Raw genomic sequence first — 71,918 nt, forward strand, 5'->3', positions numbered from 1 at the left:
AAGGCCTGTGAAGTGGAGAGGGAAAGAGAAGGAAAAGAGATGAAGGAAGAAAGAGTGAAAGGTGAGATCCAAAGGCAAGGTTATAACTAAGAATTTGTTCACTTTGGGTGAAAAAGTTGTGGAAAGTATGTGGCAGCACAAAGGATAGTTCAACCTCCTTGAAAAAAGGGAAAAACTCATCCCCTATAAAGTCTAGTCTTCATTTCTATAAAGAAAGTGGGCTGCACTAGGAGAAGAGTGCCCCATTGTGAGGTGTGAGGCTCAAGATCCAGAAACAACCTGGGTCTCTGCACCACCTGAGCCATAATGGAAGGGGGCATTCTTTTTCTTTGAAGTGACTGGCCTGCTACCCATCCCCCTACTTCCTCCCCCCCCCCCAACTCAACTGTTAAAAGCTAGATAGAAAAAAACCCACCTTACTTATGCCTCCCAAGAGCTTCCTTTCCACCCCCAAGTTTATCCTGATTACTGCTCTGCTGGCATTACTTATGTCTAATACTCAATGTAAGAACTGGTCAGCACTTCAATTTGATGATGATGATGATGATGATGATGATAACAGCTAGGATTTATATAGTACTCTAAGATTTGCAAAATTCTTTTTTTTTTAAACCCTCACCTTCCATCTTAGAACCATGACTGTGTATTGGTTCCAAGGCAGAAGAGAGGTAAGGGCTAGGCAATGGGGGTTAAGTGACTTGCCCAGGGACACGGACACACAGCTAGGAAATGTCTGAAGACAGATTTGAACCTATGGCCTCTTCTTTCTAGGCCTGGCTCTCAATCCACTGAGCCAACTAGCTGCCCCCCCAAAATTCTTTACAAATACTATTTTTTGATGTCACAATAACCTTGGGAGGTAGGTTTTTTTTTAACAGATGGGGAAACTAAGGCAAATATGGTTTAAGTGAGTTACCCAAGGTCATATGATTAGTAAGTACCTGAGGCAATGTCTGAACTTGGGTCTACCTGACTCCAAGTCCAATACTTTCTCTGGCCAGTCCTCCAAATATCTTCCTTTGACACCTCTCCTAGCAGACCTCAAAATTTACACCCTTAGAGACACTTTTTTTGTGTCAAGGTGGCAAAAATATCCTCCAGAAAACCACTATTACAATATTAAAAGAAGAGGGGAGGGAAATATTTGAAGTGAAGTTTCTCGCATTAACATCTGAGTTTTGTGAAAGGATACCAGCTTATCAAATTAACTGACCTTCCTTGGAAAGCAGGGAAGAGCATTCTGAAATAGATATTTAGAAATAGAAGAGGCTTTCGTCCAGTTGCTTAATGGTATAGATGACGAAACTGAGTTTCCCAGAAATGGGGTCAACATAGCACAATGAAAAGATCACTGGCCTTATAGTCAAAGGACCCAGCTTCAAATGCCATCTCTGACATGCTGACAGTGTGAATTTGGGCTAATCAAATAACTTCAGTGGGCTTTTAATTCCCTCATCTATTAAATGAGGGGTTTGTATTGGATGGCCTCTTTCCCAATCCTCCTTCTCCTCCTTTCCAATCCTGGATCATAGTATGATCCAATAAAAAGGCCTATACAAGTCACATAGTCTATGAGCAGCAAAACTGGGATTTGAATATAGGTCTTATAATAAGAGCTAACATTTAAATAGCAAATGTTTTACATTTATTAGCTCATTTGATCCTCACAAACTATACTGAGAGGCAAGTGCTTTTATTGCCCCATCTTACACTTGAGGAAACCGAGGGAAACAAATGTTAAGTGACTTGCCCAGGGTCACATAGCTAATAAGTATCACCCTTGGAATTTGAGTTTAGGTTTTTCTGATTCCAAGGCCAGCACTCTTCAATACCTACCTGACTGATTCCCAGAATGGTGCCATGCAACATTGTACAGCTACATTGGACTCCAAATTTGACATTTTGTAGCCTGCCTTCATGTATTTGCACCCAAAGTCCTTCACACCCCTGGGATATATTCTTCTCAGGTGTCACTTCCTGGGTGAAACCATCCCCAAACCCTTTAGTTGTTACTGTTCTCTTGCTCCACAAATTACCTTGTAGCTCTGTGTCCTGAACTATCATGACTTCCAGATTACAATATAACTTGAAGGCCAGACATTTCTTCTGGTCTTTGTATCCCCAGACCTAACACAATGGAACATAGTAAACATCTGTTTAACTGAATATGTGAATGTCTGCAGGGTGGGGCAGGCAGATCCTGGTAGGTGGAGGGCAGGAAAAAACAGGCAAGAAGGTACTTGTAAGGGAAAGGGGAAAGCAGGAGGCAAAACACCTGGATTCCTGCTCCTTGCTACACCTGGATGACTGCCCCTCGACTCAGCCGGAAGGTCAGTCTTGAGCCTCTCTCTGCCAAGCTTCTGCCTCCTAGGGTTCTGCCCCCAACAGCTTCCTCATCACCTCTCCAACTGGCCTCAGGAACGGGGCCCTTCCCTTATTCTAGCAGCCAGGCCTCTGTCGAAGAAAGCTGAAACTGAGTCTTGCCTTGCCGGTACAACAGGTCCCAGGTGGGGAGTGGCCTGAGCAAGGATGGTTTGTCCCCTTCTTCCCAGGCCACTCATCTCCAGCACCCTCCCCCCACCCCCACCCCCCCGCGGCCCACCCCAGGTCTCCTTACCAGTGAGGTGCCCCCATCCTACAGCAGCGGAAAGGCTGCCCAGCCCATTTCTCCCATCTTCAACCCCAGGGCCCAGCAGCTGCTGCAGCCTTCAGAAGAAGGCCGGATCCCGGATTTCAGGCTCCTCACAGAGTGCCAGGCAAGGGGAAACGGACCCGTCGGGAGTTTGGCACCTGGAATTCTTGCGGGACGCTGACCAGGACTCCCTAGCCCCTCAGGGGCAACCGGCATTACTTTGCTGAGCAGCGAAGCTGCTTACCCTACCTATAGTCTAGATTCTCTCCTCCCCAACCCTCCACCCCCACTCTCGCCAGCGACCTCAATCCTCTTGGTCCAGCGCCAAGATAAAACTCCCTCGGAAGAACACAGTTATGAGACTGAGAAAAGCTAAGAGCTTTGCCCAAGGAAACTGAGGCAGGAATGGGGAACATACCTAGAAAAACTGACTCCCTCAGGAGCTTCTTGCTTTCCCCCCTCCCTTTCTAGACATTCTCCAAGCTGGCAGGAACGCCAGTCTGAAAGTTCAGTCCCCAGATCCCATCACTCAGGCCAAAAAGGTGAGAGACCTCCACTCAAAGGGAGGGGTGGATTGAGGGATTCTACCCGGCTGGCAGAGACCCAGGAGACTGGAGGGCGGGGTCTCTGGAGGGGCGGGGCCAAAGCCAAGTTGCGAGGCGGGGCAGGGTTAGGTGGGGCACCCCGAAGTAGACAAGACAGGTTGGTGGAGCGCAGCGGTGGTATTAGTGGTCCTCGTCCCGCTACAGCCCGCACTGCTCTAGTCTTCGTATCGCGGACATGGCGGGACCACAAGAGGCTCTGAGTGGGAGGCTGCGGCTCTCTTTCCCTCCTGGTCCCCGAACCAGCCTCTTACTCCTCCGATTCAACGACTCAGCCTTGCGGGCGCTACAAGACTGTCAGAGAATACAGGTGCGAATCCTCCCCCTCCCCTATCACCCCCGAGCTCTCGAAGCTGCACTTCCATCCGAGATACGGGTTTCTCTTCAAACTCTTTAGCTCCAGTAACCCTTGCCCTAGACACTCCAATACAGCAACTCCCCTTCCTCCACCTCCCACTCCTCCGTGGACCCGCGGGTACTGGAGACTTAGGGCCCTGACCTCTCTCTAAGGAGAAACTTAGAAGGCAGCTGTCATTTGACTTCCGACAACGGGACTAGTCATTTTTTGCCCCTCTACTCTCCTTATCTTCCTCAGGCCCAGCCTGTGATCACCTTCCAAGGCAACCGAGGGGTGAGTGAAGGTCCCCTGGTATTCGTAGAGAAGGGTATGGGACCAAGAGAATATTATGGAGGCTTGGGGTGAGGGGGTACCGATTTAGTTCTATACAAAAGTTATCAGGTAAATTGCAGTGACGCTACAAAGGAATACATACCTTTCCCCTCTTCTAGTGTGGTAGTCTAATCTGAACCCACATGGAGGTGCCAAGTCTGCCTTGACAAGCACGAGGGGAGAGGAGGGAAAGCGAATTAGAACCCTAGAGGTAGAGGGAGACTGTGCTTCCTGGCAGGGCTCAGGTCCAGCTACATTTTACATGACTAATTAAATCCCCTGAGACCCCTAGTTCCTCGTCATGCATGGAACAACTCTGGGAGTCCCTTAAGAGCTTCCTCAAGGGAGGTGGTGATAGGCTTTAGGTAAGAGAGAAGACTAAATTTACTGGATTTCTTCTATTCCATCAGTACTTGAGACTTCCCGGCCCTGGCTGTTCCTGCCTTTTCTCTTTCATAGTGTCTCAATGTGGAGCAGATGGACCAAGAGGTGGGCTGGACCTTGTGCGCCACCGCTTGGGCAGGTAAATCGAAGCACATAGCAAATCAGAATCAGGACTTAAGATGAATCTTATAGATTCTATTAAGCTTTTCTCCTTTCCTCCACTCTCCTTCAGATCTGGACCAGGACTGCTTCAGTGCTTAGGTCCTCTTCGAGAGCGAATTACCATCTGCTCTGCTGTAGATTCTGTACCAGTATCTTCACTTCGGGGACATCAACAGGGTGAAGGTGCCAGGGAAACAGGGAGCCAGCAGGGCAGTGGATTGGATACAAAACCTCAACCCCAGCTAGAAGAGGTGAGACCAGGAGTGATGGGGTGTTACAACAAAGACTTAAGAGGCTTAGGAGTCAAGGGGCTCCAGATTCATGTTGCTGCTGCCAATCTAAGCCAGTGTTACCTCCCCACAAGGTGCTGGATCCCCTAGACAACAATCAAGAGGCCCAGCCAGGATCCTCCAGAGATCATCGGGCACAGTGGGTACTGAGGTACTAAGGGAAACTAGGAGGGGCAGAAAGGGAAGAAGGCAGTGTTGGCTTCCTCTTATATCCTTCCTAAATCCCTGTAGCAAGAAATCCGAAAGCATTCTTTTAAGTTTCAAATCAATGTTTCTACCTTCCTCACATTGTAGGGATCAGAGTTTCCACCCCACAAAGGGGCCAGATCAGAGATCCTCTTCATCTTCCAGCCAGAGGCACTTGAACATAGTAAGTGAATATTTTAGGGTCATGTATTTAAAGCTGGAAAAGATCTCAGAAGTCATCTCATTCAATGCCCTCATTATAGAGGAAACTGTGGCCCAGAAGTGACTTAAGGCCAGAGATAGTAAATAAAAGAGGCAAGAGCTAAAATAGGATGACTCCAAATTCAGTGCTATTGCCACAATACCACCCTGGGTAATTCGCAGTAGCATGGTACTTACAAGAGCACCATCTGTCAGATGACACAAGCATGCTCACAATTTTATAGATGGGGAAACCAAGGTTCAATAACATGACCAGTCCTGCAAAGAATAAAACAGGTACCCACTGCTCTTCAACACTATTTTAAATAAATGAGCTTCCTGAAATGATCCCTTTTTGTTTGAAGTGTGGCATGAACCTTCTCAGAGTTTTAGAATATATACATGGAGACTAGTCAACTTCCAGAATTCTACTATATAACTAGTTAGGGTAGAGGAGGTTATCTGTCAGATCCAAGACTGCTGATGACCTACATTTTAAACTTTTCTCAGAAGAGACATGCCAGGCCAGACATACCAGAACCAGAGGACAAAAAGCCCAGAGGTTCAAGCTCCCCACAGGAGCTTCCCAGTCATGATCCACAAGAGGGAGAATGGGAGAAAGATGAATGTGATGTAGCTCACAGGAAGGAACACAGATCCTCAGCACAAACAGGTAATGTTAATGGGGGCTAAGGTTTCTACAGTATAAAGAGAATACTACATTTTCCTTTCAGTTTTGTTTCTTCACTAGGCCCACAATCACTGCTTCCTGAAGAAACGCCAGACTACTTCCTGTGAGTCTCTTATCCCTTCTACCCTTGTCCCCCGTGACCTTTCCCCTCCTTCCCTCTCTTCCTGGGGTGGAGAAATGACATTTGGAGGCAGTTAAGTAAGGATGACTTTCCAACTTTGGCAGGCAGTATGGAGCCATCCACAATGCTGAACAATGTCATGTCTATGAGAAAGATTTTGAAGCAGATTATGCGGAATACCGGGCCTTACATGCACATGTTGGGGCTGTCAGCCGGAGATTCATGCAGTTAGGAATGGAGATCAAGAGAGTACAACGAGGCACTCCTGAACACAAGGTAGGTGAAGCCTTTTCCAAAAAAGGGACTCATTAACTAGTAAACTGACTAACTACACTATTTGGGGAGATAAGTCCATCTAGATTATACAGAGTATAAAAAGGAAAAGAGCTTTTACCTCCCTTTCAGAGAACTTGAGGATCAACTTGGGGTTATTCATGTTTTTCTTACTGTTTTAGGTGCTAGAAGATAAGATAGTCCAAGAATACAGAAAATTCAGGAAGGTATGATTGGGGTCAGGGGTAGATAAAAGAGAAGCTGGAAGGAAGGAAGTTATCTAAGATATTAGCCTTGTCTCTGCAGCGGTGTCCAGGTTATAAGGAAGAAAAACAGCGATGTGAGTATCTGCATCAGAAGCTGTCACACATCAAAAGCCTCATTCTGGAGTTTGAGAAGAACAGAGACAGCTGAGGCTCGCCAAGAGGGCCCAAGTCCCTCGGGTGAGATGCTGATAAACAGGGTGGCTACAAACAAATGATTTAGGCATCGAAGTCTACTACTGATCTCACTGATGATGACTTGGGGAGGGGTGGGGTTGGAAGCAGGTGCTGCTACAAATCCTCAAGGGGTTTGGTTTCTATTGTTACTATGATATTTACTCGATGCTATCCAGATTATGTTGGCAAAGTGCCATTCCTTCCCAGCTATACCCAAGAACATCATTTCTTCACCCAAGAATACCCAAGGATATTCTGATATCCTTGAGAGGTGGAGATGGAGACCACCTCTAAGAAAGGATACTGAGGTGACTTAATGGTAAAAACTAATTTTGTGATCCACCCTAAGAGACCAGAATAATAGCTGCTTGGGAGTTGTTTATAAACTCATTTCCCCTCAAGTGTACTGAGGGGCAGGGCTTGAAAACAGCCTATGTGGAGATATTGGAATGTTTAGTGAATTTCTTTACAAACATGGCTGCAAAACAAATGATGACTGCTCTTGTGTGGTTTGTACAAATTGATCTGTTGTCATTCAGAAGATGGGAAGAGGTACTTGTAGAGGGGGATATAACAGTTGCTATCTACTTAACCCAAAGCTAAGTGAATGAAGAAGCTTGGTCCTTCTCTAAGAAAAAAACTTCTTGACCTAGATTACTTCCCAAGTCAGTCCCTAGCTGTCATATTTGAGTAATCTGAAAACTACCCCTGAGGAGGGCACAGCTAGGTCTTACCCATGATAACACACAATAATAATTTTGCATCATCTATAGCAAATGAAATGCACCACTTAGGTCCATCCTTTTTTTGTTTTTTTTTATAGAGCATTATAGCAGGAAGAAAAGGGATGCCCTGAGAATATTACTACCATTACCAGTCCCTTCAAATAAAGTTTACTGTACCACACCCTAGACTGTAGGATGCATAGAACTGCACCCATATTAGTATCAGCAGTTCCAGTAACAGTTTGGAATAAACCCCAAACTAAAGCCACACCCAAGCGCAGGAATTGCAATAGCAGGACTCTTGGGCTAAGAGCAGCCCTAGGGAGGTATAAACAAGCAATGGTCCCAGGTGCCTAAAGGATAAACAGCAACCTACCCATCAGGACATGAGCAGGACTGGGAAGAATCCTTGAAAAAAAGAGTCAAAATCTTTGATAATCACAAGAAAAATGCCTGGGTAGTAAACATGGGGACAATTGTGAGTTTACATCAGAATAGTTATGTGGCATAAGGTAATGCTTTACATCTAACTGTCAACATTACCTCCATCCCCCCCACCCCCAAAAACTTAGTTTAAAGGGGGGGGTTCATTTATTGTCATTGTTCCAAATGTACAAAAAAAAAGAAAAAGAAAAAAAAGGAAAAAATTAGAAAATAACCCTGGGCTCAACTCCCTCCCCCCAACCCCACAATATTCCCTCAACACAAATAATCCTCCCCCACCCCCCCCAAATCACAAACAAATATCAACTAGTCCTGGTGTTTCCATTAACAGTGCACCTAAAGAAACAGCTTAGAGAAAATTAAAACAGGATTCAAATGGCATCCACACTGTCCACTCATCCTTGAGGCACTGGCTGCCCCATCACTGGTAAAAGAGTCCTTATACAAAGTGGTCTGGTTTTGGCTGCTACTTTAAAGATCTTCCTCTGCCTTCTTCTTTTTGGGTTTTTCTTCTTGGATCACAGGAGGATTTGTAGCTTCTCTTTGTAGGTAGCTAATAAAGTCACTAACTTCTCGGCCACCCTGAAAATAAAGAAAAATTATGTAAAAATCTAGCTTTGTTTAGAACCTCAGGGAGGCTCTTTTTTTCTTCCCAACCAAGAAACCTTTGGATTTGAAGCTAAGAAATCTATTTTCTAGGAGAGCTGAGAATCTCTAGGTGGAGAAAAAGGACTTCTAACTTGAGGAAAAAAACCCAACAAACTCGGGTGAATAAAAGCATATTTTAAAAAATCTTTTTAGTTTATCTAGAAATATTGACAAATAAGAATTTTCTCTAAAATCCTGTGTAAACTCTGGGAAAAAAGCCTCTTGGACAAGTCAAGAAGAAAGGAAAAAGGATTTCAATTTGGTGAATGGATTAAGGATGATATCCAAAAACTTAACAAAATACCTCTTGCTTAGATTAAAAGGAAACCTTTTCCCAAGTCTAAGAGCATCTAAGGGCATTTCCTTCTCCTTTCCCTTGAAGGACTAGGTCCACTCTTAAAACATGCCTACTTTCATTACATTTCCTCTTCAATTTGGATACTTGATATATAGTTCAGTAGCAGGAACCCCAATTCCTTGAAGAGAGTGATGCAAGAAGAAAAGTGACTCAGATGCTCAACTCTAGAACCAGACTATTTTAAGATATCTTTTTAACTTTTCCCAAGATTCCTGTTACCTGAAACATTCCTGGGGCAGTTAGTCTGTGTCTGAGGGCATGGGGACACTATGTAAGTTTAGAAAGCACTCTCCAAACTAGAAACGTCTAGCTTTGGATGTAAATTAACGACAAATTAAACTGTTTCTGGCAGACTAGTGCCTAAAAACCAGGAAAACTACAACATTAGTAATATTTTTTCTTTGACAATAGCTATAGGTGTGATTTGGTACTGATACTTACTTCATATTTCCGTGGATTTTGCTTATTATTGGCTGGAGAGAAGTAGATGGTAGGAAAGCTAGGGAAAGAAGAGAATTTTATTTAAACTTTAAAATAACTCTACCAAGACCCTTCTCCAGCTCCATACTCTGGAAATAATTTTCTTCAATTCTTTTATTCTAGAAGCACTGGCAACCAAGTTATTCTATATTAAGTGAAGTAAGAATCCATATAGCTTATAACACTGATAGGCATACACTAGAAGAGCTCTGAGCCCAAATAGCAAGCACTATAATAGGAGATGTGTTTTGATTTGGTATATGTGTTTATATTGCCTTAATTATAATGAAAGGTGCTATGAGAATTTACAGTAAGGTGATGAAGATGTTAAGAGGGTAAAAAACTAACTATAAAATCCTAAAAATCCTACTCCTGCCCCCACCTCAGAAAAGGATAGGGCAACTGTTACTTTACTGTTGCTTTTTTTTTTTTTAGCTGACACTTTAAGTATCCTTGTCAATCCCAGTATATTAAAATGTTCACTCTAATATTGTAATTTACATACCCTCTGACTTCATATGGAGAAGGCACATCATTAGCTGTAGCATCCATCTTTGCTATGACGATATTGGGGTCTTTGCTGAGCTATATAAACAAAACACATTTAAAAGCTTGTTAGATCCTCTAAAATGATCACTAACCAACAAGGAAAAACTTCGGTTCTATAATTCCCAATTCTAGGAACACTCATTCAAGCCATGGTAAGGAAACTATACAAAGTTAGAACTAGTATGTTTGTTTTGGTAGGAGAGAAGGAGAAGAGTAGGAAAGGAGAGAACACTGACCTTTCCCACCTTATTAGCTCATCCAGTAAAGACACAAAATGGCTAAACTTCAAATCTACATAGCCTAGATAAGTAACTAATTACATCAACTAGAAAGGTTAATTTGGAGGAAAAAAACTTATTTTGTCCAGGTTAAACTGATACTGAAATTACAAGGCAACTTTTTTCAAGTTTGAACCAAAGCCTGAAATACCCCTACGTACATAGCACAAGTTGAAAAAGCAGACAAAACTTGAATGGCACTAGGGAGCAGTCACAAGAAGTAGGTTCGATGTAGGTCAAAAATCTTTATCAGGTGGTATGTACTTTGAGGTAGCTAAGAAAGATAGTCCCAAACACATTTTCAGCTCAAAGTCAACTTTCAGAGTAAGGCCCAAACATACCTTTTCTCCCAACTCTTTGTACTTGGGTTCTAGGTTTTTGCAGTGACCACACCAGGGGGCATAAAATTCTATCAGAACATCTTTTTCAGTATTAACCATTTCATCAAAGTTCTCAGCTACCACTACCTGGGGGGAAAAAAAAGAAAAATTCTCCAGTTACAAAAAAGAATCCAAGATTACTTTATTTTTGTATATGCGGAGAAGCAATCTCTCTCACAGAATAGACATTGATGCTAAATTTATCAATTATTCTCAAGATCACCAAATGAGTAATTTTCATGAAACATTAAAATACACAGCCAGCTATATCTGGACACTCAGAAAAGTCTCCCCCCACCCCAATTCCTTTCAATTTCTCATACAAAATATAATTTCCATAACCTGGCAAATGCCTCCTGAACTTGTTACAAAGGAAAACCTCATGGAGCAACAAATATTAAAAGTAATATTTCATATAGTATAACTTATTCCAAATCTCAAAGGGATTTGTAACTCTAATCTTAGTATCAGATCCATTAGAAATGGAAGGGAGTTATCTTTTGAGGAATTTTGTGGACGTGGGGAGAGGATGGATCTTAGAGGGGATTGTCAAATTTCCAATGCTAAGTACCAAAAGCAACTTTGGCAATATTCAACATAGTTTTGTAAACAGAAGAGGCAGTTTTATATACTTTTTTCAGACTCAACAGCTCTCACCTTTACAGGTCCATCATTATTCTCTGGGATAGGCTCAGACTTCAAGTATCTCCTCAAGTTGCCATCAAAGTAATTCTGCAAGAACCGTTCAAGGGCCTTCCCATCACGGCTAAAGTATGGAAAGCAAAAATATATACTCGTAACCACAAAAATCAGCATTAAAAGCAGTTTCCAGGGGCAACTCCTCCTTCATCTTCAATTCAAAGATGAGAAAGACAAGAAGCAGGATGACTGACTTTCAGAACAGGTGAGGAACTAGCGGTAGAACAGGAAATAATAGCCTGTAGTCCATTGGGCTTCTATTAGCCACTTCTTTATTTCCGGGGTACTTAATGTAGATTAGAAACTTGGGGCAACTAGGTAGCATAGTACATACAGTGTCTGGCATAGAATCAAGAGGACCCAAGTTCATGTCTGGTCTTAAAACACTTACCCTAATTGTCTAGCCCTTGCCACTCTTCTGTCTTAGAACAATATTAAGACAGAAGAAATGGGTTATTAAAAAAGATGAAATTTGAGGAGGGAAACGGGAATTTTTTTTTTGGCAAAAGAGCTAAATGCTATCACTAACTCACATTGCCCTAGTTGGCTGAATGACTTAAGAAAAGCCTAGTTCCTCAGAACTGTGGAAACATGGTGAAAATAAAGTTTTGGTTTGCTCTTGTGTCTGTCAAAATAGACTATAAAAAAAGTGAGTGGATAGAGAAGTCTAAAATTGACTCCAAGAGTGTGGATGCAAAGCTAATTATTCTCTGTATTACCAGGTTGCTTCTGCTGAGCAGAATGGACACCAAGAAAATGATCCTGCCCCTTATTATAAATTATTTAAATAGCCTAGGACTAATGACCAATTATAAATAACCCTCACTTCTAGATCCCTTAATGGCAGGAATTTAAGTTTTCCTATTCCCCTTTCTTTTCCCCTAAGATCAACAGACATCTTCAACTTACGAGAACTCCTCTTGCATAACGTATTTCTCTCCTTTCGCAGTTTTGATAGCAACAACAGGCACCTCTCCAAAAGTTCTTTCCAAGCCAAATTCAGAAAGTTCATGGCTGAAAGTTTTTCGACTAGCAACAGCAAAGTTGAGTTTCTGTCCAGCGTCTAGGAATTTCTGGGCTATCATCATTACTCTGTTTAGAAGAAGAGATGTTTATCAGACTAACATTTTCAAACTAAGTGGAAAATCACATGTCTATAAGTCATACTTTGATAATATTCTTCTAAGATTACCTGATTCCTGAAGAGGAAAAAGGTGCTATATTAATTCCACTCTAGCCTAGAGAGTTTAAGTTTCTTCATTCAAATTTGCTATTAAAAGGTACTTTGGGGGCATAATGGATAGGTTGCTAGATATGGAGTCAGGCAGACCTGAATTTAAATCTAGCTTCAGACCCTGGGCAAAGTCTGTTTCCTCATCTGTAAAATGGAATTAATAATAGTACCTATCTCCCAGGGTTGTTATGAGGAACAAATGAGATAACTAAATTTCTTAAGCTAGTGCCTGGCATGGAATAGGCACTATATAGATATTAGCTATTGACTTGGTGGTGCTGAATTAACTGGTATATTATTACTAGCTTTTGTTACACTGTGTTAAGACTCAAATCTTCCTCAGGGAGGGTCACTTAGCAATAATCAAGGAAGGGAAGCTTCATGGGGGGGGGGGGAAGTACAATAAAAGAGTTAACTAGGCATGTAAACACACCTTTACTTTTTCTTTTACAGCACAGATGCAGCTCTTACTGGGTTTGGTTTTTTTCAGACAAACTGCTGCCTGGGCACATCTTTCCCATTTTTCACCTGAGTCCAAATAAAATCAACTTCACATATACAGTATACATATACAATGAATATTAGACTCCAGAAATAGTTCTAGTTCCCACAGCTGAGGGGAGTGGTGGTGGTGGTGAATCTCCAAGGCTGGAAGGCATAACACAAAGGGCTAAAGGTATTCTGATCTTAATAGAAAATGTTTGGGAGCCACTACATATATATACACAGCACCAATATTATTCAAAATAAAGAAAAAAGGGAAACTATGATCTCAATTAGTTCTTATTACTTACCTGTTTCTCCAGTAGTTGGAACCTTTAGCATTCATGTCATAGTCCACATCATAGTAAGCTACAAGTAGATCTTTGCCCTGGAGTAAGTCTTTGTTGTCTTCTGTCATGTGCGGGCAAATACCAAAACTGAAACAAAACAATCCATTATCAACTTGGATAGTTGCATCACTTAGAAAGAAACTAAATTAAAAATTGACAGTAACTCAGTATTTACATATGTAGGGGGAAGGCAGTAGATCATGGCTAATGAAAAGGATTTATTTTGCTTGACTATACATGTTTGTAGTAATGGATTTTTTCTTTTTTGTTTTCCCAAGAGGTGGGCAAGGGAGGAAATTCGGAAAACTGAAAATAAAACTAAATTGTAAAATATTTTAAAAAGGAAAATAAAAAATATTTAGGTAGTATATGCTTGGATCACACAAAGGTCTAGATATTGTTGACTTAATATGGACTTGAACTATTATTGCTAAAGTTCTTGTCAAGTCAAATCTTACTATATTAAGCCGGGACATGGCAAGGTCTATAGCTACTTCTGTTTAATAACTGGGCTATAAGAGCAGAGTGGAAACCAAGTCGTCTGAATTAAGATATGAAGGAAGTACTTACATGTTTTCCTGGATAAATTTTTTGATTTTGCCACTGGTTATCTTTTCCTCTGTGTAAGGTATACTGCTTTCCTCAAATTTGTTAGCCAGATGTGCAGGCCGGAACAAAGTGATACCCCTAAAATGAAAACAATGTCAAATAAATAAAAGGATGGTTAAGAGATGTTGTTCCCTGTCTTTCTGTCAAAAGCTAAAAATGCTTTATTCTTATGCTCTATTTGCTATAAAAGTTAGTCTAGGATGGAATATAGCAGTTTGCAACAATCGCTTATGCCAAAAAAAAAACCCCAACAACCCAGGATCGAGCCAGCTGCTTTTTTTTTTTTTGGTTTTGTTTTAAACCCTTGTACTTCGGTGTATTGTCTCATAGGTGGAAGATTGGTAAGGGTGGGCAATGGGGGTCAAGTGACTTGCCCAGGGTCACACAGCTGGGAAGTGGCTGAGGACGGGTTTGAACCTAGGACCTCCTGTCTCTAGGCAAGCCAGCTGCTTTTGCTACCAACACTCAAGGACTTGGGGACTACTACCTGAGGCATATGGCCTTAGGGACATAAGATTTTTTCTCCTTTCAAGTCTCCTCAGTAACAGATCACAGGTGTGACTATAATCAGGATACAAACAGATTGGCAATTATAGGCACAAAGTATAATTACTAGGTTCAACTTGGGATTCCTTTGTCCAATCAAGAAAGTCAGTGTTCACTTTTAAATTTTATGCTGTATTTCTTTTCTTGGTCTAACCAAAGCTTCCTATGATTCACTTGGTCATTTTAGGAATGAGGCATTTCTGCCCTCCTATAAATTAAGCTGATGTTTTAGTTTTCATATCTTCCTATTCCTGACTTTTATTTCCAGGGACCTGAATTCCAAAAACCATCTAGTCCAATTTGTATCTTACACTCTTCTATCATATACCCAATTAGGAATCATCCAGTTTGTGCTTTAAGACTTCTAGCGAAGAGGGGCAGATATGTATTTTCAGTGAATTGAGAGCCAGGATAAGAAATGGGAGGTCTTAGGTTCAAATTTGACCTCAGATATGTGCCCCTAGGCAAGTCACATAATCCCCATTGCCTAGCCTTTGCCACTCTTCTGCCTTGTAACCAAAACATATTGATTCTAAGACGGCAGATAAGGATAAAAAAAAAAAAAAAAAACTCCTGTGAATAAGAACTCACTAGTTCCCATAGAAGTCAATTCCACTTTTGAGAGGTTCTAATATGTAGCTTTTGCTTACATCAAACAGGAGATCTGCCTCTCTTTACTGAGGCCAAGCACAACTAATTCTAATTGCTTCTCTACATGACAATCATTACAGCACTATATAACCCCTTCTCCAGGATAAACTTGACACTTTCCAGTTTAAAAATGTCCTCCTTAAAAATGTGGTATCCAGGACTAAACATAATATATATTCCTGAACAGGTCAAGAGTATAGGAGGAACACCACCTCTCTTGTTCTGGACACTGTAACTTCTTATTTATGTTTTGCTTTTTTGTTGCCAAACCAACATCTGACTCATAATGAACTATTTAGTCCACTAAAATTACTAGCTTTTCCAAATTGCTATCTAGTTATATATCCTGTGCTTAAGGTTTTTTGTACTAAAGTTTAAAAAATACACTTTATAATTACATTTTTTATTAAATAAAATATGATTCAACAGTCCAGCCTGGTCAAGATCTTTTTGGGATATTATCATTCAATGTTTATATTGACTTATCAATGCCATCTAAAACTTTTCCCACTAGGACATTTTTTTTTTGTTAAGGGGGGAGACAGGGGCACAGGGCTAGACTTGTGGTTTAAATGACATTGGAAAATCCTAAGCAAGGAATTCCTTCTACCAATGCAGAGCAGTACCACAAAGTTTTATATGAGTTGCTTGGGGGGCTGAAAACTCAATAGACTTGCCCTAGTTTGTATAGTTCGATCCAAGTCTCCCTAAAGTCAGCTATGAGAAAAAGAAATGTTAAATAGCATGAGGTAAAAGCCAGATCCCTGGAGACTCCATCCGAAACTGACATCAAACGTCTAATAACTATTCTTTGGGTTCAGCTATTCAAATAGTTCCAAATCTACCAAACTACATACTACATATGTGTGCACACGCACACTCACTTTTTGTCTTATAATTAATATTCTGTATTGGTTCCAAGGCAGAAGAGCAGCAAGGGCTAGGCAATAGGGGTTAAATGACTTGCCCAGGATCGTTCAGCTAGAAAGTCTGAGGCTAGATTTGAACCCAAGACCAATCTCACCTCCCAGATTCTCCTTAAACATCTTTTAGCTCAGCTCTTAAAACCACAGGAAGTTAGCATTTTCTACTTCAGAGCAGGTATTGCTCTAAATATGCTCCCATCAAATGTTAAGTTAAATAATTTTCTAGAGCTTGCATTATACACGATGAGAAACATTTGATGTAGAAAGATTTGAAAGTAAAATTACTCTCTGAAAAAGTTAATTTATCATTTTCCATACTTAAAGGCAACCCACCTTATACCATTAAGAGGTATTTTCACAAGATGGCCTGGTGAAAGGCTGTTAATACTACATGGTAAGTACTATATTATTATATTATTGATTCTAGGACAAAAGGTAAGGGTTTTGTTTTTTTAATTCTAAATGGGATAGAAATATCTACATGGCAAGTACAAGGGGCACTCACTGCCAAACAGATAAAAGGCCAGTTCTATATACAAATCATCTTTATCATGTTACTAGTCCTTATCCCTGGGCTCAGATGAAGAAGCACCCTCTCCCACATGGGGAAAAGTCATCAGATTCCAACAAAAAATATAGTTTTAGCCCTTAGTGAAAATAAATCATTTTGGGTGAGCATGTACATGTTTGTGTGCAAAAAGCATTAGGAACTAAAAACTCATTGCATAGGTTTGAGGTGGTGCAGGCACAGATCCTGAATTAGGGATGACAACTTATTCCATCCCACCCCACCCCCCACCACAATTTCCTTTATAGAATCCATAGGATTATAGGAAAATTGACTCCAAACAATAAAAATTGACTCCAAACAATAAAATGTTGCAGTGTCAATACCTAGGCCATTAAAATGAACTATTCTTATTACTCAAGTCACTTACTCTCCATCAGCATCATACTTCTTCACCAGAGCATCAACATTGGTATGTGCAAAGCGGTAGTTTTCCCTCAAGTTTGTGGCTGCTTTTAGGAACTCAGAGTGAGAATCACTGAATAAGTCTTTGAAGAAACCTACATAGAAAACAAAACAAAACAACAACAACAACAAAAGGTACAAATGTTATAGGGCAACTATAACAATTCTTCTGATTTATAATTTTTTATCATTTTCAAAAAAGAGGATAACATGCCCAAAGACTTTATTCTGTTGTGGACAATTAATAGTATTTGATAGTATGTTTGATAGTATTGTACCTGAAAATCCACAAAATTACTTAAAAACAAACAAACAAACAAACAAAAAAAAACCCTTACCTCCCATCTTGGAATCTATCCTATGTATTGGTTTCAAAGCAGAAGCCCCGTAAGGGCTAGTTAGGCATGGGTTAAGTGACTTGCCCAGGGTCATAGCTAGGAAGCATCTGACGCCAGATTTGAACCTAGGACCTCTCGACTCTAGGCCTGGCTCTGACCGCCACAAAATTACTTTTAATGCCTGCCCTCCCCCTCCATACATATTTATTTATTTATTTTTATGTTTGCGCACATGCATACATCACTTAGTCCTCTTTTGGGGTTGGACTAGATAAACTCTAAGGTCCATTATAATTCTAAAATATTTATTAAGCTTCCATGTTTAAGGCAATTAGACCTCATAATTTTTAGTCAAGCTCAAAAAGCAGTATAGCCCAGTGGAACTTCATGGAATTTTGAAAATCAATACCTAAAATTCGGTCCCAGCTTTGCCTCTAAATACTTATGTCATCTTAGGAAGTTACTTAACTTTCTTGTGCTTCAGAACAGAATTCAAAGAACTTTAGAACTAGAACTTTAAAAAAATCTTTCCCAACTTTTCCTTTTATAAAGAAACAGAGATTAAAAGATTTACTATCATCATCTAGTCAGCAAACAGCAAAGTCTAGTCTAGCATTATTCTGACCTACAATGTCTCATCTCGCCATCTTTATTTACCTCAAAGATTTATATATTTAGGTGCCACATAAATGTATTTTTGAATTAATTATCTGTAGGCATGGGATCTATTCTCTTACCCAAATGTCTGGCAACGAATTTTTTTAAATTTACATTTTCAATCAAGAACTTATTAAGTTCCTATCATTTGCCAGGTCCTATGCTAGATGCTGAGAGTATATAACTTTGATTTGAAGGCAAACTTTAGAACATAAGCTAGGAGCAGTTAGATAGTATAGGAGATAGAGTACCAGGCTTGGAGTAAGGAAGTCCTGGGTTCAAATCTGACCTCAACACTTCCTAGCTCTGTGATCCTGGACAAGTCACTTAATCTCAACTATCTAGCTCTTACCACACTTCTGCCTTAGAAATTATACAATGTTGATTCTAAGACAGAAGGTAAGGATTTGGGGGGGGGGGGGGGAGGCTATTCAAATTGTCCTTGGAATCAGTCAAGAAACTATAGCCATATATATTCACTTAAAATTTACTTATTACTTTGACCGTTATGGAGAGCAAATTACAAAATTTATAGCCTTAAACTGTAGTTTAATCTTGAAACTACATACTATGCTAAAGGCATTATCGTGATACCATAACTGAAATGAAGTTTGTACATCAAATAAACATGGACTAAGAGTTTCCTTAGCTACAATTAACTTTGGTGCTTTTCCATGCAAGCAGATCTCTGATTTTGTTCTATGTTCAACTTTTTGCTACTCACCCACCACAGCAGCAGTTTTATCACTAATGAATTTGTCAAAATCTTCTGTACTCATGAGAGGAACTGAGGCAGGTCCTGCCTGCTTCTTCAGATGACTCACAATTCCATCTTAGAAAATAAAAGTGAAAGTTCACAGCAAAGAATGAATTTTAAGCACACCGTTTTCTACTAAAACTGAAACTTTACTGAATGCTTAACACCTTCACAATAAATTGAAGTTTCATTAAAAAGAAACATAGTTTATCATCTAACACAGCAATAAAACAGCAAAATGGCTCATTATTACAGGGAGATTCAGAAAAATGGGTCAAATCAGACCACAAGTTACAAATGATATTTAAATGGTATGATAATTAAATGGGCAGTTGATAACAAGAAATGCAGAAGAACCTGCTCATACCTGAAACAAGTATTTATTACCTTTTCTACCAGTATAAAATTATTTTTAATTGAGTAAAGAGATTTCCTCAAACATCTGTTCAAGCCTGTAGCAAGCTGAGTAGTTAGTTATTTGAATTTTTAAGACAATGACAACATCAATAACAAAAAAGGTCTTATCAGGTGTCCAACAGATCTAAACCCTAAAAGCAGATTTGGGGTGGGGGTAGGAATGGTGGAGTATACAATAGAACACACATAAGAATATTTGACAAACTATAATTTAACCAGATTGTTTTCCTTGGTTTGACAAATGGGGTCTGTCCAAGAAGGAAGATAACTCACTTCAGGGTTTTAAAATGTTGAGGGGTTAAGAGAAAATCATAAATGTTTGCTAACTCAAATACTTTCCCTTTTTTTCTTTAACATCTAGAATTAAGAGTTTTAGTTTGAACATATATATGTAAATAGATAACATTTACATAGTACTACATGGTATATAATACTTTATATACATTATCTCATCTGATCTTAACACTTTAAGTTATGTAGTAAATCTATTATCCTAATTTTACATGAGGAAATTGTGTGTATGTATTTGTACTACCAAAAAAACCACTGCTTCTTTAGATTTGAATGTTCGATTCTTGTATTTGATTTACTGTCCTTGCTCATTTGAAAAGGACCAGGAAAAAAAGTTATTTTTCTCAAAGGCAATCTAAAGAATTTCCCCCTAAAACTTAAGTACTTCCTACAATCACGTTTATTCTAGGATCTTTTAGTGTATCAGTACATATGCCTTGCAACATTCAAACTTTAAAAATAGGAAGTAGTAAAAAACTGGTAAGAGCTGTTGGAAAATTTTAATTATATGGGGATCTCAAGCTTGAGAAAATATAGTTAGTAAGTTAAGTTTCCAAAAGAAGGAAAGAAAAAAAGAACGAATGGTACAATAAGTACAATGTCACCAGAAATGAAGTCCAATATCCTTACCAGCTGTACGAGGGCCATCATAGGCACCTGATTCTTCACCATTTCTAAATATTTTCAGGGTGGGATAGCCACTGACTCCATATTTATTACAGGTATTTGAGTTGGCAGTACAGTCAACCTAAAATGCAAACATATCAAATATCTCAAAAAACAAAACAAAACAAAAAACACAACTTCTCAGAATTCCCAAAGGTATGAGGCCAATTTGCCTCTGATTTTTAAATTAAAGGGTTAGGTACAACAAGGTCAGACAAGTCCAGTTTATTTAGGAAGTATTATAAAAGGACTCTACTATTTCAATTCTGTGTCTATGTATATCCTTGCCTGTATTGATTAAAAGTGTAGTTGCCATGATATCTATTCAACTAGTTTAAGTATGGTTTGAATACAACTATGATAGATTCTGTAGAGTACCTCTTCCCCCAGTCAAATTAATTTGAGCTACCTCACTTAATGAAGTCTTTGTTTTCTGGTTAAGACCTCATCCTTAAATATTTGAAATGTCACTGTCTACAGTCAACCCTATCACTTAGTCTGGGTAAAGGCTACTAGGTCAATCTGATGATAAATTTGATGATTGGTTATAGAAGTTAAATACTTGAAGTACACAACCAAGTCTACATATCATTAAGTCGATCATAATGTATATACATTACTGTTATCAATGAACTATTCTATTCTCATAATACCATGTGTCACCATGAATGATTTAATCTTGCTTACTTCCTGACTTCTCAGGATTTCTATCACCTATTTAATTCACAGTGGTAGCTAGGAAAAATGATGACCTCTTTCCCATACTAGCTTCCTCCTTTTAACCCTGACATTTTTACATTCATTTTCTTCCAAGATCATTGTTTTTAATTTTTACTCTAACACATGGGTTGCTATCTTTTCTACTTGGTGCTACCTAGGGCCCTTAGTAAAACTAAGAAATTTTCCTGAGCTCTTGAACTACTAACCCTTTAATTATCATAGTTCTTATTATTTACTTCTTTTATGATCCCTTATATAATTAATAATTATTTATTTTCTATAATTCTAACATTTATTTGATCATTTTGCTAATGCCTAAATCCAGATCACAAAATTAGGGGTAGCATGCTATCATCAATTTCTTTTCTTTTCTTTTTTTTTTTTTTTTAACCCTTGTACTTCGGTGTATTGTCTCATAGGTGGAAGATTGGTAAGGGTGGGCAATGGGGGTCAAGTGACTTGCCCAGGGTCACACAGCTAGGAAGTGGCTGAGGCAGGGTTTGAACCTAGGACCTCCTGTCTCTAGGCCTGACTCTCACTCCACTGAGCTACCCAGCTGCCCCCTATCATCAATTTCTAATGTGATTTTCATTTACATAATTTTTGTGACTATTGAATGGTATGCTCTTACTAAATGAGTCAATTTGGCTTCCTCATAGGGTTCCTTAGCTAACTAAGGAACATGGCATATAATCAATGATAATTTGAACATGTGAGTATTGAAGTGATGGTAATAAAATATATGGTATTCTCTAGCACCATGGCCCTAGAACTGAGCACTAAAATTTACATATTGCCTTTGGTCACTTATTGCAGAATCCAATAAGGCTCACCTTTGCTAAAGGAACAATTCCTTTTAGCCTGGTTGCTGCAGCTTCATATTCTGGGGCAAGCCTCTTACAATGTCCACACCTAAAACAGAAATAGCTAATGTTCAATACGATCAATGTAGTATGGTAAATAGAGTGTTGAATTTGGAGTCAAAGGACCTAGAAATGAACACTGCCTCTATCATACCACCTGTGTGACTCGAGATGAAATGCTCAACCACTTTCTAAAAGGCCTCAATGTCCTCTTTACAATGAGAAGCCTGGATGTAATGATCTCCTTGGTACTTTTAAAGTCTAAAACTTATGATTCTATCAGTTTGCTAACTTTGCTCTCTATTAAGAATCTCCAACCACTGGAAGATACCACAAACTTTTAGAAACTTGGACCTCCTGTCTCTGGGCCTGGCTCTCAATCCTCTAAGCTACCCACCCACCCCTAATATAGAGTATTATAAGCCCACTTATACCTGTTATTAATTTTAGAGTAAAGCAGAGTTCCCAGCAGGAAAAAAATTATTCAAGTTGATTTTAAGATGATGCCATAAGACTGGCAAAGATCAAAAGCAGCATGTTCTCTGCTCTGACAAAGAAAATGAAAAAAAAAAAAACCCTTAAGTATTAAAGTCTTTGGAGATATGAGGTACAATGGGCTCAAAGCACTGAAAATACTATTAGATTTCAATGATGTACTGATTAGTTTTACTGAAACACATTTCCCTTTCTCCACTTTCTTTTCTATTCTGTTACCATACTACATTGATGGTTCTTTGGGTAGGGAAGGTGGAAGATATATATTAAAGGTGATGTAAAAAGAAGCAGCCATGTAGTGAAGATAATGAAGGTCATATAAAAACAAAACGTATCAGTTTTTAAAAGCTGATCCTGACACATCCAGGTAGAATCAGTAGCTACACTATGTAAGTAGACATAATCTTAATTTTATATCTAAAGGAGAGAGGACAAGACAGCAATACCAAATAACAGTTCCAAAGAAGTCTGTTGTTCTACCTCCCAATGGTGCTGCCACAAAGTAATCAATAAACCACTAGAAGATATCAAATACTGCTATAATAAACCTCTGTGAATTGCTATTAAGATATCTTTTCTTTTATTACTTTAGACAGGCAGTCAGTAAGCACACATTTATGGTTTTTCTATATGCTAGGCACTGTGCTAAGCATTAGGGATACAAAGAAAGTCAAAAGTGGTCCCTTTGCCCTCTAGGAACTCACACTCTAATAAAGGAAGACAAGTAAATATTTATGAACAAATTATGTACAGGACAACAGGAAATAATTGATGGAGAGAAGGTACTAGAATTAAGAGGTACTGAGAAAGGATTCCTATACAAGGCAGGATTATAGAAATGGGTCTTAAAGGAAACCAGAGAAGCACCTAGGCAGAGATAAGGAGAGAAAGCATTCCAAACATGAGGAACAACAAAGGAACAACCAGAGGAAAGGCAGAGAGAAGAAAAGGAAGCCAGTATCATGGGACGGAAGAGTACATGGGGGGATAAAAGTTATAAAGGAGCAAAGAATTCCTTGAGCTGGGGTAAATAGTAGGAAATAAGGTGAGGTAAAGAAGAGAAAATAATGGACCCAAGGGGAAAATTAAGGGACAGGCCCCATTTTTACTACTTCTGCCACAGTACTGGTACAACAATGCTTAGGTCCTCATCATGTCTTCTCACAAGGCTTTCAGAATCAAAAGGTTGCTTACAAATATGCAGAAACAAAGTTACTACCACTCCTTAGTGGATTCACAAGAAAATTAGAAGATCAAGCGGAACACCAAAAGCCAGAAACAATAGAAAAGAATCAAGCTGACTTATAAAGATCTTCCAGTGATGATGTACTTATTCAAGTCTAAGCACATTAACATAACACTCCATAAGTAAAAATGTCATTACTCTTCCATTCTGGATGCTTTCTGCTAAAATGGAGACATAAAAATACTTATTGTGAAGACTGCTCCTGCCCTTTTATTTTCATGTATTTTTTTAGTTGGTATAATAATCTTTTATTTTTTAAAGGAAAAAAATTAAGGCAAACAATGATTAGTTCCCAGAATCAAATGATTCAGAGAGGTAATAATAGTCCTTGTTTTAAAGAGAAGAAAAATAATGCACAGGAAGACTTGCATGAACTTGGGTTTTAGAATAAATGTTCTTTCCACTGTACTACTGCAGCTTCCTCAATTTTCATCAAGATTTCAGCAACCAACACTTTTATTAGCAATGAAGACTTGACCTTTTCCTTCTCAATTGAACTTCAACATAGCATAAAAAAAAAAAATCAATGTACAGATATCACTTCCACATTGAGCAGGGCTTAGGGGTGTGGTGACTCCTTGATCTGGAAAATCAGCATAAAATTTTTTGGCCCTTCCTTCATACCAAGAGAAGTCTTGAATTTTTTCTTTTATGGGGTGTTTACAAATACAACTTATATTCATTTATAAGTAACTAGGCTTTTAAAGACATTTCTAGCCTTTGTGTGTCATCTGCTGGCATTTGCATTCTTTTCACAAACTTTTTTTACTTATTTTAACTTTATAAAAAAAATTTACTGATGACATTAAAAGATAAAATGTTGATATTGTATAAAACCTATACATATACTTCATGCACTTCTGAGTTTCTAAACTTTTTGTATCATCTGTGGCAGTGGTTCCCAAACTTTTTTGGCCTACCGCCCCCTTTCCAGAAAAAATATTACTTAATGCTCCTGGAAATTAATTTTTTTTACATTTTAATAGCAATTAATAGGAAAGATAAATGCACCCGTGGCCATCACTGCTCCCCTGGATCACTGAAGCACCCACCAGGGGGCGGTGACACCCACTTTGGGAATCACTGTTCTGTAGCTTCCACTAGATCCTCAAAATAATTCCCATTTAATTTCTTATATTGACCCACAATTTATCTAAACCTTGATGGGGACAGGATACCTGTATTTAAGTCTGCCATGTTTAATGAGTTAAACTGCTCACCTGACCTGGCTACAAGAGATGATCAGGGAGAGGCTACACTGTCAACTAATTCTGTCCAGAGGGCTCTTTTAGGGACACCTGCTCCTCTGCCCCAAGAGTATTCATGAAATCCGCAAGCCCAAGTGTACAACAAAATCAGAAGAGCAAGGTATACTCTTAGCATAATCAGCTGAACATCAAAAGCCAATGAAATTGCCAAGGGGTTACTCAGAGAAGTTGATATTATAACATTTCCCAATACTAAGAGCAGAAACAATTACAGAAACGAGGGAAAAACAATAAAGGGATGTAAGATGACCACCTCTAGGCTCAATTGCCTATAAATCACTAAAGAACTCATGATTCACCTTGCCTTTCAAATATGTAAAATGTACTTCAAATACAAATGAGATCACATCTTTATGTATTCTAACCATCAATAAGACTATTAAAATAATAATGATCATCATGAAACTTCATTTAAAAGAACATAATATGAGATTATGGAATTGGAAAAAATTTATCTAAGGTAGAGATTTTATTGTATTTGCCAGAAATCCCTTTGAGAATCCTTGGGAAAATTAAAACCAAATAAGACATAAATATGCTTTGAAAATGAGTTTTAAATTAACCAAATATCAACTTCCACTAGAATAAGCTGACTAAAAACCCCTCAAAAAGTACATGTTAGACTAGATAAGACTCACAAACTAACATCAACTAGAGTTTAATAAATAACAAATCCAAGATCATGAATTACTTGGGAAGAACTGCCAATATAACAAGAATTGCTGGGAAAACATGAAAGTAGTTCAGTAGAAATTATGTTTCGACCAATATATCACATTGCACACTCTAATAAATTCAAAAAGTATATGTGACAAATACTAAAGGTCACATAATAAATTTAGGTCCTTTTCACAGGTAAGGTAGAGGGCAGAATTCTTAACTACATAAGAGATAGAGGAAACCACAAAAGAAGAGAAAGTTAATTTTGAAATTTAAAAAAAAAAAAACTAATTTAGATTACATGTAATTGAAAAGGTATAAGTAAAACATTCATAATTTTTCCAACTTTTAAAAGTTGCTTCTTAAGAAGAGATTCATTGATTATTGTTTAGTTCAAGTCAAAGTCCTAATGATTGTTTAAAAGGTTCTTTCAGTCTTAAAGAATGGTATGCCCTATCTGCAAACATTTAGATCTCTGTATTACGAGTCTAGCCTAACGTGCCAATATTTCTACTACAGAGAATGCTTAATCTTTTACTGGTTATATTTTGTCAAATCTGGAAAGCTAAAAAAGTACTTGGAATTCTAACTTACCAAACACTATTCATTTCATTAAGTAGTTTTAAAAAAATGCTATTGATAGAACATGAGCACCTTTAAAGGGGCAATTTTTTTTGTTTTTGTACCCCCAGGAAAAGTGTCTGGCATATAGTAGGTACTAAAATGCTTGTTGACCTAAAGTTTATATGATACAAGACTCTGTTGGACATTGGAGGATACAAAATATAAAGGTACTTCTCTGGAGCAGTTTACAATTTGACTGAGGCAAGATTTAACATATCAAGATCCTGTTCAGAAAAGAAAGGATACAGATGATGAAGAATTTGCAAAGAAATGGGTTTTTGGTCCTGAACAGGACAAGTAAGGTTTCACAGGAAGGTATAGGTTATTCTATGAGTTGAAAAAAAACAACCCAGTAAAATAAGAGTATTAAAGCAGGAACGAACATGGCTTGTTCAAAGACAACTTTTGGAGTTAAAAGGTCCCAGAGATCAATGTCTTCAGTTATAACAAAGCATTGAAAATGGAGATTTCAAAGTATCTTGACCAAAGTGACAAGTAGCAAGGGGAAGAGCCAAATTCTGAATCCAAATTCTTGACTGGAAATCATAGCTCTTTTTACTGTTCCAAGTAGAATAAATATAAACACATTTAACTTTCCAATGTTCAAAAACTTTATTTGCATATTAAGTTTCAGACAAAATGCCAGTGCAATATCATTCTTTTAAAGGACAAAGAACATATTGGTGACATTAAAGGCCTTAGGAGAAAGTCATTTTAATTCCTACCTATGCCTAATAGTTAGCCTTGAGTTTTCAAGAAAATTTAAACAAACAGAAGAATGATGTAAGGCAAATTCAGTTGTACTTTATGCCATTTCAAGAAGGAACTAAAAGAGAGGGGAAGGGAAGGACAAAAAAAAAAAGTCATAACTGCACTAGATTAGAAAGCTCTTCAAAATATAAAAGCAACATTTGCTTAAAATAAGTTTATTTTACTCTACTATGAAACTTTTTACTTTAGTAATTATTCCTGACATTTATATAGCACTAAGGTTTGCAAAGTACTTTATAGTTATTATCCTTTGTGGTCCTTCCACAGAACTGTGAAATAGGTACTACTTCATGTTACACATTAGAAAACTAAAGCTAAATGACTTGGGTGAGACTAGATCCTAGGTAGCTAGCTGTGTGTCTATAAAGGAACGCACTTTTCAATAACTATAACCAGCTGAAAAAATTAAAACATGAATTTTAATAATTTGTGTTAAAAATCCTTTATAGACTGCATTTGAGTATTAGCACCATTTAAAGATAACTCCAAATTATACAGAAAATTTATCTTTCTGATGCTATCTCCTAAGCCAATTAAAAACAGACACCACAGCATGAATCCACACCCTATTTCCTGGGATGGTTTAATGCATGATGGGAGATGTAGTCTTTAGAAAAAGGCCATTAAACAGTTTAAGAATAGATTTAATTTGAAGTTATGATATATAGCATAAGACAGGAGGAAAGCCTTCACTTTTAAAACACTTGTAAATATGTGTTAGGTTTTCAAAGCTATCAGAGTAAATGAAGAATAGATGATACTAACTAGAACAATTTTTGCTTTATAACACAACCTATATCCCTCAGCAATTCACTTTTTTTCTTTCTTTTTTTTAAACCCTTAACTTCTGTGTATTGACTTATAGGTGGAAGATTGGTAAGGGTAGGCAATGGGGGTCAAGTGACTTGCCCAGGGTCACACAGCTGAGAAGTGTCTGAGGCCGGATTTGAACCTAGGACCTCCTGTCTCTAGGCCTGGCTCTCAATCCACTGAGCTACCCAACTGCTCCTCAGCAATTCACTTTTGATGTTAACCCCATAAAAATCAACAAAATTTGAGTTTCTATAGTTGACTCATTCTAGTTTCAGGGAACAAGAGGACTAAACACTAGGCCATATATTAACATAGGCAGTGTGGCATACTACAAAGAGCACAAGTGTAAGAGTCATCTAACAGGAATTCATGACCATGGTCAAGCCTTGGTTTCCTTATTTGTAAAGTAGGAGTAAATAATCCTTAACAGGTTTGTTTAAAGCATCAAATGAACTCATGAATATGAAAACACTATGTGCATTGTTGAGAATTAGTCAAACTTATTATCATTAGGCTGAGAAATGTTGTTCCTTAAAGACAGTATATTTATATTATAGGTTATAACAAATAGCACCAACTCACATTTTCAGAGTGCTTGAAGTTTGCAACAAAAATGAGGCTTAGGATGTGAATGTCCCTATTTTAAATTTGAGGAATTTAAGTTTTAGAGAAGTTATATGACTTATCCATGGTTTATAGACATAAATTTTCAGTGAAGCCTAGATCACATGATAAAAGCCTCAGAATTCTTTTTAATATAACAAATCACTAAATTGCTAGCTGTAGGACTACAGCATTCATAGAAATTCTGAGGCATCCTTTTAGTCACAAGGGGGAGAGGAATTGAGTTCAGTCTGGCAATTTTGTCCATTGAGGGAACTTACTCCTCCAATGAAAGGCCTTCTCAGCAACTTCTGGTAAAGCTGCTTGGAACACTGAAAGGTTAAGAGTCTTGCCCAAGGTCATAAAGCCAATACACTGCAAAGTGGTCCACACTAACCAACAATGAATAACCACATAGTCAATCTACATCAACAATAGTCAAGTCTCCAAGGAGTGAGGTACTAGGAATGGGAAACACAATAAATGTAAAGAACAAAACAAATGAGGGAGGTTGAGCTTTTGAAAGTATGGATTTGTTAAGCTAACTTGAGGCATTCCTGTCAGTTTTTGCTGTAAAAGTGAATATTTCTGAAAAAATATTTTTAAAAGATTTACTTTATTAGCTATTCTGATTTATACTGTCTTCATTAGAATCCACATTCCTAGGTAGCTGTGACTGGGGCTAGCCAATTCCTCCTCCAACAATAAGTACTGTACACATTGGGGTCAATTTGGGAGTTTCTTAAAAATGAATTTGCTTTGGAAAGTTCTATCTGAAGGCATTTTTCAATCCCAACAGCTCCTTCCTTAATCTATTTAAATAACGGTCATCTAGGTAACAAATTTAAAATGTTATTCTTGTCACGACTTTTCCTCTCAAGTACCTTGTACACAAGGCCCTAGAAACAATCATTAACTTCATATTTATCAGACTGCTCAATAAGAGTCTTAAGAACTATTCAGGATTGCACTGAGGCCAGAAGTAACCTTGTCACAAAACCAAAGACTGCGGGGATGGGGCAAGAAAGGGAAGAAAATTCACCATGGGCCCAAATGCCTCTTCGTATTAATGGGATACATGACTACAGAGAATAAGGTTTCCTCAGCAGTCTTATCTGTAGGAGGAAAAAGTTACCACAAAGTGTACATAAGTGAAGAAGACGAGATTACAAGCGGGGTAGGTAAATTGATTAAAACACTTTGCAATGAGGAAATGCTGCAACAACACCGGCAATGATGTGGCCCAGCCCAGGGCTCAGTGAGGCCTGAGAGGCTTCTCCCCCACCCCCACTCGAGGAGACCAGAGCCAGGGGAGTAGTGGAGAACCCCAGGTGTTAAAGCCGAGGATGAACTTCTCCTTTCTCCCAAGGGGGCCCTTCTTAGGACAGGAATAGGGTCTGAAGGTGCGGCGGTAGCTACTGGCCTCGAGCTCCTAGGCTCTCCACGTACCACCCCCCCCCCCATCCCAGCCAGGTTCTCTCCCTCAGGCCTCTCAGTAAGCCCCGAGTCTCCTCACCAGGGCGCGAAGAACTCCACCAGCATGAGGCCGGCACTGCCCGTATCGGCCACGCGCCGCTCGAAGTTGTCGTCCGTGAGCTCTAGTACATCGGAGGTGGCGTCAGTGGTCGGGCAGGCCGCGGCCAGGAGCAGCGCCAGACCTGGGAGCAGAGCGAGGCGGCGGCGCACGGCCATGGCGGCGAGCGGAATCGGCGAGTGGGGTCAAAACAGGGAAGGAGGAAAGGAAGGGAGACGGGTGGGGCCGGTCCAGGCGTTGTCCCGGTAGCGGTGCGGGACGAGCTCGTGTGATGCTCCTTAATCAGCCTCGCGCGGTCTGAAACCAGCCGCCCCAGCAACCGGAAGTCTCAACCCCCACCCGGCGCTCGTGCCGCATTGTGGCAGCTCTGGATTGGCTGGGATTGCTTGGGCTAGAGCAAGCTGGGGCAACCTGGTAACTGCCGAATGGGCGAGAGGGAGGGGGCGGGGCGAGAAGGAGGGGACAAAGAGAGAGGGGGCGGGTGGAACCGAGCAAAGGCGGTCTTGCGGCTGCGCAGATCTTCGGGGAAGAGGGGAGCGAGTCTGGGCTAAACCAGTTAGTTCTGGGAGCAGCGTGGGTACCTTGGGATCTGTTTTCGGGACACGGAGGCCTAGGGAAGAGTCCCAGGAGGGACATAGTTGATTGGAGGTTGAGTGAAAGCCTTCGGAGTGAAGTCAGAGGGTCCATTGGCTGGAGAGAATCTGGAGCTGAGTCAGAGTAGGAAGTAGGGACTGAGAGGAGGAGAGCATGAGCCTTTGAAAAGTTCAGGAAGGGATCCAGGCGGGGGATACCAGCAGTTTATATGCACTAGCAGCATTGAAGTGTCTCTTCTCTTTCTCCACTTATTTCTTTTCATCTCTCCCAGTCCTCATCTCTTCTCTTGCCCCACAGCTCCTCGTGTGTTTCTTCCCCTACATTTCTCTTTTCATCACTTTTTTCTTACCTTTTCTTTCTCCTACATCACCATTTTCCTTTTCCTTCTTTGCTTTCATTCCTCTTGCTTTCCCACTACCATATTTCTTTTCTCTCCTTCCTGTCTCCTGCCTTGCCTATATTTTGCTGCACCTTACTTTCTCTCTCTCTCTTCTTTCTCTCCTCTACTTTTTCTTTTCTCCCATTTTTCATTTCTTTCTTTTATCTTTCATCTCTGCTACCTCTCATTTCAGGCCAGCTAGCAATCTCTTAAGGGCCTACTGTATACCCAAGCATTTTGCTAAGCTCTGGGGAAACAATGCCAAAAACAAACTACTCTCAAGGGCTCGCATTCATTTCCCCTCTTCAAATCTGCCTCCTTCCTGCTACTGTCTCACTTCCCTGTTTCCTCTCTCACCTTCTCCCCTACTTTTCTCACTTCTTTGTCACACCTTCACCTATTGTATCTCCCTTTTCCTCCTTTTCTTCTTTCTGTCTTTTTAGTCCAGCTTTTCCCCTTTCCTGTTTTCCTTTGTACCTTTCCTCTTGTCTGTCCACTCTGCTATCTGTATGTTTCTTTCTGCTGTTGTTTTTTCTTTTGTCCACTTCTCCATGCTTTCACTTTTCTCTGCTTCCTTTCTCAGCTTTTCCATTTTTGACTTTCAACAGCCATTCTTCCTTAGTTTGCCTGTCTACTTGTCTGGTGTCCTAGACTTCTGGATTAGAATTGTGCAAGAGATTCCTCAACTGTATATGGTCAATTGCTTTGAGACTTTCCCCTTATATCTTTGGTCTTCTGTTTTAGAAATCCACAGCTGTGAAACTGGGACACTTAGAGTGTGTACTCAGTTGCTTCTTCTGGGCAATTCACTAGGTAGGAGACCCTGCAGCATCTGAAGGATAAAGATGAAGGTGATTGGGAGTGAGGGTAAAAACTTTGATCTTCCTTCTATATACCATGGTTTGGTACATCTTTTCCACCAGTTCCTCTGGCTTTTAACAGGGCCATTGTCCTTATCTAATGCCTTCTTTTTGTTGGTTTGTTTCATTTTTCCTTGCCACTGGCCACTCCTTTCAACATGCCTTTTATTTATTTTATTAATTAATTTAGGATATTTTCCCATGGTTACATGATTCATGTTCTTTTCCTCCCCTCTTTCCTCCCCCTTCCCTGAGTTGATGAGCAATTCTACTGGGTTATATATGTATCATTATTCAAAACCCATTTCCATATTATTAATATTTGCAGTGGAATGATCATTTAAATTCAAAATCCCCAATCAAACCTCATGAATTAGCATATGTGTTTCTCTTCTGTGTTTCTACTCACACAGTTCTTTCTCTGGATGTGTATAGCATTCTTTCTCATAAGTCCCTCAGAATTGCTCTGGATCCTTGCATTGCTACTAGTAAAGAAGTCCATTACATTTGATTGTGCCACAGTGTATCAGCTTCTATGTACAATGTTCTCCTGGTTCTGCACCCTTCACTCTGCATCAATTCCTGGAGGTCATTCCAGTTCATATAGAAATCCTTCAGTTCATCATTCCTTTCAGCACAATATTATTCCATCACCATCAGATACCACAATTTGCTCAGCCATTCCCCAATCGAGGGAAACCCTCCTCATTTTCCAGTTTTTTGCCATTATAAAGATCATGGCTATAAATATTTTTGTACACATATTATTCCCTATTGTCTGGGATACAAAAACAGCAGTGGTATTGTTGGATCAAAGGGCAGGCAATCTTTTAAAGCCCTTTGTGCATAGTTCCAAATTGCCCTCCAGAATAGTTGGATCAATTCACAACTCCACCAGCAGTATATTTGTGTCCCAATTTTGCCACATCCCCTCCAACATTTATTATTTTCCTTTACTGTCATATTGGCCAATCTGCTAGGTGTGAGGTGGTATCTGGGTTGTTTTGATTTGCATTTCTCTAATTATGAGAGAGAACACTTTTTCATGTGTTAATTGATAGTTTTGATTTCTTTATCTGAAAACTACTATTCATGTCCCTTGACCATTTATCAATTGGGAATGGCTTGATTTTTTATACAATTGATTTAGCTCCTTACAAATTTGAGAAATTAGATCTTTGTCAGAAGTTTTTGTTATATTTTTTCCCAATTTGTTGCTCTTAATGCCTTCTTTTCTTCATAGACTACACCTAATCCCTCAGGAGCACCTGCAACACTAGTGCTATCCAGAGCAGATGCTGTGCGTTCCAGACTCATCGACACTTTTTCTCTCATTGAGCATTTGCAGGGCTACAGCCAGGCTGTGCCTCGGTATAACCTACGAGAGTTCCTTGGTCAGTAACCTGTATTTCCACTGGGCTCCTATCCACAGTCTATCAAAACAGCCTCCAACTTAAAAGGGAATAGAAAGAGGATCTAAGACTGTGGGAACCTTGAAATTCAGGCAAAAGATGGTGGCTGGCCCTAATTTTGGAAAAAGCTTGATAAAGCAATTTGGTTCATAAAAGCTCTTTGGGTCTCATCCAAAGAATTGATTGACAGACTAACTCCATTTCGAGGGATCAAACTTTATTGTAAGAGAATATAGCAATACTCTGTGCCTGGATAGCTAGCTAGTATAGTAAAGTAAGATAGGTAAGTAAGAAAGCAAAGGTAAAGGTGGGTAGGAGTTTTCAAGAAGACTTTTTATCTTGATTAGATACTAAGGCAGGGGTCATTTGTTTGGGCAATAATAATGATATGTTAAATACCCTGGGGCAACTTTCAAGTTGTTTTTTTCTTTTTTTTTGCAAAGACCCTAATGAAGGCAGTAATTGTGGAAATTTAGCATTGTTTTAACCTAGTCCTGAATGACTAGAAAACTATACTTGCTGTTCAGAGAACTCCCAACCAAAGAGCCTAGGTTATATCTAAAGATTGATATAAGGAATCTTCTCATAATTGTGAATCTAAGCAACCTATATGTCTTATCTGAAAGGTAGCCCCATTCTAATCAACTAGTTATTGTTTCCATGTTCTTTTGATTGTATTCAGCTACTTGGCAGGTTTGTGGGATATTTCAGGCCACTTCAAAACTAAATGCTAATATTCTTACTCGAAGCAATTTGATAGTTAACTATTGCAATAAAGAGTAACAGGATAAGCTGAACGTTAGTTCAGGCTGTTAAGCCTCAGTTTAAGGATCTAGACCTGCCCCAAAACTGATTAATTTGTCCCTCAATCCTAAATGCAATTCCTCATTGCCTCTTTATCTCCTTTCCTCTGAAAATACTCACCACAGATCCTTCTAAAATGAGAAAAATGATGCAAGGAGACCATCAACATCTTGTCCGCTTCACTATCAAGCCTGGGCATGACCGAATCCTGTTCTCTCAGAGGCAGCAATGTCGACTCAGGGTGCGCTGTAATCGATGGGCCCCTCTTTCTCTCTGGGCTGGCTGGGTCATTGAAAGTATCCTTTTAGTTACAATAAAGCATCTTCTACTCCCACTCCTTAGCTAGGGGACCCAACTTTCTCCCCTAGCCCAGCTTCTACCCTCTTATATACTTTCTACATCCCTCTAACACACACACACACATGTTGGCTTCTCCAGCCCCAAACTTGACCTGATTCCCACTTCTACCCTGAATTTAAACATGCCAACTGCATTGACTCTACTTTGGACATTTTTTTCCTCAATGGGAAGCAGAACGTCCCTTCATAAACCTTATTATCTTCCTCATCTTTTTGAATACCATTTTACTCATGGTTGAAATAGGTAAGACCTTGGAGTGATTGGAGGAGGGAAGGGCTTGGGAGACAATTCCCTTTGAATTTGTTTAGGATTTCCTGAAACAAGTTAATATTAGGGTGGGACAGATAAACAAGCCTTTTAGAATGGGGAACACAAAAAGAATAGGAAAACCATAAAGATCTTGAAATAAGGGCAGGGAAGCTTAGGAAAATAAAATGTGCAGTATTTCATAAGCATAGGTAGCCTGTTGGGGACTGAAGAAAGGAAGACCAATTTAGCAAATTCATGGATGATAATACCATTATCAATATAATCAGATTCCACCCATTTCCCTTATTTGAAAAACAGGACATTTGCCTATCTCTAATACTTTATGATTTTTTTGGGGGAAATCACTCGACATATAATTCAGAGATCATTATTAGCAGACCAATAATTGCAGCCAGTTTTTTTTAGCACCCTGGACTGTAATTTATCCAGGCCTGATGATTTGATCCCATCTAGGGCAGCTTAGGTACCCTCACCATCACCTCACTTATCTTCAGTTTAACAAATGCTTATTAAACACTATCTTTAATAATAATCATAATAATAATAAACAAAGTGCTGAGAGAGACGCAGTTAGATGACTCAGTGCATAGAGAGCCAGACTTGGAATCCAGAAGTCCTGGGTTCAAATCTGGCCTCAGACACATTCTAGATGTGTGACCCTAGGCTTGTCACTTAACCCCTTCTGCCTAACCCTTACCACTCTTCTGCCTTGGAACTGATACTTAGTATCAATGCCAAGAGAACAGAGACAAAATTGAACCAGTTTCTGTTCTCAAGGAGCTAACATTTTCCTGGCAGACTACAATATATAAACAGATAAATGCCATGTAATTTGAAAAAGAAAGTACTAACATTTGGAGGGAGAGAAAGAGCGTATCAGAGTACCTAAAAGACTTCCTGCTCGGAGTAGGGGTGGGAAAGCCAGGCAGCTTGATGTCTCAGTGGATTGAAAGCCAGGCTTAGAGATGGGAAGACCTGGGTTCTAATGTGGCCTCAGATATTTCCTAGCTGTATAACCATGGACAAGTCACTTAACCCTTATTGCCTAGCCTTTCTTTTCTTCTGCCTTTGAATAAATACACAGTAAGGGGTTTAAAACTAAATAAATAAATAAAGATGCTTCCTGCTGGAGATGATACTTGAGCTAAGCCTAGGAAAAAAAGCAACAGATAATAGGAGGCAAAGATAAGGAGGACCTGCATTCCAGGTAAAGGAGACAGCTAGGATGCCAATTTGGATCACAGTAAATTAAAGGAGAAGTAACATGAAACAAGTCTAGGAAAGTAGCCACATTGTGACTGGGAATTGAATTGTGAAAAGTTTGAATGCCATTCTGAAAAGTTTTTAATTTATTCTAGAGGCAATAGGAAGTCATGATGTATTCAGACCCAGGCCAGTTATGTGTCATATGTTTTAGAGATGAGGGAGACTTAAAGCAAGGAGACTAATTAAGAGGTAATGGCCATAAAATGAGAAAAAGGGACAAATTAAAAGAGATGTTGTAGAGGTAGTATCAGTAAGAGTAGACAACTTATTGGTTATGAGAAATGATAGATTGTGATATTCTTGATATTTAGAAAGATAGCATTCCCTCATCAGAAATAGGGAAGTTTAAAGGGGTGAGTTTATTGGGGGAAATAATATATTCTGGTTTGGACATGTCAAATTTGAATTGGTGATGGGACATATAGGTAAAAATGTCCAACAAGGCCATTGATGATGTAGCACTATGGTTCAAGAAAGTGATTAGGGCTAGATAAATAGATTTGGCAGTCATATGCACAGAAATGAACCCAGGAAGCTGATGCAAAAGCAGACTGTAGAGAAAAGAAAGAAAAAAATCTTCAGAACACATCCTTCTTTTTTAAAATATTATTTCTTCCCAATTATTCAGCTCAGACTCTTGCCCTCTATCTACATATATTCCTTCTTACTGCCCTAATTGATGACAAAGTTCTTGGGCATTACAAGAATCATCTCCCTGTGTTTGCTCATTTTCCTATCTTTTTCTTTTAGTTTAAAGAACTGTTAAGTTGAGCTCTGTATTTGTGGTGAAGGGAGCACTGTTCCAAGCTTTGGGTTCTTTGTGCAGCTGCCTTCAGAGCTGGCACTGGGAATCTATCTGCTTTCAGTTCTTCCAAAGTGGTATGATGTAAAGAGAGATGTATTGAATACTTTCCCATATGTGCTCTGTTCTGTGAGTAACCCCAAGCACTCTTGTGGCTGCAAGTACTGGTGTCCTCCTCACCCTGAGACTGGTCGCCAGGACTGCAACCTGATTTTGGGTAAGGGCAATTTGATGAGAGTCTTGCACTCAGAACCAGCAAAGAGACCCCTGTAATCTCCTCCTGAGTTCAACCCTCCTTACCATCTGTAGTTGAGAGTTCCAGAATCCTTGGCTGCTGCTTCAGCTGCAAAGCCTGCTGCCTTGGTAGGGCCTTCTCTGGCACTCTGTACTCCACCTCCACTCCATGCACTAGATCCCTCTTCCTGGCCTTCTAAGTTTTGGGCTGAAAAATTACTTCATCTAGTGTTTTTGTGGGTTATGTGGCTCCAGAATCCATTTTTGAGGCATTATATCATTGCTTTTTTGGAGAATAATTTGGTAGAAATAAGATAGGTCCCTGTACCTTCTCTGCCATCTTGGTTCTGCCTTCCAGGACACATGCTTATTGATTAAGAGATGAATGATACTCCAGAAAAAGACACTCAGAAGAATTCAGAGAGGTAAGAGGAGGACCAAGGAGAAAGTTTTATGGAAGACAAGGGAAGAGAAAAATATCTAGGAAGAAGGGGTAGGCAGTAGTGTCAAAAACTAAAAAGTAGGCAAGTAAAAATAAAGACTAAAAAAATGCCTTTGGATTTAGCAATTAGAACACTGATTACTGTGGAAATCATTTAAGTAGTATTGCCTCCAGAATAGATTTCCCACTGCCATCTATTCTTCTCATTTTTGTTTCCTTCAATGTCATTTCTACTTCCTTCTACAGTACATTTTGAACTGCAATGTTAGAGTCCAAAGATGGTGGCTTATTGTCTTGGTGAAAAGAGTTTGTCATATTGGAAAATGGTTTAATTAGCTCTCTGGAGAAAAAAAATTTATGCATGAATTCAGATTTAATGTTCATTATTTATAGTTTTTTCATCACTTTTTCAAGTCAAGACCATCAAAAAGCAAGAAATTAGGACCTTTTTATAGCATTTACTTTGATTTCTGAGGTATAAATGTTCCTAGTGAAAACTTAACAATCAACTGAAGTTTTTTTGTTTGTTTAAGGCAATGGAGTTTAAGTGACTTCCCCAGGGTCACACAGCTAGGAAGTATCTAAGGTCAGTTTTGAACCTAGGACCTCCTGTCTCTAGGCCTGGCTCTCAATCCACTGAGCTACCCAGCTGCCCCCCTCTTTTTTTTTTTTTTTTTTTTTGCTTTCAGAAAAAATGTATTTAATCCAGAATATATAAGAAGTTAAACACAGACACCCCCCAGGAAACAAATGTTGAAATTTATTCTGTTGATTCCATTGACAAATGTTAGTTTAGGTCCAAATACAAAAAAATTTTTTTAAGAGAATTTAGTAGCTAAATATGGCAAAGTGTATTCTGAGGATGGTATATAAATTAGGTAAAAATTAGGTAAAACAACTTTGGCTGAGGCAAAACACACCTTGCAACTCATACCTCATAGACCCTTTGGGGAAAAAACAAAACAAAACAACACCACCCCACCAGTGGTTGTACAATATAAGCTGGTTGTAGCACACTCTTGTTACTTATATATTTTCAATTTTTGTCCATTTTCCTTCTTACAGTTTCATCATTAAATACCCTCAGGGTAATTTTAATTAGTTGGATCTTTCACCACACTTTCTGCAAATTTATTTTTTATACCTACTATTTTTTATTGTTTTATGAGGCAATATAGCTTATAATCTTCCATTTCCTCCTCTATAAAATATTGTAAGCAGGTTTGTATTCTAAACTAGCATTTCTCTTGGCTGACATCTTGTTGCTTGGCAAGAATTTCAAGTACTTTTTGCCTCATGGTAATCACATGTTAAAACTTCCTTACTCAATGATAGTTAGTCTGTGTTAGTATTTGTTTTTCTAATCATTCCTTGTTTTTCAACATCAATAGTTGATTTAAATGGTTATATTGCAATTGGCTTAATTGAAGTTAATATTATCCTCTTATTTTTATTCTTAAAAGTTTGATATTAATTTTAAACTTTGTTATAATACATCAGTGATCTGATTGTACATAGGCAGGTAACATAAAAACGATTTCCACAGCAATAACCAGTTTTTTACTAGAGAAACAAAAAGAAAACAGTCCTGGCCCTCAAAATACTGACTAGCCTGGGGAAACAAAATATATATATTAGAATACTACTTGCCTATTGGCATAACCTTCGAGGACCCAAGATCTCCTCCATATCACAACAGGACCTCAGAATAGGACTTTAAAATCATAAAGGCTATCAATAGGGTGAACATAAACTTAGCCACTGAATCCAGAAAGAAAAGAGACCCTTTAAAAATGAAATAAAACTTTACACAAGTAAAAGTAAATCTCAGTAACTTTCTTTAAACGAAAAAATTACCTTCCATCTTAAAATCAAAACTGTATATTGGTTCCAAGGCAGAAGATTGGTAAAGGCTAAGCAACAGAGGTTAAGTGACTTGCCCAGGGTCACACAGGTAGTATCTGAGGCCACATTTGAACCCAGGGCCTCCCATATCTACACCTGACTCTATCCACTGAGCCATCTAGCTGCCCCTAGTAATTTTCAGTGAGCTATAATGCAGGCTGAGTTTAGATAAATTGATACATGATGGATGCAAAATGGATTATAAATGGAAACAAAAGAGGTTGGTTTACCCCCCTAACCTTTTGAGGAGATGTCATACAGATATCCTCCATAAGAAATTTCCCTTGGTGATTATATAAGCAGGATTTTAAGTGATTTTGCAAATTGTGCTTTATGGCATAGGGGAAAGAAGACTGATTTTTAGAGTCCAAAGATCTAAGTTTAAATGCCATTTCTAATACTTTATAATCCAGAGATGGGTCATTAAACCTTCCAGAGCTTCAATTTCCTCATCTGTAAAATGTAAATAAGAATATTCCTCTCCCAAGGCTATCGTGATAAAAACAGCAAATAAATTAAAAGAACTCCCAACAACTTTATATGCCTTAAAGCATTATATAAATGCAAAGAGTATTACTATAAGTTATTATTAGAACATATCTACAAATAATCATGTGCTTGATCTCTCCATTATTACAATTGGGCTCTCTATCACTTTCCTCTTAAGATCAGATAAAAAATCTTGTTTGATGTTCAAAGAGCATCAACCCCCTTCATAGTTTAGTGCAATCCCCATCCCCCTTCCTCATATTTCTAGTCTTCTATGCCTTATACCTCAACGTGTACTCTTCACAAGCCATCCAAAATCTCACATTCTACAGGAAGCCTTCTCCACCCTCTTAATTTCAGTGCTTCCTCTCACTGTTGATTATTTCCTATTTGTTCTGTAGATAACATGTTTGTACAGTTATTTTCTTGTCAGCTCCATTAGATTGTGAGCTTGAGGGCAGGGATTGTCTTTTGATTTTATTTGTATTCCTAGAGCTTAGTTAGCACAGTGCCTGGCATGTAAAGGATGCTTAATAAAAACACTTGTTGACCAACTAGCTGATTGTCCCTGAAGCCAATCTGGTATTTGTCTAGTGTTCTGTGATATATTTGCATTTTGTATAGCTTCTAGGACTGAGAGGGAGAAGGAGACAGTCCTCTATCCTGGAAATATTGGTCTTAAAGCATATGAACTGCCTGGCATGTTTAGAAGAAGAAATTAACTCAAATCTGCTACCCACTCCTCAAGATAACTACTCCTAAATATAGTCCAGTATTCAAACACAACCATTTTACAGATACCTTATTGTCCTAATCTAGAGGTCATTGTGACTTTTTCTAGAACTCTTAGCTCAATTTTTTTTTAGCGTCTTTATGACTTTCTAAATTGAGCTGAAGAATTCCTAGGATTTTAGATCAAAATTTGATGTTTCATTATCTGAATAATGGCTTGTATTTTGAAAGTACACTTTAATGGTTTTTTTCTGTTCTCTTCTTTTTTTAAACCTTTACTTTCTGTTCTAATAACAACTCTACAACAGACAGGTAAGGGTTAGGCATTTGGGGATAAGTGACTTGCCCAGGCTCACACTGCTAGAAAGTGTTTCAAGGCCACTTTTGAGTCTAGGACTTCTTGTCTCCAGGCCCAATTCTCTATCCACTGAGCCATCTAGATGCCCCCCACTTGAAAGTTTTCAAAGCAATCTCCTCATAATAAGCCTATTAGTGCAAGTATTATCATTTTGCAGATAAGAAGAATGAGGTTAAGGGATTTTCTAAGTCTCAGTTTCCTTATTTGTAATGGAGTTGAACTAGAAAATGTCTAAGCTTTCAAGCCCTTCAGTTTATAATTTAGGAAACTGAAACCCAGAAATACAGTGACTTACCTAATGCTACACATTAATAGCAAAGATGCTTGAACCAAAGGCTTCTGATACCAAATCTGGCTCTCCAATTCCCCCATCCCTGCCACTGCACCACACTATTCCCTGCTTCTCCACAGTGTGATCTTAGGCAAGTCAATAAATCTCTCTAGGCTTCAGTTTTCTTTTCTATCAAAATTAAAGTGGATGAAGTGACCTCAGTTCCCTTTTATCTTTAAAAATTGTCCATCAGTCAGGTATGAGGCAGCAGCTGGTGGCAGGGATTTGTGCTTTCCCCTTTCAGTGTGACAATAGAATTACAAATGAGAAGAGGAGTAATAATAACATCTAACATTTTTATAGTATTTATGATGTGCTAGATGCTGTACTAAGGGCCTTATAGTTATTTCACTTGATCCTCACAATAGCCCTGTGAGGTAGGTACTTTTATTATCCCTATTTTGCAGATGAGGAAACTAAGGCTGAGAGAATTTAAATGACTTGCCAAGATCACAGCTAGTAAGAGTACCAAGTTCAACATTCTATCCACTGTGCCACCTAGCTGCCTAAGGAAAGTGAGACAACACATTGACAAGAAGTTTAGTTTATATATATGATAGCTGTGTTTTATTTAAGTCATTTGGCAAACCCTTTTTATACCCTTCCCTTTGACCTTTATTCCTGCCTCTTTTGTATAGAGATAGTGAATACCACAGACATCAAAATGTTGCCAGCAATGATGGCTCTGGAGGTGGGATCTTGGTTCATCTTGTTTGTCTTCATATTTGAAATCCTCCTTATGTGGCTATACAGTTTCTTCGATTTCTGGAAAAATGCCTGGAGTGTCTTTGACTTCTTTGTCACTGTAATGGTAAGATTAAAAGTGATATTCAGGGGCAGCTAAATGGTTCAGTGGATAGAGAAGCCAGGCCTGGAGATGGGAGGTCCTGGGTTTAAATGTGGCCTCAGACAGTTCCTAGCTATGTGACCCTGGACAAATGTCTAGACCTTGCCACTCTTGGAACCAATACTTAGCACTCTTAGACAGAAGGTAAGGGTTTAAAAAAGGGGATGTGGGGATATTCAAGATATGAGCCTAGGAAAGGAAGAAGCAGCCTACAAGAATCTAGAGTAGGAGATGGATTTAGGCAAGTTATCTGAGGTTAATAGTTGGGTCATACAAAGAAAAGAAACTTGGATACTTTGCTGCTTCCCTCAACTTTCCTACTTTTCTGAAAACTAGGAGCTGGGTAGGTCATGCCTAGAAATAGTGCTTAATGAAGGAGGAAACATCCCAGAAAGAGAACTTGGTAAACAATGTTCTAGAGATATCTCAGGGAACAATGGTTGTGGGGTAGGCATGGTGGAGGAGGAGAAAACAGAGTCTGAAAGGTAATATTTGGGGAAGAGTATCTAACAGCAGTACTTTGCTCAAAACTTGTGTGGTGCCCACAGTCAACACTTCCTGAGGTGGTGGTGCTGATAGGGGTCTCAGGTGACTCAATGTGGCTGCAGTTGTTACGTATCTTCAGGGTGTTACGGTCACTCAAACTCTTTGCACGATTCCGTCAAGTTCGCGTCATCATCCTGGCCCTTGTCAGGGCTCTTAAGGTAATAACTGCAAAAACCAAGGAAAAGGGGTAATGTGGGAAGTTGGAGCCAAATATGAAGGAGAGGAGGGGGTAGATGAATGGGCCAAATGGCCAATACCTTATTGGACAGAAGTGGGTTGGTGATTGGATTGCCATAATTTGGAAAGGAATAGGTCCATGACTGGAAATGAGGATCATATTGTCAGATGCCTGGGTGGGACTGAGTTGGGTTGTTGGGAGAGACTGGTCTGGCCTAATTCAACTATCCTTTGATCATGGCCTCTAGACTATGACCTTCGTCCTGGCGCTGTTGCTTATTTTCTTCTACATTTTTGCTTTGTGTGGCATCTACTTCTTTGAGGGTTATACCCGCTCAGACCGTCAGGACCTGACCTTCCAGATGTTCTTCACGTAGGCAGGACCAAGGGCAAATCTGGGGGAGGTAAAGGGAACCTGGGGTGGAACTAGGGAGCAGAACTAAAAAAGAGGTGAAGTTTGAGACCACAGACATAAGAACTGGAGAATGTAGCAAGGTGGGGGTGGGAGGGGAGGGTTGGAGAATATAAATAATAAGTGATATTGGCTGTGATCTTGAGTACAGAAAGACCTCTCCATAGAGTTAGGGAACAATATGCACTCTAGGTACAGTCTAGATTACACATCACATAGACTATACCAAGCATACTTCTTGACATCTTAAGTTATATTCATTTATCCCCTGTGAAAATGTTCAGATATTCTCTGATTGCTAATAGATGGTTCATTTAAATCTGAGGAAAGTTATCTTGTATGTATAAGGTACAAGGCTTACCGGAAAGTAGTCATAGCTCAGCCCAATAGTCTTGTAGTAAGGTCCCTAGTGATTACTTCTAAGTCATTATTGTTTAGTCACTTTTCAGTTGTGTCTGACTCTTTGTAACCCCATTTGGGATTTTCTTGATAGAAATACTGGAGTAATTTGCCATTTCCTTTTCCAGCTCATTTTATAGACGAGGAAACTGAGAAAAACAGGTTAAGACTTGCCCAGGCCAGAGTCCACTTCACCACCTAGCTGCCCACTTCTAAGTAATAAATAAATTTTTAAATGAAATTGTAAATGCAAAGCAAAACACAACCTTTAAAATTATTATACAGATTTCAGTTACTGTTATCATTAGATTCAAAGTCTCATTTTATTCAGCATTAATATTTTCAGGAAGTTGAAAGGAACTAAAAGAGAAATTAGATGGGGGAAGAATCACCTTTGTGTGAGACCTTTTGCAACAATTTAGTGATGGAGTTATTTATAAACATGGAATACACATTACTTATACATAGATACTTACATGTCTTTTCACAACTAAGATGAATAAAGATTTATTAAATTTGCAGGTGATATATTAGATGGAGTCCCCAGTGGAGAATTTGGCAAGTGAGAGGAATAAGATGAAGTTAAATAGGATAAGAGCTGGATTATTCACTTAGAGAAAAAAGTGTAGCTATACAAATACAAACTGAGGGATGATTAGGTAAGCAAATTAAAGAATGGTAGAGTTAGAAATGTTTCAAAGGTATGACTCTGGGGTCCTGGCTTTTGTTCTTGAGAAGTCTAGTTTCTTGTCTCTATTCCTTATTCTTTTTTTATTCCCCATATCCTTTCTATAGGGATATGCCCAACTCTGTGGTGTCAGTGTTCATCCTCTTCACCCTGGATCACTGGTATGAACTGCTTCAGGATACTTGGAAGGTGACTGAAGTAAATAAAACATTCAGTAGTATATATGTTGTCCTCTGGCTGTTGCTTGGCGCCATCATCTTCCGCAACATCATAGTAGCTATGATGGGTAAGCAAGGGTTATAGGGCAGGGTTGGGGAGAGTACCTATATGGTCAGAGAAGCTTGGGGAAAGGGGTAACTTGGGAAGGAGGGTTAAAGGACCAGTGTTGAGTGATTGAGGGTAAAAAAGGAGCTGGATGTGGTAAGAAGGAACTGGGTCTGGATGGTATATTTCTTTTGGTCCTCCAGCCTCTCCCAGCTTTTCTTAGTCTGTTTCAGTATTCACCCAACCCAATTCCTTCATGGCCTTTTGTGGCAGTTACAAATTTCCAGGCAATCAGGAATGAGATCAACGAGCAGGCAACACATATGGAGGTGCAGCAGAAAGCAGACATGTTCAAGCGCCAAATCATCAAAAGGTCCACCACCCTCCCTCTCTGTTCTCAAAGCCAACTTTGGCCTCTCAAGGATCCCTTGACCTCCCTCCCTCTCCCAACTTCTAATCAAGCCTCCTTTTTGCCTCTTCCTGATCTGTCTTCTGCCCAGCTCTCAATCCCCAGATTTGCCATTAAGAAGTACCTATGCATCAAATCTTTCCCTGCCTTTCACCTTAGCATATTCTATTCCTTTCCGACCATTTTTACCCAATGTCCTCTCATATGGCCTGAATTCCATCCTTTATTCCCCTCTTTGTTTTTCAGCAGGTAGATTCCAGTGCAATTCCCTTCATTCTCTGTTCTCTTATCAACAGGAGACAGCAGCAGTCCTCAGAGGAGGATTTAGACAACAAATATGTGGGGTAAGGAGTGTGCATTAATGAGTGAGAACAAAGATAAAGGGGGCTGGTAAAGAATGAGGAAGTAGACAGACAAAGCTGAGTGTCAGGGCAGGGGAAACAAAATTGGGGAATGCATAGTAGAAATGGAGGTTGGGGGTGGGAAATATAGGAAAAATGGGAAGTGATAGGGCTGTGGAGATGGGAGCAGGACTTGGGGACATAGATGGGGATGGTAGATATGAGGATGGATGTGGGTTTGGAAGACAGACTAGGTGTGAGAGGCAAGGATAACTCTATAAAATATGGGCTGATAGTGACAGACTGAAATCCTAAGTGCTCAGGCCTTAATTCTGTGAAAACGTTGGACCTTACCCTATTTATGACCTAAAATCTCAGCTACAGTGTCTAAAGATGAGTTCAAGAAGTAGGAGTATACCAGAAGTCATACTTTCTGGATATAGCTCAAGCAATAAAAGTCACCTTTTTCCATAGAAATAACAAGGCTGACCCAGTTAAAACACAGACACAAGCGACATTACCAAAGTCTGTAGTTCAGATTCCTACACCTGTCCCAACAGAAGGAGAGACTCTACCTCAAAAAGCCTCAGGTGAGGTGAACTGCTTTCCATTCAGAACTAAACATTCTAGCATTTTCTTTCTGAGGTTTCTCTATTTGGATATTGACACTAAAGTGTTATACCCTTTTATCTCTCACATTCCTCCTCCATTTTCCCCTTTAACACCTGTTGGTCATCTCCCCTTATACTTAATTCTATCCCGTACTCCAGATGTGTTTCTCAAAAACAGCTCTTCCCTACAGTGAACCTTGAGAATACAGGGCAGGTAGACTGGGAGACCCATGTGCACCAGAATCTCCCTGGATTGATGGATACAGACCATGGCGAGGAGGTGGTTTGGCCCCGAGATTCACTCTTTCGATACTTTGAATTACTAGAAAAGCTTCAACACAACATAGAAGAACGCAAACAGCTACAAGAATTTGCAGGTAAGAAGCATCTGGGGTCCAGTAACAATTACTTAACCAAGAGGTACTTAAACCATTGGTTTGAGGGACCTCTGTTCCCTCATAAATTTTAAGTTCAAAGCAGTTGAATGCTACACAGAAGTCAATACAAAGACTTAAATACAGAAATTAATTCAGCTCAGTTAGTAGTTTGCAAAATGGCTTCTCTCTTCTGGCCACTCAGCTTTTCAGATCCCATCCCAGCAATCAAGAAGCAAAATTCCAGATCAAGGTTAGGACTACAGCAGGATTAGGGAAGGAGAATAAGGGGATTTGAGAGCGTAACACTAAAATAGTTGAGTCCAGATGGGAGAACTTCAGAAAGTACCCGTAATGGAACCCAGTAGAGACTTGGGACCATGCCCTGAGCTCTAAAGTAAGAGAGCTAAGGCCACCCAGTTAGTGTCCTATACAATCCGAAGGAGAATAAGGGAACCTGAAGAAGTTGTGGGACTACAGGAGTAGATTGCATAGCCAGGAGAATGCATACAAGCACTGGACACACTAGGTATAAGGGAAACAAGAAGTCAACAGTGAGTGGCTGCCAAACTTTGATTACTTCAAAATTTTGCCTCTACTCTTTTGCAACTCCTCCATCTCTTTTATCTTGCTTTGAGGATCCTAGTTTGTTTAGTGAAAAGAAGAGGGTAGTAAACTTGCCTCTCTAGTTCCTGGCATTAACTTGAAGTAGACATCAAAAGACAGATCCAAGATTAGCTTCCATTGTACATGATAAACCCAAGCAAAAATGTGGAGCCACACACATAAAAAATTAAATTCAACTTGATGTGGGGACCCTAAACCCAACAAATGCAGTCCTCATTCAGGGTTTATGTTCTTCAGGATAACTAGAGAACCCCAATCTCACAGCCTATTCTTTTCACAGTTAAAGCATTGATAAACCTGGAGGACCACTGAAGGACAACTACTGATAGCTGCAGCAGTATCTTAAACCAAGAGAAAGATGGAGAAAGGATTAGTTGGAAGTGGAGGGTGCCAGACAAAAGATGTTTGAATAAATGTATCTAGAAGTTCTTTCCCTGCCTCTCTATGTCTCAGAGGGCTACCAAAAGGCACACTCAACTGAAGAAGTCAGCATAGACACCCCTGGAGTCAACTGCCTTAGTGTCCCTAATCCTAGTCCCAACTAAATCCTACCTTTCCCTTCTCTATCATCTTTATCCTACTGGAACCCACTTCCCAAATTCCTGTCCCTACCAAAATAGGGGAACCCTTTGCCATGGCTCTCCCCATTGTCTTAAGGGAATAGATCTTAATTGGGGAGATTGTGCCTGTTGTTACTAGTAACTTATTGATGGCTGGCGAAGAAATATGAGACATTGCTCTTAACTTGTCCTCTATGAACCTAATTTGTCCTTAAACTGCTAGCCTTATTCTAAAACTACATGTAGCGCAAAGGGCCCTCTAATGTTGACTACTATTGGTTCCAGAGTACTCAAGGAGAGGATTTTCTGTTTTAGTCTACAGTTCATAGGCCCCTATTTCTGCTGTCACAATTAATCATGTAATATCATAGTAAGGCAAAGGGCTTTTACTTAAAAGTAGAATGCATAGTAAATAACAAATAATTAAGCAACAACACTTTTACCACTCATTTCCCAGGGCCACCCCTCTCCTTGTGAATCATCTGGAAAGGATCATTGTCTCAGTTTTTGATAAGCCATTCTGGGTTTAATCTGTTACCTCTGCAACACACCAGGATCTGCATATATCAATTCATTCACAGCAAGATGAGTGTAGCATCAGAAACAGCAACATTGGTATGCTGGGTTTCTCATAGAGTACTGTAGGCCAAGGACACTCATAATAGAACCAAGTGACAGCAAAAGGGATGCAGTCTTAGCTGTGTGACCCTGGGTAAGTCATTTAACTCCCATTATCAAGACCTTACTGCTCTTCTGCCTTGGAACCAACATACAGTATTGATTCTGAGACAGAAGGTAAGGGTTAAGAGAGAGAGAGATGCAGAACATTGTATGGAATGTTATTGCTTCTCTATACAGAAACCTTGGAACTGAATATCAGGTACAAGGCTCAGTCATTTTCCCTTCCCAATCTCAATCTTTGGCTCTTTTTTAAAAAGTTTATTTATTTAATTAATTAATTTAGAATATTTTTCCAGGGTTACATGATTCATATTCTTTCTCTTCCCTCCTCCCAACCCCCTCCCATAGCCAAGGAGCAATTCCACTGGGTTTTACATGTGTCATAATCTTTGGCTTGTTTGCCCCAGTCTCCTAGCTCATTTCTTGTTTCTCTTCAAATTCTTGTGGCCTTCTAAAGCAAGAGAACTAAAAGCTGCTAAGCTCTCCATAGGCTTCTGGGATATGTAATTTCTGAGTGAAAATTGCTAATTCTCTGTCTAGTGCATCACATTCATGTAGCCCTAATTTGTAATTACTACTGATCCAGAAGAACATTTTGCACTGTTTTTTGCCTTTCTATCTACTTTTAGATAGTGGTCCAGAGCCTATCAAAGGATTCAGTTTAGAAAATCTATTCAACAAATATGTGAAAGAATTGAAGAAAAACCTTGAAGGGACAGCTAGGTGTTTCAATGATAAAGCTCCTGGTCTGGGGATGGGAGATCTTAGATTCAAATTTGATCTCAGACACTTCCTAGGTGGATGACCCTGGGCAAATGACTTAACCTCAGTTGCCTAGGCCTTACCTCTCTTCTACTTTGAACTGATATTTAGTATTGATTCTAAGAAAAAGGGAAGGGAAAAAAGGAAGGAAGGAATGAAGCAAGGGAAGGAAAGAAAACCTCATTTACTTCAACCTCCTACCCAATGTAGAAATTCAGACAGATGGTCACACAGTTGAATACCTCTTGTAAATCAGCTCATGAAATCACCCACTCTATTTTTGGGCAAGTTGAGTTGTTAGAAATTTTTGTTTGATTTTTGTTAGATGCTTGGGTAAAAGGAGGAAGAAGAAAATTTAAGGGAGTTAGATGCACAAAAGGAGGTACCTGTCCTTTAAAGGAGGAAGTGTCTTGTTGGGGAAACAAGATATACAACTAGGAACAACTAAATAATGAAAGATCATATATTTGTCGTAACACACTGTGGGAGCAGCTAAGCTGGGTGGCACAGTGAACAGAGAGCCAGGCCTGGAGATGGGAGGTCTTAGGTTCAAATGTGACCTCAGATACTTCCTAGCTGTATGACCCTGGGGGAAGTCGACTCCAATTGCCTAGACCAGTGATGGTCTGCTGGCAGGCCAGATGCAGCCCCCTGAAATGTTCTATCCAGCCGCAGGACGAATACAATGAGTAGGATACAATACAATGAAACTTCGAAACAGTTGCCTTAGAAACAGACTGACAGATGAGCATTTCCTTTCCTTTGGACCCCTCTTTAAAAAGTTTGCCTATCCAATTTTCAGATAAAGAAATCAAAACTATCAATAAGCACATGAGAAAGTGTTCTAAATCTCTAGTAATTGGAGAAATGCAAATCAAAACATTTCTGAGGTATCACCTCACACTTAGCAGATTGGCTAAAATGACAAAGAGAGAGTAATGAATGTTGGAGGGGATGTGGCAAAATTGGGACATTAATGCATTGCTGGTGGAGTTGTGAATTGATCCAACCATTCTGGATGGCAATTTGGAATCATGCTCAAAGGGCTTTAAAAGACTATCTGCCTTTTGATCCAGCCATAGCACTGCTTGGATTATACCCCAAAGAGATCATAAGGAAAAAGACTTGTACAAAAATATTTATAGCCACGCTCTTTGTGGTGGCAAAAAATTGGAAAATGAGAGAATGTTCTTCGATTGGGGAATGGCTGAACAAATTGTGGTATCTGTTGGTGATGGAATATTGTGCTCAAAGGAATAATGAACTGGAGGAATTCCATGTGAACTGGAATGACCTCCAGGAATTGATGCAGAGTGAAAGGAGCAGATCCAGGAGAACCTTGTACATCGAGACTGATACACTGTGGTACAATATAACATAATGGACTTCTCTACTAGCAACAATGCAAGGATCCAGAGCAAGACTGAGGGACTTATGAGAAAGAAAACTAGCCACATTCAGAGGAAGAATTGTGGGAAGAGAAATACAGAAGAAAAACAACTGCTTGAACACATGGGCTGATGGGGATATTATTAGGGATGTAGATACTAAACAATAACTCTAGTCCAACTATCAATAATATGGAATTAGATCTTGATCAATGATACATGTAAAACCCAGTGGAATTGTGTGTCAACTAAGGGGGGTTAGGGAGGTTTGGGGGGAGAGGGAAAGAACATGAAATATGTAACTATGGGAAAATATTCAAAATAAAAATTAAAAAAAGTTTGCCTATCACTGGTCTAGACCTTGCTCTTCTGCCTTGGAACCAATACTTAGTACCAATTCTTAAGATCTTAAAAAAAAACAACATTCTGGTAATCAACTTTAAACCTATTTATTTTATGTGTATATATAGTATATGTACATATAATAAGTAAATGTATGTATAGGTATCTGTATATCTCATGGGCAATAGAAATATCTGGGAGGAGGGAGAGAATTACTAGATACTGCCCAAGCTAAAGTCTAAAACAGTGGAGGTTCCCAAGCTAAATATTGATAAACCCAACTTGACAGGAGGTCAGGGGCCCTCAAAGTCAAAGTTTACAAAGAGTAAGTTTGATCTTGGATCTTCCCTAAAACATCACTAAGTCTTTGGCACATTATGCTTCACTCAAAGTTTAAGAAAATCTCAGAACATGCCTTATTATACGTATAGGCCTCCACAAGTGGGGACAAAAGGAGTCTCCAGCTCCTGCAAAAGCACTCAAGCAAACAAATGCATGTATTGGGTTCAATACAGACTTTATTTCATCCTGCAGAAAGTGCAGAAGGTAGACTGGCACTCATAAAAAGTACAAAAAAAGACAGAAAGGATGCATAACTCATAAATAAAATTCACTTATCTCAGTTTTCCACAGAGTTCTGAAGTTCTTTAGACTCATCTATGGTTTGGGCTCCCCTCAGAAGGAAATTGAACTTTGGGTTGCAAGGCAGGTAGTAGCAGGCAATACTTTGATGTTTTGGTGAGCCTCTTTATAACCACACAGAGATTCATACATGCACCCAGACTTATGGTACCAATATAAAAGCTTGCACTCTCCTAAAAGAAAATTCAAATGCCAGGCAGGAAACTTCCACACTGCCAAATAACTGTGGAAATGGTCTAAAATCTAGTTTCCTTCAGCACTGAGGGCTTTCTTTCAGAGACGGTATGGGAAGGAAATTCTCTCAAAAGAAGATTAGATCAATTGGGAAAACTCAAAAGCCAATCTCTGAGGTTGGTATTGCCTGAGAAACACTTTTATGACAAAAAGGCTGGGACCAGGCTGCCCAGGATACCCTCCTGCTAGAAATAGAATTCTGGGATTCTCTAATATACTGGTCCTGCTAAGAGAAGAAACACTCAAGAGCTCCAAGAGAAAGCTGGAATTTAGGACAAATGTAATGCTTGTGTGATCCTGAGCAAGTTACTTGACTTCTCAGTCTCAGTTTCCTCATCTACAAAATGGGGGTAATAACACCTACCTCATAGAATTATTGGGAAGATCAAATAACATGTATTTTTTTTGCAAATCTTAAAAGTGCTACTTTTTGTTATTATTATATTATTATAATAAAAAGTGTTATTATTTGATATGCCAGGCATTGTGCTGAGTCTGGGGATACAAACACAAGCAAGTGAGATTTTTCCTACCCTCAAAGAGCTAACAAAGGAAGACACAAAAGGTAGGTAAATTATTATTATTACATTATATAAATTGACCATGTACCTTCTCTAAAGCCTCCATTAATGGGCCATCTTCTCCCTTTAGGCTATTTCATGACATTGCTCTCCTGGTTCTCCTACCTGTCTGACCTTTCTTCAGTTTCATTTTCTAGATCTTCATCTAGATCAATCCCACTATCCATGAGTATCCCTTAAGACTCTCTGTCTTGGGCCCTCTTCTCTTTCTATGCTAGTTTATGTGGCAATCTCATTGATTCTAATGGATTCAACTATCCTCTCTATGCAGATGATTGTCATCTACTTGTCCAGCCCTTCTGAGCTACAGTCTCACATTTCCATTTTGAATTGGAGACCCCTTGGACATCTTAAATTCAAAATGTCCTAAACTGAATTCATTATCTTTCCCCTTGAAATCTTACCCTCTTTCTAACTTTCCTATAGTCTATCTAGAGTGTCCTCCTGGTCATCTAGACCCACAATCCAAGTGTCATCCCCAATTCCTCACTCTCACTAACCTTCCCCATATCCAATCAGTTACCAAGTCTACCCCTACGTTAATAACATCTTTTGCCTTTGCCCCCTTCTCTCCTCTGACACTGCCACCACCTTGGAGACCAGACTTTCATCCCCTCATGCCTAAATTATTACAATAGCCTACTATTTGGACTCCTTACCTCGTCTTTCCCACTACAGTCCACCCTTCATTAATTTTTCAATCTCATCTTCCTAAAGCACAGGCCTGTCACCCCTTCTCCCACTATTTAATCAATTGCTATGGTTCCCTTTTGCTTCCATCTAGGATCAAATATATATTGTAAAAATCCCATCATTACCTGTTCCCTTCCTACCTTTCCAGTAGTCATTTACCTTCTACCCCCTTCTCCTAACTGCAGTCCAATAATGCTGGCCTCCTTGTTGTTCCTTAAAAGTGATGTTTCATCTCCTGAACATTTTCATTGAAATTTTCATTTTTTTAAACACTTAGCCTTCTGTCTTAGAATCAATGTTGTGTATTGGTTCTAAGGCAGAAGAGTGGTAAGGACTAGGCAATGGGGGTTAAGTGACTTGCCCAGGGTCACACAGTTAGGAAGTATGAGGTCAAATTTGAACCCAGGACCTCTCATATCTGGACCTGGCTCTCAAATCCACTGAGCCACCTTGCTGCCCCCAAAATTTTCATTTTCACTGGAATTCTTTCTCCCCTGCCTGGGATTCTTTCCCTCCTCATCTCCATCTTTTAGTTTCCTTGACTTCCTTCAAGACTCATCTAAAATCCCACCTACTACAAGATGCCCTTCCTTTATCCCCCTTAATTCTAGTCTTCTCTTCTATTAATTATCTCCAATTTATACTCTATTTTGTTTATACATAGTGGTTTGTCTGTTTGCCCTTTTTGACCGTAAATTCCTTGAGCATGAAATGTCTTTTGCCACTCATTTACTTAGTGTTTACTTAGCACAGTGCCTGGCACATAGTAAACATTTAATAATTGCTTATTGACTGACCAAAAAAAACCCTTTTTTTAGGGGCAGCTGGGTAGCTCAGTGGATTGAGAACCAGGCCTAGAGATGGGAGGTCCTAGGTTCAAATCTAGCCTCAGACACTTCCCAGTTGTGTGACCCTGGGCAAGTTACTTGACCCCCATTGCCCACTCTTACCACTCTTCCACCTATGAGCCAATACACAGAAGTTAAGGGTTAAAAAAAACAAAAACAAACACCTTTTTTTAAATCTTAATTCTGTCATCCAGTATGTTAACTCTTTCTCCCAGGTTATAAGTTATTAATTTGTTATGGTTCAAAAAATATTGTCATTCTAATATGACAAATATAATAAACATGATGTATTATAATGATGTATTTAATATAGTTAGAGCTAATAAAAATATGTTTATATCCATCCTAGCCAGTTGATTTAGAGGCCAGAGAAAATTTAAAAGTCATCATCTGGATGGAAAGGAACAAACTTATCACTGGGCCTTCATACCTTTGTGGGTGGGTGAGCAGGCATAGGGAAAGAGCCTTGGATTCATGTGGTTAAGGTGTGTCCATTGTAAAACCTTAGTAAGATAAAACTGAGAGCCATTTTAACTGGATACCTTGTTTTTAATCCCAACTAGGTCATAGAGGTGGGGGAAGGATAGCTTACTATTCTTTTTGTAACCTTTCTACATTTCTTCCCTGATTTTCTCCAATATCCTATACCAAACTGCAATCCAAGGCCTCCTGAGACTGTACTTCTGATTGGTGACCTTTAGCAGTATCTAGCCCTAAGCCAACCCTACTATCCCCTTCCAGAGTCACCTTCACAATGAGTTGTTTGCACATTTACCTACCTTTTGTGTCTTCCTTTGTTAGCTCTTTGAGGGTAGGAAATGTCTCTCTTGCTTGTGTTTGTATCCCCAGGCTCAGCACAATGCTCGACATAGCAAATAATAGCATATTCAATAGCACTTTTAAAATTTGCAAAATGCTCTACATGTTATTTGATCTTCCCAATAATTCTATGAGGTAGGCACTGTTATTATCCCCATTTTGTAGATGAGGAAACTGAGCCTGAGAAGTCAAGTAATTTGCTCAGGATCACCCAAGCATGTCTGGGGTTAGATTTGAATTCAGATCTATAAATCCAGAACTCCTCTATGCTACCTGACTGCTTAAGTTAAATGCTTTAAAAAAAATTTATACTTAGTAACCATCAATAGCAAAAAAACCCCAAATAAACAAATGCAAAAAAAAAATTATGTGCAAAGGTAAAATGCTTTTTCATTCATTATCTTGTGGTTTCTTTTTTTGGCCACTCCTCCCTAAAGAGAATACATTCATTAATTCAATCAATATTTATTGTACACCTACCATGTACCTGGAACTGGAGGAGTCCCTGCTCCCAGTTGAAGAGTGCCTAGTTAGGGTAGTTGGGACAGGACTTGGGGCAGAGAATCTGTTTCTGGAATTCCAAATTAGAATTCTGAATGCATTTTCCCATGGAAACATTGCTGTGCATGGTGATTAGAACTTACAGTATGTAACTTAATATTAGGTTAATGTTGGGACTTAGAACCTACATTTCAAAATACCTGGACAATTTGTGTGTTGCTGAGTAGGTGTGATTCAATATTGGTGGAGAAAATAATTCACTGAATGCCTTTGTGAGGGACAAAGTAGGCACTAGAACTTTGGGAAAAAATAGCTTCTCCCTGCCATCTTTGGCAGAGACAGATGTAGTTCTGAACTCTTTTTGGGCAACGCCTTGTTGGGAGAGAGGAAAAGAGAGTTCGAGAAACAGTTGGAAGGTAGAAGAGCCTACCACTCAAAATGTCCCTGATTTCTAGCTTGCCTGCCTAGAGACTTCAGGGAATTGCCCCTGGGGTGAGACATGCTGGCCACTTTCTCTTAGTTCAGCTGAGATATCCTTCTCTCAGTGCTGATCTAATCTCAGTTGTTTTTTTCTAGTATGTTCTAATTTGTATCCTCTGCTATTTGCTTGAATAAATGGATTTATTCTTTATTGATAGTGCCTTTTATGTAACTAATATTTAATGGGAAGGAATCAAACAACTGTGTATTGAGGTTACCCGTTTGTTGTTAAACCAGAAAAGCAGCTTGAACTTAAAAAAAAAAAAAAGTCATTCCCCTAGACAAGCAATATTTAGGGACTTCGGAAAACAAATATGACTGTAGTCTAGTACTTCTATGTCTCAAAAGAAGAACAGAGTAGCTAACCTCCTGATCTTATCTTTCTCCCCTCCAGGCAGACCTCAAAATCTTGCTTTGGAGAGTAATGGGCAAGATTCCAGAGATATCTATCAATTCCTCCCTGGAATTGCCATTTACACAACCCAGGTACATATATATATGTAATCAACATGGAAAACACACACCCTTACATGTACTACAAAAGAAAAGTAAATTTAAGCATTTCAGAAAGTATAATACTAATTAGAAGTAAATGTGGTATACTGGAAAGAACCCTAGATTTCTTAGAAATGTAAGAAGCCCAATTCAAAATTAGCTTTGATAATTATTAACTTTAGCAAAGTTGCAGGTTGCAAAATAAACCACCCAAAAATCATCAGCATTTCTATATATTTCCAACAAAACTCAGCAGCAGGTGTTAGAAAGAGAAACTCCCATTTAAAATCACTCACAATATAAAGTTTTTGGGAATCTATTTGCTAAGACAAACAGGAATTATCTTAACACAACTATAAAACACTTTTCACACAAAACCAGATCTGAACAATTGGAAAAGCATTAATTGCTCATGATTAAGCCGAACTAATATAATAAAAATGACAATCCTATCTAAATTAATTTACTTATTCAGTGCCATACCTATCAAACTACCAAGAAACTTTTTTATAGAAATAGAAAAAACTATTCATCCGGAAGAACAAAATCAAGAATGTCAAGGGAGGTAATGAAAAAAATATGAAGGATGGATGCCTAGCATTAGCAGATCTCAAACTATTCTATAAATGTGATCAGCAAAAATATGGTACTAGCTAAGAGATAGAAGGGTGGATCAATGGAATAGACTAGGGGCAGATGACCTCATGGAAGTTAGTGTTCCATAAACCTGAAGATCCCAGCTTTTGGGTCAAGAAACCACTGTTTGACAAAAAACTGTTGGGAAATTTAGTATACCTGTCAGATCTATAGGAAAGGAAGGAATTTAAGATCAATCAAGAGAAAAAGAACATTATAAGACATAAAATGAATAATTTTTATTATATTAAAAAGGTTTTGTGCAAACAAAACCAATGCAACCAAAATTAGAAGGAAAACAACAAACTGGGGGGAAAATTTTTATAATAAAACTCTCTGACAAAGGTCTAATTTCCCAAATACATAAGGAATTAAGTCAAATTTACAAAAAATCAAGCCATTCCCCATTTGACAAATGGTTAAGGGATATGAATAGGTAGTTTTCAGATGAAGAAATCAAAACTATAAATAATCACATGAAAAAGTGTTCTAAATCTCTCCTGATTAGAGAAATGCAAATCAAAACAACTCTGAGGTACCATCTCACTCCTAGCAAACTGGCCAATATGACAGTAAAAAAAAAAAGTAATAAATGTTGGAGAGGACGTGACAAAATTGGGACACTAATGCATTGCTGGTGGAGTTATAAACTGATCCAAGCATTCTGGAAGGCAATCTGGAATTATGCCCTAAAGGCTTTAAAATATTTCATGCCCTTTGATTCAACCATACCACTACTGGGTTTTTACCCCAAAGAAATAATGAAAAATGTTTGTACAAAAATATTCATAGCTGTGCTTTTTGTAGTGGCAAAAAATTGGAAAATGAGGTGTTGTTCCTCGATCAGGGAATGGCTAAACAAAGTGTGGTACATGGTGGTGATGGAATACTATTGTGCCTTAAGGAATGAACTGTTTGATTTCTATATGAACTGGAAAGACCTCCATGAACTGAGGCAGAATGAAATGAGCAAAACGAGGAGAACATTTTACACAGTAACTGAAACATTGTGGAATGATCAAATGTAATAGACTTTGCTACTAGTAGCAATGCAATGATCCAGGACAATCCCAAGGGACTTATAAGAAAGAATGCTATCCAGATTGAAAGAACTGTGGGAGTAAAAATACAGAAGAAAAACATATGAATTATCACTTGTTTGTATGGGCATATGATTGGGGGTTTTGGTTTTAAAAGATTATTACAAAAAATGAATAATATGGAAATAGGTTTTGAGCAATAATACATGTATAATCCAATGGAATTGCTTGTCAGCTCCAGGAGGGAGGAGGGAGAGAAATTGAATCATGTAACCATGGAAAAATATTCTAAATAAATAAAATTTAAAAATTAGCTTTGGCATTACAGGGCTACATTATCATAGTCCAGTCACTTAAGTTCTTTGTGCTTTATTTTTCTTTTCTACAAACCATGAATGTCAACTATTATTATTTCCACTATGCTTCGAGTACATTAGGAGTTAAGTAGGTTATTGTGGGCTGACCTGGGAATCTAAACAGTGTTCCTATAGGAAAATGTGCTTTGCTAGACAAATACCAGCTTATAAATACACTTTTGGAACACAAACCCTTTTTAAAAATTTTATTTTTATTGGCATGAAAAACACACTTCCATATTGGTCTTTGTTGTAAGAGCAAATTCATATATAACCAAGCCCCCAAAATAAAACCATAAATTTACAGTTCTTTCTCTGGAGATGGGTAGCTTTCCCTGTCATAAGTCTTTCAGGATTGTCTCAGATCATTGCATTGATGAGAGTAGTCTAGTTTTCACAGTTAATCATTGCATAATATTGCTGTTATTGTGTACAATGTTCTTCCAGTTCTGCTTATTTTGTTCTGCATCAGTTCCTGCAGATCTTTCCAGCTTTTTCTGAAATCATCCTACGTTTCATTTCTTATAGCACAATAGTATTCCATCACCAACATGTACCACCACTTGTTTAGTCATTCCCATATTGATGAACATCACCTCAGTTTCCAATTTTTTTGCCACTACAGAAAGAGCTGCTCATTTTTGTACAAGCAGGTCCTTTCCCCATTTTTATTATCTCTTTAGGATACAGACCCAATAGTGGTACTACAGAATTGTGATAATGAAATTAAATCTGCCCTGCCCATCTTTAGATTCAATCACCAAAGATGAGTACATCCCCACTTAATTCACAAGTCGAGAGGTCTGTGACCCACATGTGCTAGAGTAAGTGACAAATCAGAATTTACTGACTGCCTCCTGGGCAGTCCTAAGAAAAGCGTCTGTTGTGATTGGACAGGTAAGCTAAGAAGAAAGCACAGGAAGTGACCCCTTACAGAATCAAAAGGTATGCACAGTTTTATAACCCTTTGGGCATAGTTCCAAATTGTCTTCCAGAATGGTTGGATCAATTCACAACACCAACAATACATTAGTGTCCCAATTTTGCCACATCCCTGCCAACATTTACCATTTTCCTTTTCTACAGTATTGGCTAATCTGATACCTGTGAGGTGGTACCTCAGCATAACACAAACCCTTTAGACCCTTTAGATGACTTCTTGTGATTGATTTGGTTGGTATGATAGTGATGGGTTACTGCTCAGAAGCAACATCAAAAGGTTTTTGAAGTACCTAACTGGGAGAATGTTAGCAGGGTAAGGAAAATTATTCTCAGGTCAGCTTCCTGGTTCTCCAGAAATTTTGCTGATCTGAGACTACCCCAGACTTGGAAATTCAGTAAGGAATGTCAAAAAAAACTCTGTCCCTCATTTTCTCATCTGCTTTAGCTGCCTTGCTCATTACTCTTTGCCCCTTGCCTCAGCTCTCCACCATTCCCTATTAGGGCACTCCTTTTAGTGTTGGAGCCCAGGGCTTCCCATGTGAAGGACCTCTGACTTTGAATAGAACTCCTTATCTTGGCCTTATGAAGAGACTTACATTGACCCACCAGGGGGACCATTGTTTATTCTTCTGTTCTATCTTCATTTATGGGCATTCATAGAATTTAAACCCTCTTTCACACAGAGGACCCCTAGAAAAACTACCACCTCAATCCATTCTATTCTCTGGATCCACTCAGAACCATAAGAGACCCCATCTATATATTGTTTGTTTTTTTATTCTAGTCAGCCTGAGGACATAATTAGTCAGGAAAGGACTATTCCTCTGATGCTATACAACCACAGATGTCTTCTGGTGATGTTATCTCTTTTCACCAATCCTATTTGCTGCTGGGTATATTATTTCCTAATGACTGGTACCCACATATTTTCACCTGGGCATTACTCCAAAGGTCTTTTTGGGGTTTCTGGGTATAGTACTATTGTGTGTTGCTACAGTGGTAGTAAAACTCCTTTTTCAGTGTTCAGTATTATGAAATCTTTGCTGTTTTCTGAGACCCACTCTCTCCACTATTATTTGATATTGATATATGATTTGATATATTTTCTGGAAATTCAATAACAATAAGTCAAGAGAAAGGAATTAAAGGAATAAAATGGAAATAAAATTATCACTGTTCACAGGGGATATAATGAATTTACTTAGAAAATCACAAGATATCAGGGAAAATGTTAATGGAGAAAATTAGTAGCTTTAACAAAGTTGCACACTTCAAAATGTCCTAAAAAATTAACAGCACTTCTATATAATAAAAACAAAATACTAGATGAAATAATAGGAAGAAAATTCCCATTCTAAATAACCACAAAAATAATAAAATATCTGGAGATCATCCTCCCAGAGCACACAGGAGATTTGTGTAGATTCATGTATAAAGTATTCTTTAAAGAATTAAAGAACAACCTAAATAGCTAGAGGAATATTCAGTGCTCCTAGATAGGCCATGCCAACATAATTTAAAATGGCCATCCTACCAAAATTAATTCACATTTTTAATGTTATACCAATCAAATTACCAAGAAGATACTTTACGAAATTTGATTAAATAATAAAGTACATTTAGGAAAACAGAAGTTCTAGAATATCAAGGGAAATGATGAAAAGAAGTAAAGATTAAGGGACAATAGCCCTTCCAGATCTCAGACTACATTTTTTTTTTTTAAACCCTTGTACTTCGGTGTATTGTCTCATAGGTGGAAGAGTGGTAAGGGTAGGCAATGGGGGTCAAGTGACTTGCCCAGGGTCACACAGCTGGGAAGTGGCTGAGGCCGGGTTTGAACCTAGGACCTCCCGTCTCTAGGCCTGACTCTCACTCCACTGAGCTACCCAGCTGCCCCTCAGACTACATTTTAAAGCAATAATTAAAACCACTTGGTACTAGTTAAAAAAACAGAAAGATCAATGGAACAGACTAGACATGGGGTATCAAAAAAACAATAAAACTTAATAATCCCATATTTGATAAAGTAGAAAACACAAGTTACCTGAGGAAAATTCCCTATTTGATACTGTGATACTATAAAAACTGGAAAGCAATCTGATAGAAATTAGTCTTAGACTGACACTTTACAATGAACTCTAAATATTCTAAATGGATATATGACCTTAATACATATATACATATATGTATATAATTTTTAAGGAAAACAGGGTTAAGTGACTTGCCCAGGGTAACACAGTAAGTGTCTAAAACTGGATTGAACTCAGGCAGATGAGTCTTCCAGACCCCAGGCCTGGTACTTTGCAAAGGACCACCTAGCTGACCATGTGGCCTTAATATTAAAGATCAGATTATTTTTAAAAATTAGAGACAGATCATGCACTTTTCAAAGCTGTGAGTAAGAGATGTATTCCTAACCAAATTAAAGAGGTAATTACAAAAGATAAATTAGATAATTTTGATATCTTGAAGCTGAAAAGCTGAAAAGGTAACATTAATGTATCTAAGGTAAGAAGGAAAGTGATCAAATGAGAAAAAAAATGTTACCAGATTTCTCTGATTTGTATCCAAGATATATAAACAAATATAAAAAATAAACAAATAAATAAACAAATGACTAATAGTCATTCCCCAATAAATAAATCTTCAAAGAATATGAACAATTTCCAAAAGAAAAGCTGTAAAATATTTGTAAACATATGAAAAAAATACTGTAAATCACTAATAATAAGGGAAATACAAATCATCCTATATGCTCCAAATTGGCAAAAAAGACAAAGCCCTGCAATAATCAATTTTGGAAAGGTTATGGGAAGATAGACACACTAATACATTGGTGGAACTGTGAAATGGTACAACCCATTTGGGAAGTGATTTGAAATTATGCAAATAAAATGATGAAAATGGTCATAACCTTTGAACCAGAGACTCTGTTACTAGGATTTTACTTGAAGAAAGCCATTGTTAGGATTAAAATTCTCTGGAAACTGTATCTTAATTTGTAATTATTTATTGCATAAATTAAAAGAGCAGGTCAGAGAAAGAAAAGGCTCTCACCATGCGTGTTTGTCCGTTTCCTTACCAAACCACCCCTGAAGTTGCTCCTGAAAATGTTGTCTTGCTCTGAAAATCCTAGCCAAAGCAACCTATTTCCTTTCTGAACCCAGACTTAGACATTTAGGGATGTTACTTTTCTGAATTTCTCTGACTTGACAGACTGACCTCAGTCTGGATCAGAGGTGGGTCTTCTGGAGGTCAGGAGTCACATGGGATAAAAGGCAAGTATCTAACTGCTGGTCATCTGGAGGCCTCTGGTGTCCCCCCAGAGTGCACATTTTTTCTCCCTTTTCTTAAGTAGTTTGTTAACATCTAAGCAATCTGTCTTTGTTTTTAATTTAGCCAAAGGGTGGCATTCAGAGAATGGACTGTTTTCAAATTCAATATAAAACTTTCTCTTTTAAATCCAAGGTCAATCTTAGGGTACCAAGAGAAAGAAAATGGGTCTAGATTAATGTTCAATTCTCACACCATCAATAAGGAAAAGTCCCCCATTACATCAAAATATTTCTAGTAGCTCTTTTTGTGATAGTTACGAATTGGAAACAAAGTAGATGCCCATCTATTGGGGAATGTCTAAACAATTTGTGGTATATGAATATAATGGGATACTATTATGCTATAAGAAATTATTTATGTGGCCAATATACAGGAACAACAACATTGTAAGTGGAAACAACAACAAAAAAAGTTAATGTAACGAAATTATAAAGACTGAATGAGAATAGAATGATGAGATATAGAACATATCCCTTTGTGGATTTTTTGTGGGAGGTCCACAATCATTATAAATTGCACAATTCTTAATGTATTGATCAGTTCTGATTTTTTTTTCCTTTCTAAAAAACCAACACATATGGGATGGCTTTCAGGCAGGAGGAGTGGGAGGGATACATGGGATACGCTGGTAATATAAGAAGTAGAAAACATCAATAAAAATTATCTTAAAAGAAAAAAAATCCTTGCCATTTCCATTACATTTACTAAGTAGACAGAAATTTGGGCTTGCCGAAAGGTCAGGTAAAAATGGAGAAAAATAATTTCCCTTTTCTATGGCTTACAAACACTGGCATTACTTATGGAACACATGAACATTCTCTACTTTGTGTTTGCTGAAGACACCAAAGTTCTTGACCTACCTAATATCAGATTGTGTAGTTTTGTAGGTGGTTAGATGATGTGATCATGACTGTGAATCTTGCTTAGGAGATGATATAAGCCTGGAAAGTTTAGAATTAGTTCACCATTGTAATATCATTTCTGTTATACAAAATGGAGGGCAGAATGTTTGACATGTAGCAGTTTGGAATTTGGAATGAACCAAAGATTGGCATGAGCCAGGAATGAAAAACAGTTACTGGAGAGGGTAAATAAGGAGCTTTGAGACTGGAAGAAAGGGTCTCATTCCGTAGAAGGGATTTTGGTGGGAGGTTGTGTTTGGGTAGGCCAAAATCAATTTAGGTTACCAGCAGCCATTACTGGTCAATACCTTAGTTCTAATTCTGTGTGAATCTATACTATATATCCTAGTTATTAATCATTAAAGAAGAAACAACATCAATATCATCAAACAGCCTGGTTCAGATTAAAAGCAGCCTAGCTTGCAAATGAGAAAGACAAACTTCTACAACTGCTATTCTCAAATCCTGATTGCCTTCAAGTTGATATCACCTGGTCATCTGTAGCTTTAGCCAAGTTTTCCCTTTGTACCTCTTACCTTCAGTTCCCTGTTTCCCTTTCCCTAAGTTTGTTATTATTAAATCCTGAAACTAACTTAGGTGGATGTCATTTTTACCCTAAGGATCATCAGCATATCTTTAGGCATTTGAAGGAAGAAGGATTATCCAATCTATAAATTAAGCCTCAGTCAATATAGTGTTATCCATACTATAAGCCAGGATAAGTGGATAGAAGAACTGTGAAATACAAAGCACAGCTTATTCATTAATCTACTTATTTCTGGGACACTGTTATATTGAAATTGAGTGTAATAGCTTCAACTTAATTTACCTGAGGGGTCCTGAGTGTTTCACCATCACAACTTAAGTGTGACACTTAAGGATTTCCTTAGCCACTCAGCTTTAACTCCCAATATCATCGGGGAGAGGAATACATATTCCCTTACACCATTTATAACACCATTCAGAAAAAGGTAAAAGAATGGGGTAAAGTGACATGGGATAGCTAGGTGGTGCCGTAGATAGAGTGTTAGGCCTAAATTAAGAAGGTTCATCTTCCTAAATTCAAATCTGGGCTCAGATATTTACTAGCTGAGTGACCCTAGGTAAATCACTTAACCTTGTTTGCCTCAATTTCCTCATCTGTAAAATGAGTTGGAGAAGGAAATGACAAACCACTTTAGGATCTTTGCCAAGAAAACCCCAAATGAGGTGGCAAAGAGTCAGATATGACTGAAATGATTGAATAATAACAACAACAAAAGTGAAGTAGTGTTTCAGAGGGAAATAGAGGTGAAAAACCTTATCATCTTTGAGTGAAGTTGGGACAAAAATGGAAAGTGACAGCTTTAGAAGTAATCAGACCTGGTTAAAACCAGTGGAAATGTGCATCGGCCATGGGTGGGGGGAGAGAAGGGGATGAAGGGGAAAGTAGGAGCATGAATCATGTAACCATGTTAAAAATGAATATTAATACGTTTTTTAAAAAAAAATAAAAAAAATTCTATGACCATAAAAAAAAAAAAGAAGTAATTGGGGCAGCTGGGTAGCTCAGTGGATTGAGAGCTAGGCCTAGAGATGGGAGGTCCTAGGTTCAAATGTGGCCTCAGACACTTCCCAGTTGTGTGACCCTGGGCAAGTCACTTGACCCCCATTGCCTACCCTTACCACTCTTCTGTCTTGGAGTCAATACAGTATTGACTCCAAGACAGAAGGTAAGGGTTTAAAAAAAATTTTTTTTAATAATAATAATAAAAAAAGAAGTAATCAGACCAGAGCAAGGTATTTGCGAGGTATTTAAGCTAGTAAGTTTTAAAAGTGTCTTTTGTCTATCCCAAATACATCTGATGTGAAAGTGTGCTACCCCCACTTCTAGTTCCAAGATGTTGGAGTGAGGACTGAACTTGACCAATTTCTTCCAAATTCCCCTCCAAACCACTTTAAAACAAAGCCTCTTGATGAATTTTGGAGCAGTGAAATAGTTCTCCTACTCAGAAGAGCTCAGAGATTCAGCAGGAGAAGGTTCATCTCCTTGGGGTGGGAGGGAAGCTTGGTCCTCAGCAGGCTGCCTGAGCCTGGGCAGGCAGCACCCTAATGTGGAAGGGTGAGGCCCTGCCCCTACCTACAGTGAGAAACCACAACCCAAAGTGACTCAGCAGCAGGGGTGGGCAGAGTGGAGGTTAAAAGGGAGGCCTCAACTGGACATTAGCCTAAAGCAGTGCCCTGTCCCTATTGCAAGCCACCAGCAAGACCTACATCCACAGTGTACAGGCCAGCTCTGAGGCTCCACCTCCAGGATAAGCCAGAAGCCAAGGCCCCTCACTGTGCAGGCCAGTAGCAAGGCTCCACCCTTTGGGGCAAACCAGCAGTGAGACCCCCCCAACTGTGTAACCCCCAGAGGCTCAACCCTGCACAGGACTACCAGTGAGGCCCCCAGACTAGGCCAGCAGTGAAGTAACCACTCCAAGGCAAGCCAGCAGCAAGGCTCTACTCCCACAGCAGCCAGCCCTCAACCTTGTACAACTAACAACAAAGTCTCATCCCCATGCAAGCCAGCAGCAAAACTTGCCCCTAGGTCAAGCCAACAGCGAGCTCCCCCATTGTGTAGCCAATGAGGTTCCCTATTGTTCAGACCAACAGCTGGGGTCTCCCACTGAATAAACCAGCAGCAAGACCCCAAAATGATGCAGACCAGCAGTGAAGCCCACAAATGTGTAAGCAAAGAGTGAAGCTCCCCAACTGTGTAAGTAAGCAGCAAGGCCTCACATTGTACAGACCAACAATGAAGCCCCCAACCAGTACAAACCTGCAGTGAGCACCCTGCCCCGCCAACCAGTTCAAGTCAGAATATAGGTCCTGAGACTTCCACAAGGCAGTAGCTCCACAAGAAGAAGCTTGAGACATCAACTAAGAATAGAACTTTAATATTCAGCAAAAATTTACATAATAAATTGAAAAAAGGGCCTAATTATAGCAAGTTATTATGGTGATAGGGAGGATTATGGCACAAGACTAGAAGAGAACAGTATTAAAGAGACTACAAGTGAAACTTCAAAGAAAAATAGGAATTGTAGTCAAGCAAAAAAAGAACTTTTGGAAGAGATAAAAAGAGGACTTTAAAAATAAAATAAGAGAAGAAAAATTAGAAAAAAATGAGAGTAATGCAAGAAAATAATGAAATAAGGATCAATAAGTGGGTAAAGGAAGCACACAAAAATGGGAAAAGATATACAAAAAAGTAGAACTGGTCATATGGAAAAAGAGGTTCAGAAGTTTATTGAAGAAAATAATTTCTTAAAAACTAGATTGGACAAATGGAAGCTAATAACTCCATGAGACTGGGAAACAAACAAAATCAAAAGAATGAAAAAAAGGAGAAAATGTGAAATTTCTCATTGGAAAAACAACTGACCTGATTGAGGAGATTGAGGAGAGGTAATTTAAGAATTATAGGACTTTCTGAAAGCCTTGATAAAAATAAGTACATGGACATAATATTTCAAGAAATTTTCAAGGAAAAATGCTCTGATATCCTAGAATCAGTGGGTAAAGTAAAATTGGAAGAATCTATCAATCATCGCCAAAAAGAGATCCTCAAATGAAAAATCCAAGGAATGTTATAGCCAAATTCTAGAGAAAGGTTAAGGAGAAAATACTATAAACAGTCAGAAAAGAACAATTCAAATATCATGGAGCCACTTCTACTGTAAAAGATTCAAGAACCTGGAATATGATATTCCAGAGGGCAAAAGAGATAGAATTACAACCAAGAATTACATACCAAGTAAAAACATGATTCTTCAGGGGGAAAATGGATATTTAATGAAACTAAGAATTTTTAAACATTTCCTAATGAAAAGACCAGAATTGCGTAGAGAATTTGATATTCTAACAAAAGTTTCAAGAGAAGCCCAAGATGATAAACAGGAAGAAGAAAAATCATAAGGGATTTAATAAGATAAAACTGTTCATATTCTTACATGAGAAGATAATACTTATAATTCTTAGGCACTTCATCAATATTAGGACAATTAACAATAATATACATAGGGGAGAGCATGTGAGATGTAAAAATATAAGAATTGAGAAACAGGACTACATTGGGAGAAGAGGGAAGGGAGACATTGAGGGGTGAATTAAACATAAAAGACATGAAAGACATTTTAATGAAGAGGAAGATGGGAGGGAGTGATAACAAAGTTTTCTTCTTACTCTTATCAGATTCAGCTCAAAGAGGAAATAGCTTACACACTAAGTTGGATATAGAACTCTATCTTGCCCTTTACAGAAATAAAAAGAAACAGAGACAAGAGAAGGAGAAGGGACTGAGAGAAGGAAAGAAGGGTTTGAGGAGATGGTGCTCAGAAATAAACCATTTATTAGAAGCAACAGAATAATGGGAGAGAGAAAGAAGAATAAACAGGATAAATGTAAGATGGAGGGAAATACACAGTTAATTATCATAACAGTAAATGTGAACAGAATGAACTCACCCATAAAATGGAAGCAGATAGGAGAATGGATCAAAAACCAGAATTCTACAATATGCTAGTTGTCTACAAGAAACACATTTGAAGCAGGGAGACACACAAAGAGTAAAGGTAAGAGGTAATCTATTATTTTTCAGCTGAAGTGAAAAAAAACAGGAGTAGCAGTCACAATCTCAGTCAAAGCTAAAGCAAAAATAGATTAATTAAGAGATAAGGAAGGAAACTATATCATGCTAAAAGGTACCATAGACAATGAAGCAAAATCAATACTGAGCATATACCAAATGGTATAGCATCAACATTTTTAAAGGAGAAGTTAGTTGACTTACAGGAGAAAATAAATAGTAAAACTATATTAGGGGGCAGCTGGGTAGCTCAGTGGAGTGAGAGTCAGGCCTAGAGACAGGAGGTCCTAGGTTCAAACCCGGCCTCAGCCACTTCCCAGCTGTGTGACCCTGGGCAAGTCACTTGACCCCCATTGCCCACCCTTACCAATCTTCCACCTATGAGACAATACACCAAAGTACAAGGGTTAAAAAAAAAACAAAACAACTATATTAGTTGGGGACCTCAAATTTCCTCTCTCAGAATTGGATAAATCCAATGAAAAAAATAAGAAAGACATTGTATTAATTAGGAATTTTGTACCTTTTGAACTATGTTCCCCAAAATTCCTTTCTGTATCCAGCATCCTTTTCCTTTCCATTTACTTGTGTGCTTACATTTTTTTGTTTATAAGTTCTGAAACTCCTCCCTCTTGCTCTTCTTCTTTCACAACTGGGATGAGTTAGCAATTTTTTTTGCTTTAGTTATTATTAATAATCTTTATAAAATGTAACACTTAGTTATTAGATATTAATTTTAATCTTTACAACATTAAAGAGGTAAATAGAATTTTAGAAAAATTAGACATGATAGATCTCTGGAGAAAACTGAATGAGAATAGAAAAGCATACACCTTTTTCTCAACAGTACATACACTTACATCAGTAAATTAGACAAAGAACAGATCAGTGAGCTGGATATACAACTAAAAAAGTTAGAAAAAGAACAAATTAAGAGCCCTGATTTAAATACCAGATTGGAAATCCTAAAAATCAAAGGTGAGACCAATAAAAATGGAAAGTGAGAAAACTATTGAACTAATAAATAAAGTAAAAACTGGATTTAAGGGGGAAAACCCAATAAAATAAATTAACCACTGTAATTTGATTTTTTTAAAAAAGGAAAGAAGAAAATCAAATTATCAATATCAAAAATGAAAAGGGTAAATTCACTATTAATTAATAGGAAATTAAAGTAATTATTAGAAATTATTTCACCCAATTACATGCCAATAAACTTGATAATCTAAGTGAAATGGATAAATATAATATAAATTTCCCAGATTAACAGAAGAAGAAAGAGAATACTTAAACAATTCCATCTTAGAAAAAGAAATTGAAGAAGCAATCAATGAACTCTCCAAGAAAAAATCCCCAGGACCTAATGGATTTGCAAATGAATTCTACCAAACACTTAAAGAACAATTGATCTCGATACTATATAAATTATTTGAAAAAAACAAAGGAGTCTTACCAAATTCCTTTTATGAGACATATATGATGCTGATACCTAAATCAAGAATAGCAAAAACAGAGAAAGAAAACTATCTACCAATCCCCTAATACCAATACAAAAATTAGAAGCCCCAGGGATCGTAAGTGAAAATGAAAGTAGGTATCAACAATGTGGTACTATACTGTTCAGACCAGGATAACTTAGGTACAAAGATCCTGGACTTGAGACCCTGGAGGCTACCTTGAAAATCCACAATTCTGAACCTCTGATGAGAATGGGGATGTCTAATCCTTAGAATTGGGAGGCCCACGGCAAGATTAAGAACCTACTACTCTACTCAAAAGTACCTCAGAACCTCACCAAAAGGCCTGTTTCAGAAATAAAGGTGGTGAAATAAGCAAATCAAAGAAACCACCAACCAGTATTTTAAAAAGAAAATTTTATTGCCAATCTAGAGAGCTCCCCAAAAGAAGGGAGTAAAAATGAGAGCAGAGACTCAAAGGATAAAGTGGATTTTCCATATGGATTATATAAATAACTCCAAGATGAAGTAGAGGAAAAAATGAAATAAAAGCTTGAGAGGAAAGAAATGGAAATATGTTATATTAAAGGAGGTCACTACTATCTTTTGATGTATATGAAGATGATGTACAGAGAGGATAGGATGGCACTTCTCCTTTATAACAGTTGCCCAGGCAGGATCCTTTAGGTCAAAGTGATTTATCCCTTCAGGACCCACTTGGGGTTAATTGATATTATTAAATTTGGCTCTTCAGCTGGGATAATGTTGGTAATCTGACTGAGTAGGCTCCCTTCCCAAAATAAGCCTTGGAAACCAATTCAGGAAGGTACTTTAAACTTTAAATATATTTGGTAAGAAGGATAATGGTGTGGGATAGAGGTAATTGGGAGACCTTACTCTAAATTGATACTAATGAATCTCTAACTGCAGGCAAATGAAGGAATCAAGATGATAGTTTCTCTCTGGTACAGCCTGGCCAGGGCTAAACCAGAGTAGGCAAACTGCTGTGAAATCTTCAGCTTCTTCTTCAATAGATCTTAAGCGTTATCAGTTGAGATATATCCACCCTTTCCACCCTCTTCTTCTTCTCCTGCCCACTTCCCAGATCCCTCCCAGGCCCTGGGAAGCCTAGATAGCTAAGATGATGAAACTCCTAATATCTAGGGGCAGTAGACACAGAGATGGTGGTCAAGTACAGATTGATAATGGTACAGGAAACACAGGAGGAGCTTGCAGGGTAGTGTTTGCAAGTCTCTATCTCCAAAGACCAGGATCCACACTGATCTCCAGCCTCAGGGACAGGTAAAAGACCCCAGAACCTCTGCCTGGGTTCTCAACTGCCCCCTCCTGAGTCCCGCATGCCTCTCTGGGAACATTCTATCCAACTGACTTATCTGTCAATCAAACGTGAACTTCAAGCTCCCAGAGATTCAATATAACAAATAGCATAAATAACTGTGAAGAGTGAATCAAACTCTCTTTGAATATCAATCAGCAACTTTTAAGTTAATCAATCAAAAACTTAAATACCCCTACTTAATACCTTACTGGTCACTAAGTATGAGAGTCCACAAGTCAATTGCTAGAGTGGGTGACAATTCCAGAGGCCACTGCTCCGCCCTTGGGCAGTGCTAGGGAAATTGAAAGGCTGCAATTGGTTCCTGTAAAGTGGGGAAGGGATAGGAAGTGACGTGGAAAAAGGACTATAAAAAGTCCTGAATTTCCTGTCCAAGGGACATCTCATTGGATTTTCTTCTCCTTTGGAGTTTGTCTTTGGAGACTCTGCTGGACTGAAGGAGGAGACTCTTTCCCTGGATCCTATGTAGGTTTCCTGGGTGAGTAGCTGGCCTTCCTTTCCTGGCTTTTGGAGAGATTGGTTCTGGAAATTCCTGCCTTGGCTTTGGAGGAGGCTGCATTGGTGGAACCCTTGCTGAAGACACTGAAGGGACTTCTGGCTGAGGATGACTGGGAAAAACCATGTGTAGACAGAGTGTTGGGGAAGCCCTGCTGGGGCTGAGCCTGGCTTCTCAAGAAAAGGGTTGATAGGCTTATTAAAATCTGTCTCTTTATCTACATTTTCCACTTTCACTCTTTCTACCTCTTTGTAAATAAAGCTGCTAAAAGTCATTTTGACTTAAGCTGTAATGTTTTTAAATTAGTGACCACAATATTACTTTAGAACTTTCAATATTAGCATCAAAGCTTAAATTTAAATTCTTACATAACTTAGAAACAAAAGTGGTAAACCTTATTCAAGAAATAAAATGCATTAAAAGTAGAACAGAGGGGCAGCTGGGTAGCTCAGTGGATTGAGAGCCAGGCCTAGAGACGGGAGGTCCCAGGTTCAAACCCGGCCTCAGACACTTCCCAGTTGTGTGATCCTTGGCAAGTCACTTGACCCTCATTGCCTACCCTTACCACTCTTCCACCTATAAGTCAATACACAGAAGTTAAGGGTTTAAAATTAAAAAAAAAAAGTAGAACAGACCGAATAGAAATTAATGACTCTGTAAGAGTGAGAAATATTAGAACAAAGTCAAAAGATGAAAAAAATAGAAGATAATGGCCAAGGAGAAGTAATTTAAGAATCATTAGATTCCCTGAAAAACATGATAAAAAAAAAGAAGTCTGGATACTATATTTCAGTAAATCATAAATGAAAAGTGCCCAGATCTTTTTCAGGCCAGAAAGCAAAGTCAATAGAAAAAGAATGCAGCAATTACCTCCTGAAAGAAGCACGTTATTTCATTTAAGTTGCTGATTTTATTGACATAGAGTTGGACAAAATAGATCCCCAATTTCTTCTTCACTTAATTTGAATTTTTAATTTTTTGATACTAGTAATTTGATTTTTCTCTAACTTTTTAATCAAATCAGCCTAAAGTTTACATATTTTATTGTTTCTTAAAAAAAAAATCCTAATTTTATTAACTCAATGAGCTTTTTGCTTTCAATTTTGTTAACCTCTGT

The 71,918-nt window shown here is 38.6% G+C and overlaps 3 protein-coding genes across 3 annotated transcripts; 2 read left to right on the top strand and 1 right to left on the bottom strand.

The window, feature by feature from the left end:
- The first annotated feature begins 3,340 nt into the window (after nt 1–3,340).
- ELL3 (elongation factor for RNA polymerase II 3) lies at nt 3,341–7,142 on the top strand. Its single transcript, XM_044665082.1, has 11 exons — nt 3,341–3,544; nt 3,830–3,865; nt 4,315–4,427; nt 4,521–4,701; nt 4,815–4,891; nt 5,035–5,110; nt 5,638–5,800; nt 5,879–5,921; nt 6,044–6,215; nt 6,395–6,439; nt 6,519–7,142. Exons 1-11 carry the CDS (start codon nt 3,413–3,415, stop codon nt 6,624–6,626), a joined length of 1,146 nt encoding a protein of 381 aa, XP_044521017.1. The 5' UTR covers nt 3,341–3,412; the 3' UTR covers nt 6,627–7,142.
- Nucleotides 7,143–7,442: 300 nt separating this feature from the next.
- On the bottom strand, nt 7,443–30,031 carry PDIA3 (protein disulfide isomerase family A member 3). The gene is made up of 13 exons (XM_044665081.1): nt 29,691–30,031; nt 21,665–21,743; nt 20,076–20,193; nt 18,705–18,812; nt 16,951–17,080; nt 13,851–13,967; nt 13,242–13,367; nt 12,123–12,305; nt 11,172–11,280; nt 10,476–10,601; nt 9,813–9,892; nt 9,269–9,326; nt 7,443–8,403 (listed from the first exon to the last, which is right to left on the bottom strand). The coding sequence occupies exons 1-13, from the start codon at nt 29,864–29,866 to the stop codon at nt 8,293–8,295; spliced, it is 1,521 nt and encodes a 506-aa protein (XP_044521016.1). The 5' UTR covers nt 29,867–30,031; the 3' UTR covers nt 7,443–8,292.
- On the top strand, nt 29,865–46,975 carry CATSPER2 (cation channel sperm associated 2). The gene is made up of 13 exons (XM_044660013.1): nt 29,865–29,953; nt 31,265–31,376; nt 32,785–32,935; nt 33,883–34,053; nt 41,585–41,757; nt 42,342–42,497; nt 42,765–42,889; nt 44,123–44,301; nt 44,553–44,652; nt 44,985–45,032; nt 45,504–45,619; nt 45,832–46,017; nt 46,922–46,975. The coding sequence occupies exons 1-13, from the start codon at nt 29,865–29,867 to the stop codon at nt 46,951–46,953; spliced, it is 1,638 nt and encodes a 545-aa protein (XP_044515948.1). The 3' UTR covers nt 46,954–46,975.
- The last annotated feature ends 24,943 nt before the right edge of the window (nt 46,976–71,918 follow it).

This window comes from Gracilinanus agilis, chromosome 2 (genome assembly GCF_016433145.1).
Source record: "Gracilinanus agilis isolate LMUSP501 chromosome 2, AgileGrace, whole genome shotgun sequence".
NCBI classification, from domain to species: Eukaryota; Metazoa; Chordata; class Mammalia; order Didelphimorphia; family Didelphidae; genus Gracilinanus; species Gracilinanus agilis.

Excerpts from the sequence above, each read along its gene's own strand:
- ELL3 (XM_044665082.1), top strand. The coding sequence starts at position 3,413 with ATGGCGGGACCACAAGAGGCTCTGAGTGGGAGGCTGCGGCTCTCTTTC. Across the intron at positions 3,545-3,829 it reads AAGACTGTCAGAGAATACAG|GCCCAGCCTGTGATCACCTT; the intron begins GTGCGAATCCTC and ends TATCTTCCTCAG. Across the intron at positions 5,922-6,043 it reads GAAACGCCAGACTACTTCCT|GCAGTATGGAGCCATCCACA; the intron begins GTGAGTCTCTTA and ends CAACTTTGGCAG.
- CATSPER2 (XM_044660013.1), top strand. The coding sequence starts at position 29,865 with ATGGCGGCGAGCGGAATCGGCGAGTGGGGTCAAAACAGGGAAGGAGGA. Across the intron at positions 31,377-32,784 it reads AGATTCCTCAACTGTATATG|ACTACACCTAATCCCTCAGG; the intron begins GTCAATTGCTTT and ends TTTTCTTCATAG. Across the intron at positions 42,890-44,122 it reads ACCTTCCAGATGTTCTTCAC|GGATATGCCCAACTCTGTGG; the intron begins GTAGGCAGGACC and ends TCCTTTCTATAG.
- PDIA3 (XM_044665081.1), bottom strand. The coding sequence starts at position 29,866 with ATGGCCGTGCGCCGCCGCCTCGCTCTGCTCCCAGGTCTGGCGCTGCTC. Across the intron at positions 20,194-21,664 it reads GAATTGTTCCTTTAGCAAAG|GTTGACTGTACTGCCAACTC; the intron begins GTGAGCCTTATT and ends TTTGCATTTTAG. Across the intron at positions 13,368-13,850 it reads AAATTTATCCAGGAAAACAT|TTTTGGTATTTGCCCGCACA; the intron begins GTAAGTACTTCC and ends GTTTTGTTTCAG.